Source organism: Leptodactylus fuscus, chromosome 1 (assembly GCF_031893055.1).
Source record: "Leptodactylus fuscus isolate aLepFus1 chromosome 1, aLepFus1.hap2, whole genome shotgun sequence".
Classification (NCBI taxonomy): Eukaryota; Metazoa; Chordata; class Amphibia; order Anura; family Leptodactylidae; genus Leptodactylus; species Leptodactylus fuscus.
The window spans coordinates 241,910,632-241,982,720 of record NC_134265.1 but is presented as its reverse complement, the minus strand read 5'-3'; the positions used below and the strand labels follow the sequence as shown (position 1 = coordinate 241,982,720).

The following is a 72,089-nucleotide window of genomic DNA, read 5'->3' as shown; positions in this document are numbered from 1 at the left end:
TATAATATGGAGGGCTCAGTGTAGTAGTTCTGTGTATAATATGGAGGGGTCAGTGTAGTAGTTCTGTGTAAAATATGGAGAGGTCAGTGTAGTAGTTCTGTGTATAATATGGAGGGGTCAGTGTAGTAGTCCTGTGTATAATATGGAGGGTTCAGTGTAGTAGTCCTGTGTATAATATGGAGAGGTTAGTGTAGTAGTTCTGTGTATAATATGGAGAGGTCAGTGTGGTCCTATTTATAATATGGAGGGGTCAATGTAGTAGTTCTGTGTATAATATGGAGGGGTCAGTGTAGTAGTCCTGTGTATAATATGGAGGGGTCAATGTAGTAGTCCTGTGTATAATATGTAGAGGTCAGTGTAGTAGTCCTGTGTATAATATGGAGAGGTTAGTGTAGTATTCCTGTGTATAATATGGAGGGGTCAGTGTAGTAGTCCTGTGTATAATATGGAGGGCTCAGTGTAGTAGTCCTGTGTATAATATGGAGAGGTCAGTGTAGTATTCCTGTGTATAATATGGAGGGGTCAATGTAGTAGTCCTGTGTATAATATGGAGAGGTCAGTGTAGTATTCCTTTGTATAATATGGAGGGCTCAGTGTTGTAGTCCTGTGTATAATATGGAGGGGTCAATGTAGTAGTCCTGTGTATAATATGGAGATGTCAGTGTAGTATTCCTGTGTATAATATGGAGGGCTCAGTGTAGTATTCCTGTGTATAATATGGAGGGCTCAGTGTAGTAGTCCTATGTATAATATGGAGGGGTCAATGTAGTAGTCCTGTGTATAATATGGAGAGGTCAGTGTAGTATTCCTGTGTATAATATGGAGAGGTCAGTGTAGTATTCCTGTGTGTAATATGGAGGGGTCAATGTAGTAGTTCTGTGTATAATATGGAGGGGTCAGTGTAGTAGTCCTGTGTATAATATGGAGGGGTCAATGTAGTAGTCCTGTGTATAATATGGAGGGGTCAATGTAGTAGTCCTGTGTATAATATGGAGATGTCAGTGTAGTATTCCTGTGTATAATATGGAGGGGTCAGTGTAGTAGTCCTGTGTATAATATGGAGGGGTCAATGTAGTAGTTCTGTGTAAAATATGGAGAGGTCAGTGTAGTAGTTCTGTGTATAATATGGAGGGCTCAGTGTAGTAGTCCTGTGTATAATATGAAGAGGTTAGTGTAGTATTCCTGTGTATAATATGGAGAGGTCAGTGTAGTATTCCTGTGTATAATATGGAGGGGTCAGTGTAGTAGTCCTGTGTATAATATAAAGAGGTCAGTGTAGTAGTCCTGTGTATAATATGGAGATGTCAGTGTAGTATTCCTGTGTATAATATGGAGAGGTCAGTGTAGTAGTCCTGTGTATAATATGGAGGGGTCAATGTAGTAGTCCTGTGTATAATATGGAGAGGTCAGTGTAGTATTCCTGTGTATAATATGGAGGGGTCAGTGTGGTCCTGTTTATAATATGGAGAGGTCAGTGTAGTAGTTCTGTGTATAATATGGAGGGGTCAGTGTAGTAGTCCTGTGTATAATATGGAGGGTTCAGTGTAGTAGTCCTGTGTATAATATGGAGGGGTCAGTGTGGTCCTGTTTATAATATGGAGGGCTCAGTGTAGTAGTTCTGTGTATAATATGGAGAGGTCAGTGTAGTATTCCTGTGTATAATATGGAGGGGTCAGTGTAGTAGTTCTGTGTAAAATATGGAGAGGTCAGTGTAGTAGTTCTGTGTATAATATGGAGGGGTCAGTGTAGTAGTCCTGTGTATAATATGGAGGGTTCAGTGTAGTAGTCCTGTGTATAATATGGGGAGGTTAGTGTAGTAGTCCTGTGTATAATATGGAGAGGTCAGTGTGGTCCTATTTATAATATGGAGGGGTCAATGTAGTAGTTCTGTGTATAATATGGAGGGGTCAGTGTAGTAGTCCTGTGTATAATATGGAGGGGTCAATGTAGTAGTCCTGTGTATAATATGTAGAGGTCAGTGTAGTAGTTCTGTGTATAATATGGAGAGGTCAGTGTAGTATTCCTGTGTATAATATGGAGGGGTCAGTGTAGTAGTCCTGTGTATAATATGGAGGGGTCAATGTAGTAGTCCTGTGTATAATATGGAGAGGTCAGTGTAGTATTCCTGTGTATAATATGGAGAGGTCAGTGTAGTATTCCTGTGTATAATATGGAGGGCTCAGTGTAGTAGTCCTGTGTATAATATGGAGAGGTCAGTGTAGTATTCCTGTGTATAATATGGAGAGATCAGTGTAGTATTCCTGTGTGTAATATCGAGGGGTCAATGTAGTAGTTCTGTGTATAATATGGAGGGGTCAGTGTAGTAGTCCTGTGTATAATATGGAGGGGTCAATGTAGTAGTCCTGTGTATAATATGGAGAGGTCAGTGTAGTATTCCTGTGTATAATATAGAGGGGTCAATGTAGTAGTTCTGTGTATAATATGGAGGGGTCAGTGTAGTAGTCCTGTGTATAATATGGAGGGGTCAATGTAGTAGTCCTGTGTATAATATGGAGGGGTCAATGTAGTAGTCCTGTGTATAATATGGAGATGTCAGTGTAGTATTCCTGTGTATAATATGGAGGGGTCAGTGTAGTAGTCCTGTGTATAATATCAATGTAGTATTGTAGTATAGTCCTGTGTATAATATGGAGGGGTCAATGTAGTAGTCCTGTGTATAATATGGAGATGTCAATGTAGTAGTTCTGTGTAAAATATGGAGAGGTCAGTGTAGTAGTTCTGTGTATAATATGGAGGGCTCAGTGTAGTAGTCCTGTGTATAATATGAAGAGGTTAGTGTAGTATTCCTGTGTATAATATGGAGAGGTCAGTGTAGTATTCCTGTGTATAATATGGAGAGTCAGTGTAGTAGTCCTGTGTATAATATGAAGAGGTCAGTGTAGTAGTCCTGTGTATAATATGGAGATGTCAGTGTAGTATTCCTGTGTATAATATGGAGAGGTCAGTGTAGTAGTCCTGTGTATAATATGGAGGGGTCAGTGTAGTAGTCCTGTGTATAATATGGAGATGTCAGTGTAGTATTCCTGTGTATAATATGGAGAGGTCAGTGTAGTAGTCCTGTGTATAATATGGAGGGGTCAATGTAGTAGTCCTGTGTATAATATGGAGAGGTCAGTGTAGTATTCCTGTGTATAATATGGAGGGGTCAATGTAGTAGTCCTGTGTATAATATGGAGAGGTCAGTGTAGTATTCCTGTGTATAATATGGAGAGGTCAGTGTAGTAGTCCTGTGTATAATATGGAGGGGTCAATGTAGTAGTCCTGTGTATAATATGGAGAGGTCAGTGTAGTATTCCTGTGTATAATATGGAGGGGTCAGTGTGGTCCTGTTTATAATATGGAGAGGTCAATGTAGTAGTTCTGTGTATAATATGGAGGGGTCAGTGTAGTAGTTCTGTGTATAATATGGAGGGGTCAGTGTAGTAGTCCTGTGTATAATATGGAGGGGTTAATGTAGTAGTCCTGTGTATAATATGGAGGGGTCAATGTAGTAGTCCTGTGTATAATATGGAGAGGTCAGTGTAGTATTTCTGTGTATAATATGGAGGGGTTAGTGTAGTAGTCCTGTGTATAATATGGAGGGGTCAATGTAGTAGTTCTGTGTATAATATGGAGGGGTCAGTGTAGTAGTCCTGTGTAAAATATGGAGAGGTCAGTGTAGTATTCCTGTGTATAATATGGAGGGGTCAGTGTAGTAGTCCTGTGTATAATATGGAGGGGTCAATGTAGTAGTTCTGTGTATAATATGGAGGGGTCAGTGTAGTAGTCCTGTGTATAATATGGAGGGGTCAGTGTAGTATTCCTGTGTATAATATGGAGGGGTCAGTGTAGTAGTCCTGTGTATAATATGGAGGGGTCAATGTAGTAGTTCTGTGTATAATATGGAGGGGTCAATGTAGTAGTTCTGTGTATAATATGGAGGGGTCAGTGTAGTAGTCCTGTGTATAATATGGAGGGGTCAGTGTAGTAGTCCTGTGTATAATATGGAGGGGTCAATGTAGTAGTTCTGTGTATAATATGGAGGGGTCAGTGTAGTAGTCCTGTGTATAATATGGAGGGGTCAGTGTAGTATTCCTGTGTATAATATGGAGGGGTCAGTGTAGTAGTCCTGTGTATAATATGGAGGGCTCAGTGTAGTAGTCCTGTGTATAATATGGAGGGGTCAGTGTAGTAGTCCTGTGTATAATATGAAGAGGTTAGTGTAGTAGTCCTGTGTATAATATGGAGAGGTCAGTGTAGTATTCCTGTGTATAATATGGAGGGGTCAGTGTAGTATTCCTGTGTATAATATGGAGGGGTCAGTGTAGTATTCCTGTGTATAATATGGAGGGGTCAGTGTAGTAGTTCTGTGTATAATATGGAGGGGTCAGTGTAGTAGTCCGGTGTATAATATGGAGGGGTCAGTGTAGTATTCCTGTGTATAATATGGAGGGGTCAGTGTAGTAGTCCTGTGTATAATATGGAGGGGTCAGTGTAGTAGTCCTGTATAGAAACTGGTGAAGTCCTGTAGGTGGAAACTGGTGAAATTAAAATTCTTTAGGGTATAAACCACCTGCTGACTCTGGCATTCCTCTCTTTGCCTTGGAACATCCATGTGTACTGGGATTGATCTCTAGGGCCCACTTAATGTCCAAGCACTCCTTCTCCACAATACTATAATTTTTCTTTGGGGGGTGTAAGCTTCCTTACACATGCTTATGTGCCAACTCTTAAACCACTCTTTGATAGGGCCGGGACACCACCAATTGCTCATTGATTTTATCCTTTATTTTTTTTACCCTATACAGTAGGTCCTGGTTCATGGACATATAGGGGAACTCCTTGTCAGCTCCTGGATACTGGTGTTCACCAGTTACCACCTTTATATTTTCTCTGGCAGGAGACAGATTTGGATCCCTAGTTTGAGCAGTCTCAAAATTCTCATGTGACACCTCCAGTTCAGGCATCTCGGGAACTTCCTTCTGACCTTCAGCATTACCAGCTAACACAGGGGAAAAACTACTATTTCCATTTTGGGTCACCCCTGCACAGGGTCGGACTGGCCCACCAAGGTATTGGTGAATCCCCCGATGAGCCCCCTACGGGACCCCCACTGCTTTTTTTTAATAGGCAGTGGAAGTGGGTAACGGCCCCTTGACTCACCTCTCCTTGCTCCTTGTCACAGCCTCTCCTCTTCAGTCTCCAGGGGGCTACTGTATGTCGCACATTACATCATCGCGGTGTGAGGTGCACAGGGCCCAGCTTGAAGAAGGAAGAGGAGAGGCCGTGAGCATGAGGGGGGAGAGGTAAATGATGCAGCCAGGTTTTAATAACCGCATCGTCAAACCAGGGAGAAGTGGCACCGCTGACTCGGTTCTGCTACTAGTAGAGATGAAAGCCACAGGCTTCCTGCTCTACCACTTACAGATTTGTAGGCCACAGGCCACATTGAATATAATAATGGCACTTCTGGAAACAAAACTGGTGATCAACATCACCAATATTTGCAATGTAAAAGACAGTTTTGTCTGAAATTGCAGATACATATCCAGCAGACAACCTGTATAACCCTTCAATATGTCATCTGGAATATTACTATCTGACTCTATGTGGGGAATTTCTATATCATAAAGAGTCACTACAAATTCACCTGTAATAATGAATGACGCCTCATCGTGTAATATTCACTTTTTATACCCGAAAATAAAGACATATTTCACAGATATAACAGGAAATAAACTTGTTTAATTGTCCCTTCATTATGATGGAGGATGGAGACCCCTCATTGTTTTATTCCCCTATAAACAATCCTTCCTGGGTCCTCTCCTGTGTAACCAGGAGACCTCCAGACTCTCCTGAGACCTAAGAACTGAGGAAACTTATCAGAAGTGACACCTTAAAAACTGCTGCAACCCCCTGTATACATGTATATAGAATACTGAATAGAGGGATACATATGTGCCTCCTAGTGGTAGAATTCTGAATTACACTCTATGAAGCCTGCAACATTATATTACTGCGCTATATAACAATGTTACAGCTCTAGGAAGTGATCTATTCCCTGGAAGCGACATATTTATCCTACAGGACTTTTTATATCATGTGAAGTATTTTCATTTTGTCATTTGTATTTGTAAATGCAATTATTTACATATTTTAGTACTAATTACTACTAATTAGAAATATGAGTTTTGCAGACATGTGCCCCCTTATTAACATTCAGAGATATAATTTACAGCAGGTACATAAATCCAGAAACCTGTAGACGACTCATTGACTTCTATGGAAGATTACTGTGGGCATGCTCTGTGACCTGTACAGAGGTTACTGTGCAGGGAGGTGAATAGTAACCATATACCTTTCATTGCAGTCCTGCCTGTGATGATAGACATTACATGGCCCATAAGGCAGATCATGGCCCATTAGCAGAGGGATTCTGGTAACCTAAGTTTATGTATAATTATATACATAGACTTAGTGTTCTGGGGTTTTTGGAAAGGAAGACACCACACAGTAAAGAAGACACAGACACAATGAATAGATTCAACTAAGTTTTATTACTATAATAATAATTTTATCCATCCAGAGCAATATATAGGATTTACTGCATAAAGTATTGTGAACCAGAGGAAGGCGAAAATAACCCCCATATAAGGGGATGAAAATTCCTTCATCGGCTACTCCCTGTTTCACTGCAGTGATGACACTGGATGGGGCCCTGTCACACTTATATATCATACTAAGACATCTATAGGTAACTTATTCTCTACTATATGTTATGGCTTTATCTAATTGTACCTATACCACTACTGATACATATTTTTTAGTATTTTTATTTCTATATTATTTTTCACTACTATACCTATACTATACTAATCTTATTCTTGTATTCTAAAACTTATTCCATATAATCTCTATTGTTCTATATATTTTTTTAACTTTTTTAATCATTAAATTATTATTATTATTATTATTATTATTAATAATAATAATAATAATAATCTTTAATTCTTATACTATTTTCTTTATTATATTTATAATAATCCTATTCCTATAGCATCCAGGTAATCCTATATATCTAACAGTCTGTATTATGCTAATTATACTCTTAGACATATTTTTTTGTAATTTTTTTCATGCTATATTTTATTATTACCCTTAATCTAATCTTATTCTTATCATATATACCTTATTTTAAACATAATTTCAATTATTCTATTCTATATATTTGACTAATTTTTTTTATTACCAGGCTGCTATAACACACTAAAATTTCCCAACGGTGGGACTATAAAGGATTATCTTATCTTATTTTATATCTATAATTATTACCATATCTATTGTCTCCAACTTGCTATATTATACTTATTTCATTTCATATAATTTTTTTTTTTTTACTATTTGCTGAATAGTTTTTTTTACTGTCATTAGTCCTTATCTTATTATTACTCCTTATCTTATTATTAGTCCTTATCTTATTCTTGTCTTAGGGGGCATTCACACTATGTATACTGAAGCTTATTCTGAACGTAAAACACGTTCAGAATAAGCGGCGTATAAAGCAGCTCCATTCATTTCTATGGGAGCCGGCATACGAGCACTCCCCATAGAAATGAATGGGCTGCTTCTTTCACTGCGAGCAGTCCCATTGAAGTGAATGGGAAGTGCCGGCGTGTACGGCTCGGCATGAGCAGAGCTTGCCGTATACGCCGGCACTTCCCATTCACTTCAGTGGGACTGCTCTCAGTGAAAGAAGCAGTCCATTCATTTCTATGGGGAGCGCTCGTATGCTGGCTCCCATAGAAATGAATGGGAAGTGTTCGGCAGCCCTGCTGTAACGCCGGCGTGTATGGCTGTGATACACGCTGGCGTTACGTAGTGTGAATGCCCCCTTAGCCTGTAATTTACATATAGCATCTAGAATTGGATCACATACTTACTTTATATTCTTATATTCCTATCTTAAAGGGTTTGTCCAGGATTTGGAACAACCCCTGTGGAGGCCGCCAGTGCCAACCCCTGTTGTCTGCTGCCAGTGTCTGGGTTTGTGTTGGAGCCCGGATGTCAGAAGACCTACGTCCTACATGACTGATGAAACCGACCAGTAACCTTAGCGGTCGCTGGTGAAGAACCTATGGCGTATGTGTCTCCAGTCCCTCTCCAGTGACCCCTGAAACTACTAAATGGTCTCCACGGTCACGTGAGGCGCAGGACTTCTGGCATCAAGGAACCAGTGCAAGTTCGGACACTGGTAGCAGACAATGGAGCGCTAGGGACGGGTGAGAATGCTTTTTATTTTGCACCTCCTTCAGCTTCCACATGAGTTGCACCAATTCCTGGACAATCCCTTTAACTTATATTTTAAAATGGTATTCTATATCATACTTATAGTTTTTGGTTTTTTTACAGTAGCACTATACTTAGAATTATTCTTATCTTATATGTAACCAGTATATGTAACCTCCATTATATGTAACCACTAGATTTACTTTTTCTCCTACATTTCTACATTATTTATAATTATTTATTTTTTTTACCTTATGACTATACTTACCTATAGTTACCTTACTGTACCTAAAATCTATCCATGAAGGAGGCGATCCTGGCCCTGACTCTGCTGAGGATCTGCCTGGCTGGAATGCAGGACCAGGAGTAGCAAGATGTCTCCTCCTCTTCTACTGATGTCTCTGCTTCTTCTTCTGCTTCTTCTTCCTCTGCCTCTGAGGTCTCTGAAGTAAATTCGGTCGGTGGTTCCTATAAATAAAATAAATTCACAGCTGAATATAAATCCTTTTATTTCAGATGGATGTGAAAATAAATGATGGATCTCTGTAATATAATATGACTATATGGTGACATTACTTACATCGTCCTCCTCGGGGATCCTGATGCCGTCGTCCATCTTCATGTAGATCCTCTGCAATAAATCAGATAATGGTTAGTTTTCTATTATAGACTGAGATCTTCTGGGCTATGGGTCAGATTTATGTTTTACAGTCTATTCCTTATAAGACTCTTAGAGTCTTCATCATCATCTTCATCCTTGGAGAAGTAAAGAGAAAATTTCATGTTAAGTATAAGGAGTTCTGGATCTGAATCCAACCAAGTACAACATGTGCATAGAGTTTTTCTGTTCTCCTGGTCTTTACATGAGTTTCCTCTACACTCCACAATATACTGATATTCCTATAAAACTGACCTTATTGTATATGTGTCTGAGATAGGGACACTATATAGTGACATTGACTGATGTATATGATGTGTACAGTGACAATTGTAGGATATTGTTTTCTCTTATGTGGGGAGGGGGCAGTGAAGTGAATTTTCTTTATTATTGGATAGAGACATGTATGTGACGAATATGAATATCATATAATATTATGTCCTATATTACAATGATTTGTTGATATCGCTTACGTAGTTCTCGGTGATCCGGAGTTGGATGAGTCTTGCCTGTCATAAGAATATAGTAATAATATAATATTAGAGTCACTTGCATCTACTGCAGCTCTAGAGAAATATCTTGAAAAATATAGAAATGACAAAGTCTTGGTATTCCAGACAGAAAACTATCACATGTAACCTAACAAGACTTCATACCTACACATATATATATATAAGGAAGCTATACAAGTACAGACACATGTGAATGAGGTTCTCACCTCCTCCAGGGTGAAGTCCATCGCCTCTTCGAAACTCCTGAAGAACCGGAAAGAGACCATATCATGTGTCATACAGGATTATATTTACTGAGGTCATCCATGGACTGTAATATTTGGTGGATGGCATTTTGGTCTTGTATATAAATGTCTATACAATTTACCTTCTGTGTATATGAAAGGGCATGTTGAGTTAAGACTGTTCACATTGGAGATAAATAACGTGTGGTATGTAACAGAGTAAAGTTGTATAATATGATGTATAAAGTGATACTTTACTCTTCTTCTAAGATTGTCTATGTGTGAGGAGGATGTAGTGTAGTATCCGCTGGTATCACTTACATATTCCTCAGCCCTCCTCAGGATATGCTCCATGATGAAAAGCGGAGGAGGCTGCAAGAAAACTTCTTATATTTAGTTGTCCTGAGTTTCTTTGCACAATTGGCCACAATTACATAAAATCTGACAACAAAACCTATTAATATAATACACTGTATTGTTTTATGAGTATAAAATTTACTGATGAGATGTAAGTAATGAAGCACAGGGCCACAGTATAGGGAGGAGACATAGCACATATGCCATGAGGGCCATACATATGTCCAGCCATTTCTCCTATACAGTATATGGCTGTGATAGGGGTCAGGTGGGGTCTGAATCCCAGTAATGTGATAGGTAAATGATTCACTGGCATTGTCAGAGCAGAGATATCTCCAGATATATTCCTTCAAGTCCTAAGGACGCAGATAAATAAGAAATAACATTGAGTTCTGGCATCTCCAGGGCAGGGGTGAACCTGCCCCTTTTGCCGCCCAAGGTGAACTACAGAAAGCCACCCCCCCGGGAGGAGGGGGCGGAGTGGAGCTCAAAGGGGGCGGGGCGAAGCAAAGGGGGTGGGGCTTAGCAGTGTGAGCAGGCAGGGAGAGGACCTGCTCTCTGCCTGAGCATGAGGGGAGGCCGCTGGAGCAGCGCTGCTCCAGGGGCCTCCCCAATCCACCGCTCGGTGCTAAGCCAGTCCAGGACAAGCTGTGGCTTAGGTAATCAAAAATGCCGCCCTCCCTGGGGCCCTGACATAGCGCCGCCTGAAGCGGTCGCTTCAGGTCGCCTCATGGGAGGTGCGGCACTGCTCCAGGGCACAGTAGCAGATAAGAAGTATCATAGGCCCCGAACTGTGTAATAAACCTGGGCTGTAAAGACCCCATATTATAATCTGCCATTGCCAGGGCACCATTTACATAGAATTTCATGCTCTTTATTAAATATGGTGTATTCAGTGTTCAGTAGAATATTGATATACTAATATAGTAGTAATGTAGACATGTTGTATGTGCTCAGTGTTATAATATACAGTAGACAGAAAGTAGAAAGTACAGATAAAAGACCCCAACACAGACATTGTAGGTAAATCCAGCCAGCAGGGCCGATGCCATCATGGTTGGCACGTCGAAGATGACGTCCTCGTCCTCTGGTAGGCGCTCCATATCTCCATCCATCCTGGCTGGCTCCTGACTAGAAATATACTGTATAAAGATATATAAGTGATAAAAGATATGATACTATATATGTAGTGTTCATGTAATGTTCATATATTGTGAGACTCCTCCCCCCCTTCCCCCAGTGATACTTAGAACCATACTGTGACAGGGAATAAGTTTTGTTCTGGGAAAACCTGGGATTCTAGCAAAGGAAAATACGTGCAACGGAAATGCTGCAGCTTCCAAAATCGTTGTGTTTTTGGAAATCGCAGCATGTCATTTACATGTATGGAAACTCTGGCGGTTTCCCTATACTGTAGGTATAATCGAAGCAGAATTTCTGCAGAGGAAAACTGGATTTTCTGTGAAAAACGCTGCAGGAAAAACCACAATGTGGTTTTTCACTGCAGCCGTGACATGGGCCTTCGCTTAAGAACCAATTCAGATTTGTAATTTGCCAGTACCATAGATGTGCCAGGTAGTGCCCAGTCCATGCCCATCACATATACCAGTCACATAATCGTATTGTAGCCAATAAATATAACAGACACATTGAAAACTGGAGTAATAAATATATGCAGTATACAGAGTCTGAACAGGGACATGTAAAGTCGTCACGAAGGATTAAACATTAAAATATTAGAAATAAAATGGAATGATACATTATATTGGACAGCAGTCACATTACTGGTCAGGTCCTTACATTGGTTGTCCCATCCTGATATTTGATATTTGTATTTGTATCCTGATGGATACATTTTATTAATAAGCTTGTTAGGATGAAGCGTCGGCCATTTTAGCCTAACTGTCACAGATGTGCTGGAGACATCACTGAGCATTTACTAACATAATGTAATATGCCCAGCATTGTAGTTGTCCCTGCTGAGCAGTGCTGTCCCCTTGTGGGATTCTCAAGATGGCCACTGATAGAGTGGTATGTACCCAAATCTGTCCATCAGTGCCCGCCATTGAATAACACTGGGCCTGGTGTTGTTTATATATGCTATAGTGGCCAACCTCTATATAGAATGAAATATACCGGTCACCTTCCACCTCTGCTTATATACTCTGTGTATTGTGATGTATTGCCCGATGTGTAGTGAATATAACGTGTGAACAAGAACTTACCAGTAGGTGATGAAGATGGTGCGGTATAATCTGCAAGTAAAATGACACAAACACACACAAAGACTCACAGACACACACAGAACAACAAACAATACAAAACAAGCAACAGTAATATGTCTAGGCGGCTCTGAAATCCAAACTATCCAAAAGACTCTTTGTGAATCACAAGACGCTGCGATCCTCCTACTACACTGACTGGCAGTTGAGCAGAAACTTCAAATCACATTCTGTGCAGGTGCTGGGACTGACCAATCACAGGCCGGCCTCATGGTCACTGCAGCCAGTTGGTTTGACAGTATTTCAATTAATGAATATATATATATATATATATATATATATATATATATATATATATATATATATAATATATATTATCTAAGATTACATGTATATTGTGGAAATTAGCATCAGTAGTGGTAGGCAAAGATAGAGACAGTGACATAGCTAATAGGGTGCAAACATGGGGTGACAGTTTTTATTATTATAGTCCAATAACCAGGGTACCGAGGTAGCGGCTGCCACAGGGCCTGGGACTGCTGCGTTTCGTTTTTTTTTTTTAAATAGTCTGTTACCTGCTGGAGTAACTCCAGCAAGTAATGGGCCCTATTTACTTAGTGATCCTGGCATAGTGGCCCCTTTACACAGTATTATCCCCCATAGTGGCCCCTGCACACAGTATTATTCCCCATAGTGGCCCCTGCACACAGTATTATCCCCATAGTGGCCCCTGCACACAGTATTATCCCCCATAGCGGCCCCTTCACACAGTATTATTCACCATAGTGGCCCCTGAACAGTATTATTCCCTATAGTGGCCCCTGCACACAGTATTATTCACCATAGTGGCCCCTGCACACAGTATTATGTCCATTAGTGGCCCCGCACACAGTATTATCCCCCATAGTGGCCCCTGCACACAGTATTATTCCCCATAGTGGCCCCTGCACACAGTATTATCCCCCATAGTGGCCCCTGCACACAGTATTATCCCCATAGTGGCCCCTGCACACAGTATTATTCCCCATAGTGGCCCCTGCACACAGTATTATCCCCATAGTGGCCCCTGCACACAGTATTATCCCCCATAGCGGCCCCTGCACACAGTATTATTCACCATAGTGGCCCCTGAACAGTATTATTCCCCATAGTGGCCCCTGCACACAGTATTATTTCCCATAGTGGCCCCTGCACACAGTATTATTCACCATAGTGGCCCCTGCACACAGTATTATTCCCTATAGTGGCCCCTGCACACAGTATTATTCACCATAGTGGCCCCTGCACACAGTATTATGTCCATTAGTGGCCCCGCACACAGTATTATCCCCCATAGTGGCCCCTGCACACAGTATTATTCACCATAGTGGCCCCTGCACACAGTATTATTCACCATAGTGGCCTCTGCACACAGTATTATTCACCATAGTGGCCCCTACACACAGTATTATGCCCCATAGTGGCCCCTGCACACAGTATTATTCACCATAGTGGCCCCTGCACACAGTATTATTCACCATAGTGGCCCCTGCACACAGTATTATTCACCATAGTGGCCCCTGCACACAGAACGATGCTCATAGTGGCCCCTATACACAGTATTATTCCCCATACTTATATCCTTGGATTAGATCTGATAAGGGCGCTGCTATGGTGGCAAAGTTAGAAATAAATCTGCGGTAATATCACACAATTCCTAAAAATACTCTCACCTGACTTTTTGTCAAAGGCCGGGGCCAGTTTTGATTATCCTCAGCTTTATTCCCGTGTGGTTTTATCACCCCACTACCAATTATGTACCCCAGGTAACTTGCTTCTTCTAGACTCTTTTTGTATTTGCTGTCAATCCGTCAATCCGCTGCTTGCACTATTGGTAGATGGTTCCCCCAGTCCTCACTAAAGATGATAATATTGTCCCGATATGCAGAAGCATACTGACCATGAGGTTTAAGAACCTTATCCATCAGCCTTTGAATGGCTACTGGAGCCTCATGCAATCCAAAAGGCATATTGAAATTTTGGAACAGACGATCCGGGGTAATAAAAGCCGTTTCCTATTTAGCACAATCTGTGAGGGGAATTTTCCAGTAGTCTTTAGTTAGGCCAAGTATGGAAAATGCCTTGCATGGCCGAGTCTCTCGGTATCGACTATGCATCAAACTTTGACATTTCATTAAGTTTACAGAAGTCATTACAAAAACATGTCTTTGGCAAGAAATCCACGTTCTGTTTCGGATCCAATGATGGTCGCATTTGAGCATGTTGGCCTCATGGTAAGTGCTTCAATAATGTCCCATAGTGGTCTCACCACACAATATAACGTCCCAAATTGGCCCTCCACATAGTATAATGTCCCACAGCGGACCTTTTCCCAGTACAATGTTCCATAGCGGCCCCTCCACACAGTATAATGTCCCATAGTGGCATCACCACACAGTATAATGTCACAGAGTGCTCCTCCATGCAGTATAACATTCCGTATTGGTCTCTTTACACCAGGGGTCTCAAACTCAATTTACCCCAGGGCCGCTGGAGGTAGAGTCTGGGTGAGGCTGGGCCGCATCAGGTTTTCCCAATTATTTTTTTTCTTAAAGTCGCCATATTCTGACAGCCGTAACTTTTTTATACGTCCATGTACGGGGATGCATAGGGCGTCTTTTTTGCGGGGCCAGGTGTACTTTTTAGTTCTACCATTTTTGGGAAATGCTATTGCTTTGATCGCTTTTTATTAAAATTTTTATCAGAATTAAAACAGTGAAAAAACGGCGGTTTGGCACTTTTGACTATTTTTTCCGCTACAGCATTTACTGTACAGGAAAAATATTTTTATAGATTTGTAGAACGGGCGATTTCGGACACGGGGATACCTAACCTGTATTTGTTTCACAGAATTTAACTACTTTTATATATGTTCTAGGGAAAGGGGGGTGATTTGAATTTTTAATACTTTTTATATATATATATATATATATATATATATATATATATATATATATATATATATATATTTATATATTTATTTATTTTTTTTTACTTTTTTTAACTTTTTTTTTTTTGCATTTATTAGACCCCCTAGGGGTGTTGAACCCCAGGGGGTCTGATCACTAATGCAATGCATTACAATGCTAATGCATTGCAAAAAATCATCATTTCTTTTGCAGGCTGCATAGACCAGCCTGCAAAAGAAAGAGATTGCAGACAAGCCTGGGAGCCTTGTAAAGGCTCCCGGCTGTCATGGCAACGTGACGTCGGCCCTGGAGTTTGCTTTGCCCTGGTGCCTTTGACCGTGGCGCTGGAGGGGTTAATGCTTCCGATCGGTCCCGGGACCGATCGGAGACATTAGCGCCGGTTGTCTTTTGCTTAAAGCAGTAGACATCCAGCGGCTATGGCGGCCACCCGAATCCCGTGCGGTCGCCATAGTTACAAACCCGGCATGCGCCTTACTATTATGGCGGATGTCGGGGCCGCAAACTATTGTCCCAAGGGCTGCAGTTGGCCCGCTGGCCGCGAGTTTGAGACCCCTGCTTTACACAGTATAATGTCCTATAGTGGCCTTCCATATGCATAGTGGCCTTCGCACAGGATAATGTCCCACAGTAGCACCTCTGAGATGTTTGGGGTTCTCCACCACTTAACCACTATTATACATTGGGGTCTCTTCAGACCCAAGAGTAGTATTATCTCTTACCTCCTGAGTGACATCAGAGATGTCCTTTTACTTTTCTAGGAAGTTAGAAGGCTTATAACTTTAGTAGAAAATTGTCAGATTTTCAAGAAAATTTCAAGATTTTGTTTTCTAGGGACCTATTTAGTTGTGAAGTGACTTTGAGGGGCCTACATAATAGAAAACACCCATAAATAACCCCATTTTTGAAACTGTAGTCTTCAAGCTATTCAAAATTGTATATAGGAACTTTATTAACCCTTTAGGTGTTCCACAGGAATTAATGTAAAATGGAGGTGAAATTTCCAAATGTCACTTTTTTATGCACATTTTCCATTTCAAACCACATTTTTCTGTAACAAAGAAGGGGTTAACAGCAAAACATACCATAATATTTAGTTCTCTGATTCTGACGTTTGTAGAAATATCCCAAATGTGGCCCTTTTGTGCAATGTGACTCAAACCCTGTCCTCAGAAATCAAAGAGCACCTTAGGGTCCGTTCACACGGAGTAAACGGGCGTGTATTTTGGCAAAATACACGTGTAAAAAATACACGTCAAAATACACGTGTAAAATGTAATTGAAGTCAATGGGAGTTTTATTTTGCCAAAATACACGCACGTTTACTCCGTGTGAACGGGCCCTTGATTTTAGGGAGCAATTTCATTAGGATAGTTCTTAGACACTATGTTGCATTTGCAGAGCCCTAGAGGCACCACAACAGTGGGAAACCCCTCAAAGTGACCCCATTTTGGAAAATAGACCCCTTAAGGAATTCATCTTGGGGTGATAAGGACTTTTTGAACCCTCAGGCTTTTCACTGAACTTCTCTGAATTATAATTTCTACAGTTATATGTACTTTTTCATATTTTTTCCCTTTTACCAGGGAATAAAGTAGCCAATCGTGTTACTCAATTTCTGCTGAGTATAGCGATGCCCAATTTTTGGTAAAAACAAACACTGTTTGGGCACAGAGGAAGGCTCAGAAGCAAAGGAGCGTTATTTCTCTTTTACAGCTCTGATATTACACAAATGATTTATAGGTGCCATGTTGCATTTGGAGAGCCCTAGAGATACCACAACAGTGGGAAACCCCCCATAATTGACCCCATTTTGGAAACTATACCCCTTAAGGAATTCATCTAGGGCTGATATGACCATTTTTAACCCCCAGGCTTTTCACTAAACTTATATGTACACTCACCGGCCACTTTATTAGGTACACCTGTCCAACTGCTCATTAACACTTAATTTCTAATCAGCCAACTCAGTGCAAACCGTTCAAACCGAGCATCAGTATGGGGAAGAAAGGTGATTTGAGTGCCTTTGAACGTGGCATGGTTGTTGGTGCCAGAAGGGCTGGTCTGAGTATTTCAGAAACTGCTGATCTACTGGGATTTTCACGCACAACCATCTCTAGGGTTTACAGAGAATGGTCCGAAGAAGAAAAAACATCCAGTGAGCGGCAGTTCTGTGGGCGGAAATGTGTTGTTGATGCCAGAGGTCAGAGGAGAATGGCCAGACTGGTTCGAGCTGATAGAAAGGCAACAGTGACTCAAATAGCCACCCGTTACAACCAAGGTAGCCAGAAGAGCATCTCTGAACGCACAGTACGTCGAACTTTGAGGCAGATGGGCTACAGCAGCAGAAGACCACACCGGGTGCCACTCCTTTCAGCTAAGAACAGGAAACTGAGGCTACAATTTGCACAAGCTCATCGAAATTGGACAATTGAAGATTGGAAAAACGTTGCCTGGTCTGATGAGTCTCGATTTCTGCTGCGACATTCGGATGGTAGGGTCAGAATTTGGCGTCAACAACATGAAAGCATGGATCCATCCTGCCTTGTATCAACGGTTCAGGCTGGTGGTGGTGGTGTCATGGTGTGGGGAATATTTTCTTGGCACTCTTTGGGCCCCTTGGTACCAATTGAGCATCGTTGCAACGCCAAAGCCTACCTAAGTATTGTTGCTGACCATGTCCATCCCTTTATGACCACAATGTACCCAACATCTGATGGCTACTTTCAGCAGGATAATGCGCCATATCATAAAGCTGGAATCATCTCAGACTGGTTTCTTGAACATGACAATGAGTTCACTGTACTCCAATGGCCTCCACAGTCACCAGATCTCAATCCAATAGAGCATCTTTGGGATGTGGTGGAACGGGAGATTCGCATCATGGATGTGCAGCCGACAAATCTGCGGCAACTGTGTGATGCCATCATGTCAATATGGACCAAAATCTCTGAGGAATGCTTCCAGCACCTTGTTGAATCTATGCCACGAAGAATTGAGGCAGTTCTGAAGGCAAAAGGGGGTCCAACCCGTTACTAGCATGGTGTACCTAATAAAGTGGCCGGTGAGTGTATTTGGCCGTAAATTAACCTCTGCGCCATGCTGTGTGCCCAAACTGCAGTTTACGCCCACATGTATGACACTGGTGTACCCAGGATAACGTATTAACAATGTCCTATGTCCTCCTGCCACCTAGGGGAGGAGCCAGACAGCTCTACAACTTGGTTCTGGAGAGACCCCTTGTCTCATCACACAGGCGGACCCTGCCCCACTCCACCAGGATTTGATTGCTGCAGAGCCAAGCAGAATTCTGGAAGTGGATGCACCTATGTGTCTGGTAGTTGTGAGTAGCCACTGCTGAACTGTGTTATAGAGTTATTGTGGGAACTATTTCTGAGGACAGTAATCCTAAGTGCACCAACGGTTCCAGCAAGCGCGCCAACACCCGCAGCAACAGGGCCCCAACTGATAGACTGAGTTATTTACGTTGCTGCAGCTTTATTAGGGGATATTTGGTACATGCAGCTAGCTATGTGGAGTGTGTGAGAGAATGATGTACTATGTGTGGGTCATTGTACATTAACCCTGTGTTCCCCAGAGTTTAGAGTATTAGGGGATCTATTTATACTATTATATCTGCCAGGCCTGGCATGCATTTATAGCTCATGGTCACAAAGGAGCAGCCGCTGGATTGCTTATGTGTTGTTATATACTATCTTACCTTTCTACTTTTGCAATTTGCTCTCCTGAGCATACCCCTATTTACTTCTATCCCAATAAATATTCCCCAGTTGTTTTACCCCTATTTCTGTGAGTGTGTACTGAGCTTAGGCAGGGGTTTCCCGAGTCAACCCCGGGCAGAAGAGGACAACCCTTCTGCCTTCCTACAGAGCTCTGAGAAAGATTCGGGTGGAGGCACTGCGCCATAGCGAATTTAAAGGTATCACACACCCTCCCTATAGAGTGAAGTCTGAAGGGGTGTTACACGTGTACGGCTCGGCATGAGCAGAGCTTGCCGTATACGCCGGCACTTCCCATTCACTTCAATGGGACTGCTCGCAGTGAAAGAAGCAGTCCATTCATTTCTATGGGGAGCGCTCGCATGCCGGCTCCCATAGAAATGAATGGGAGGTGTTCGGCAGCCCTGCTGTAACGCTGGCGTGTACGGCTGTGATACACGCTGGCGTTACGTATGCACCTGTTAGAGTTAAGTCCTCCATCTTTGTATTTTGTCAGCCATCTTGATACCTTTTTCATATAAAGTGTATGAGTATGTCTGTTTAAAGTTCAAAAGGCCCTTTTGGGTGGTTAAGGAATGCTGTGTAGATGAATCCTTATCTTTGTCTATCTCAAGGGTCTCATCTTTTGAAGATGCAGCTGACTATTTGTATATCTCTTATCTCTTTTACTGGATATATACACTTAGAGTGTGTAGAGTGTATATACTTAGAGTTTATGTAGCCTATTCGTTATCTTCAAGGTTGGAATTGATTGGCACCAGCATGTAATCTTCTCTATCTTGCCATGATATGAGATGTTAGTTCACACATAAGTATTTTGAAACTTTGTGTTTAAGGACAAAGTCCATCCTAGTCTGGAAAGCTATAATGAGATGCAAAATACATTGGGCCTTTAGCCAATAGTCATGTGCCAGGTTTATGTTAAAACTCTACAATGTTATGTCATTAGAATAGTCCAACCTACTTTTGTCTGTATTGTATTTAAACTACCTCGCTGTAACAATAAATCAGAACTCACTTGATACACTATCAGTTGTGTGTGTGGCTTCTCCAGGCTAAAGGATGGGTGAGATCATGCAGGCCTGTTATTTAATTTGGAACTCTGCAACATACTCTTATTATGGGGACCGCTTGATGTCTCCAACACACCCTAAGGCAGCAAAGAGGTTCGCCCCTGTCTGTTGCTGTCTTCCATCATAGGATGACAACAATGGAAATTAGCTGTCACCTGCACGCATGACTTTATCCTTCATTGCAAAAGTAAACAAACATGACGGAAGCTAGTGTTCTTTATTTTAGTGTCAATGGGAATGGACACAGAATCAGTCTGTGATCATTCTCTGTGACAGCTAATGTCCATTGCCGTCATCCTATGACGAAAGAGAGCAACGGACATTAGTAACGGTAGTGTGAACTGCCCAATATTTCATACATGTAGTCTGTGTCCTTTCTGATGTAGTGATAAAAGTTTAAAGACCTTTGAAAGGACCTTCTAAAGGTCCTTGAAGATCTCCTGCTTATGGGAGCTGCCACAGATTTAAGCAGGACTGGAGGATTCTCTTCTGGATTTTACAAGGCCACATTAATCTCGTCAGACATGATGGTGGTGGCCGCCCAAATTGCCTATTTTATAATCCACCATTGCTCTTGCTCAAACCTCTGGTCCTCAATTCTAGAACTCCTGCTTTATCTTGTATCTCCGCCCCTATAGGACCTGTAAAAGAGCTTGCAAACAAAGATATTCTTAACTCAAATTAAAGGGATTCTACCATTAAAAACATTTTGTCGTTGATACGTGGAAATAGCCTTAAGAAAGGCTATTCTTCTCCTACCTTTAGATGTCTACTTCGCCCCGCTGTTCGGTTAAAATTCCGTTTTCCATCGGTATGCAAATGGTTATCTCGCAGCACTAGGGGCGGGCCCCAGCGCTCAAACAGCACTGGGGGCATCCCCAATGCTGCGAGAGAACTCCCCAGTGCCACCTCCATCTTCTTCTGGAACGTCGTCTTCATGCGTCTTCTTCTGGCGCAGGTGGTGAATGGCTATGATTAAAGGGATTCTACTATTAAACTACTTTTTTTTCTAATTACCACGTCGGAATAGCCTTAAGAAAGGCTATTCGTCTCCTACCTTAGGCGTGGTCTCCGCCGCGCCATTCCGTAGAAATACCAGTTTTAACCGGTATGCAAATGAGCTCTCCGCAGCAATGAGGACGGACCCCAGCGCTGAAAGGCCGATGAGCGCATCCCCATTGCTGCCTGACAGCTCTTTCCTGCGCCGCCTCCTTCTTCTGCAGCAACTCTGCCTCTTCTGGCTTCTCTTGCTCTTGTAGTTCTATACAAGAGCATAGAGAGGCCACCCCAAAATGGCCGCTGGCTGGCGGCCATTTTGGGGTACCCGCTCTTGCAGTTCAATACAGGAGCCGGCCAGCGGCCATTTTGGGGTGGCCTCTCTATGCTCCTGTATAGAACTAAAAGAGCAAGAGAAGCCATAAGAGGCGGAGTTGCTGCAGAACAAGGAGGCGGCGCAGGAAAGAGCTCTGGGCAGCAATGGGGACGCGCTAATCGGTGTTTCAGCGCTGGGGCCCGCCCTCATTGCTGCGGAGAGCTCATTTTCATACCGGTTTCTACGGAACAGCGGAGACCACGTGTAAAGGTAGGAGACGAATAGCCTTTCTTAAGGCTATTCCGACGTGTTCATTAGAAAAAAAGGTAGTTTAATGGTAGAATCCCTTTAAGGTTCTTTGAACCGAAACGCGTCAGCCAGACTGTGGCTCGACTATAGACGCTTGGGTTGTTAGATTTTATATGTAATAATTTAATAAAAGTCAAGTTTTACTGGCATCATCCGGCTGGATTCCGAATCTCTTTTTGGATGTCTATCTACTTGTTTCTGGCCGTGGCAACAAGGGATCCGTGCTGGATTTTCTGATCAAAACCGGGAGTGGAAATCTGAACATGGCCTTATTTTCCATCGCGGACTGAGTATTTTTTTCTTTTTCTTTCCCTATTCTAAAGACGGTGAAACTTGTAGGCCTCGGTCAGAGCCGACTGCGCATGCCCGTAGGCCACAAGAAAAATGGCTGCTTACACAAGAAGACGTATGAAGATGACGTTCCAGAAGAAGATGGAGGCGGCGCTGGAGAATTCTCTCGCAGCATTGGGGACGCCCCCAGTGCTGTTTGAGCGCTGGGGCCCACCCCCAGTGCTGCAAGAGAACTCATTTGCATACCGATGGAAAACGGAATTTTAACCGAATGGCAGGGCGAAGAAGACATCTAAAGGTAGGAGAAGAATAGCCTTTCTTAAGACTATTTAGACGTGTCAATGACAGAAAATTTTTTACGCTGATTGACCCTAACAACAGAGTGCTGGGTCACTGTTTTAGTAGTTAAATGCGGGTGTCCGATGTTTACAAACTGAAACCGGCAAAGAGAAAGGTCCTCCGTTCAGGAGTTTTCTCTCCAGAGACACCAGTGCAGATGTGAATTTAGCCTTAGTGATTTTATCTTGTGGACTGGAAAGGCTTTGGTACAGAAGAAACAGCATGGGACACTGCAGAACTAATTAATGTTTCTGCCCTCCTCACTAAGTTTGTTCTGATTTCAAGAACATTGTAAAGGAGAGGGACGTACAGTAAGTACTCATGGTTTCTTCCAGCATTCATGGCCGATAGCTTACCTTTACCTGCTCTTGCTGGGCTTCTGCTCCTCCCACACAATGCAATAGGGCGCACATGCTGGCAATTTCTGTTTTTTAAAGGGCCAACACGTACACCAGTAAATTTGTCCCCAGTCAGTCTCAAGCAATCTCTTTCTATTCAGCAGTGATTGCGCATTATAGGTTGCTAGTGTCTACAAGGGTTTTTGCTACTGCTTTCAGTCTGCTTACCCATGTACTTGACCCTGACCTGTTACCTAATTTTGTTCTGCTGATCGCCTGTTTGATTTTTGTTCCTGACCTATGAACCTGAACTGTCCCTGATTTTTGTCCCTGACTTATTACTGACTTTGCATGAACTCTACCAACCATTTTTTGGCATTATCCTTGAATATAGATATCTTAGCTAAGGCTCTATAATTTTATCCATTCCTCTTGTTTTTCATTTAAGTGAAAATGGTGATGATGATAGCACTGTACCCTGTATAGTGGCTGGGCTCTGTTACTACAGCTCAGCTTCCAGTAAGTGGAAGTGACCTAAAGGAGCATCAAAATTTTTGCATTAACTCCTGCGATAAAGATTTTGCTGCAGACAGTATAGTACGATAATGTGGTCTTTAAAACATAAAAATTGTCAAAGTAAAAATCATTCTTATACTACCGTATATACTCGAGTATAAGCCAAGTTTTTCAGCACAGTTTTTGTGCTGAAAAAGTCCCCCTCGGCTTATACTCGAGTCAAGCACAGGGGGAATATTGTTATATACACTCCAGACACTGTATTGTTTGCACGGTGTAGGTTGCACTCCAGCCAGAAGGTCCATGGGGAGTGCAGCGGGATGCCCTAACTGTCCGACTCCTGCAGCAGCTCCAGGCTGGTGATGGTTCAGGTGCAGCTTCTCCTTGCTCTCCACCTTCGGCGGCAGCTGAAGAAAGAGAGCAAGGAGCAGCTGCACCTGAACGATCACCAGCCTGGAGCTGCCGCAGGAGCTGGACAGTGAGGGCATTCTGCTGCACCCCCCTTGGACCTTGCCGCCAAAACTGCTGACTCTGCGCAGTTAAGTGACAATGCTGGCGAGGTCCACAGGAAGATGGCGCTTTGCGCGGGTCTGAAGTTGAAGGCAGAGAGCGACGAGAAGCTGCACTTGAACCATCACCTGGAGCTGTCGCAGAAGCCGGACAGTGAGGGCATCCTGCTGCACTCCCCGTGGACCTTCTGGTTGGACAACCTTCTCTCCCTGGAACAACTGCAGCAGAATGTGAGTACAACCTACACCGTGCAAACAATATAGTGTCTGGAGTGTATATAACAATATCCCCTTCCATCCCCACCCCACCCCCCTTGAAATGAATAAGTAAGAGTGATCTTTCAACTATTTATCCCCTATCCATAGGATAGGGGATAAATACTAGATTGATGTTGATGGAGGGTCGGGGTTTGGGGTGCAGGTGAAGGGGGGGGTTGTTTTGGTTGTCTGTTTGCCCCTTCCCTGAGCTTAAAGGGGCAACCCACCCCCCCCCCCACCCCCCCCACACACACACACACACTTGGAATTCAGTCTGACTACAGCCAGGCTGAATATAGGGTATCTGCAGTACTCCTGTTCCGTCGAGAGGGGATAATGGGTGCACTGCAGATACCCTATATTCAGCCAGGCTGAATTCCAAGTGGGGGGGGGGGGGGGAAACAGTCCTCAAGGTCAGGGAAGGGGCAGATAGACAACCAAAACACCCCCTCCCCTTCCTCAGCACCTACTGCTACCAAAAACTCTGGCCATTTTAATTTTTGAAATTCTCCAGTAGATGCTGCTTTTCCCCCCCTAGGCTTATACTCGAGTCAATAACATTTTCCAGTTTTTTGTGGTAAAATTAGGGGGGTCAGCTTATACTCGAGTATATATGGTATATCTATATGTATTATATCTAAAATACTATTACTACTATATTTTAATTGTTCCAAAATATATTTTAATATTCCAAAATCTCCCAGTCCAGATTGCAGAAGACTATGGCGCCTTATCATAACTCTGGAGCGGATGCAGAACTTGCCACCTATAGCCACAGCAGGACTTTGATGTGCCAGCAATAGACATAGTGGAATGGACTCTAAGACTGATTAGCGTCTTGCAGACTAAATGGAAAAAATAATTTGTAAAGCTTTGAGTCTAGCCAGCAGGTGGCAAGGAACCATATGCAATGTGGAGGGATGGGAGGGAGGGATGTGCCTATTTAGGTATATGTGCAGTGCAGAGTGGGTGCAGCATCAGCCTGGCATCTCGCCCCTGCATTGCTTGCCAAGCATGATCAGCTAGAGGTATGCTGCTATACATGTGTGCGGGTACTGAGATGTTGTCAGCCTCCGGCTATTCATGAATGCACTACTGTTTCCTGTGTGTATTCCCTGCAGGGGGCAGTTGCCAGGGTGACCAGCATTCCCACAGCTACAGGCTGGTTACTATTGCTTCTATTGTATGCGGACTGGAGGTGACAAGCGCAGGAGGCATCCAATACGTTCTCAACCACACATTACACACCCAGCGCTGCTACACTTTGAGCTAGATCAGCAGAAACAACTCCTTCGTTTGTCTATGATTTCCATTGGGAGCCATCAGACTTTGGGCATATATACGTAACATAGACTGGAATATTTCTGCAGACAGTTCCATTGGATTAGTTGTAGAGAATGCTGCAGTTCTGCAGTTATATCCTGTGCCAGCAATGGACGCTTCCTTTGTCTTGTGATTGAATGAAAACGACTGAGGCTTATTCACAAATATTAGGTAAGTGGCCTGACTGCATCCGTACAACATAATAGCCTGCGCCATTGTAGCATAAGGCTTTATCCTGACTATAGAAAGCAGGATAATTGCATCCGTCTAGCTGTCTGCTGCATATGTCATCCTCTCACTTCTACTATTACATCCCTGCGTAGAGCGTGTGCTATTGCTTGGTTTTGCTACATAATCCTTATTCTGCTTCTTTAGTGCAGACGGAATAGGAAAAATGATCTGATTGATCTGAAGGTTTGTAAGCAAAAGTTAATAAATATCTCATCAGACTTAGTGACCTGGTGACATCATTACTACATTGTGACAGATCCTGTGTGATCGGATGCAGCACATGTCTTTGTCATTTTAGGCAAGCTCCAAAACACAGACAGTATAAAACAACAGAAAATGGATTGAAAATATAGCCTTCCGATAAGAAAACTCAATTTTTGGTATAGTAAAATTGCATTCCTACTCCAGTACAGTAAATTCTAATATAAATGAGATGTAATGTGTTAGCATATCACTAGTGATACAGCTTAGGGAAGATTTATTAAGAATACTGGAACTGATTGCAGAAAAACGGATGAGGACACGGCACGTGACATTACGTGTTTACACACTTCTTGCACATACTACAATATGATAGAAAGTATGACACTTAAGGGTGATATAAGAAAGAGAATAACACTTAATATGTCTAGCATTAAATTTAGCAATATTTATAGCAAATTGTGCAATGTTTGCCATCTTGTAAAATTGTGCATCTTAAGACACATTTCTCCTGAATTTAAGTGTTAAAATGCTATAGATAAATATTAGATAGATAGATAGATAGATAGATAGATAGATAGATAGATAGATAGATGGGATTGTCTCTCTTCTTCCCTGTACTGGACTCCATTTTTAGTAATGACAGAGCGGATCCCTTGCATGCTAGTGTGAAGGTCTCATGTGAATGGGGCCGTGCTAAGTTTTCAACTTATCCACTATCTGCAGGATAGTGAATAAGTTGCAGATCAGTGGGAGCCTGATCTATCACATCTATCTCTTTTTACCAACTCATCTGTCACAAAAATGCAAGTTCTTTGTTCCCCATCTAAATAAAGCAGCACTTGTGCAGGTGCGCTGCGGTACAGTTTAATCCTATGGGACTGCAGGAGATAGCCAAGCTCTGTACTTGACTCTTTGGCAGTCTCATCATGATGAATTCTTGTGACTGCTGATTGTCCTAGCTGTGGGACCCCCACCAATCTACAAACTAACCCCTATTCTGTGCAGCTTTTTAGCATTAAATATAGAGAATCAGGAGATTAAAACTAAAAAAAATCAACATTCACTATTATTGGCTTCACATCAATCAACACTACAGTCATATCTTACATGGTGACCATTTATGTAAAAAAAAATTTATTAGTAAGAGGTTTACATGTGTGCTGTAGTACTATATTGACATAGATTTGTGATATTACTAATGAACATAACGTTTTCTCATACAAGTATGGTGAAAGGTGGCAAAAGGTATCAGAAAATGCTTTAGTTACTCATGCTGTAAAGCAAGGCCATTAAGCAATTCAAGTAATGGATCATATCTGATAAGCGTAGAAATAAAAGAACATAAAAGATGGAATTCAATGAGAAAACTCAATCTCTCTATAAGTCATTATGGAACCCCTCAAAAGCCGGTCAACAGGATAAGTAAGACTGTGATAAATAAGATTGTTCTACATTTTGCTTCCAAAAACCTATAAAAACGGAACTAATAACTAATGCTAGGTTCACACTAGCGTTCTCCTGTCCGTTCTGTGGTTTCCGTCTTCTGCATGCCAGAAGACAGAAACCACAGACCGGGTCCGGCCGTGAGCGGCGGTGAGCGTTTTAGGCTCTCCGCCGCGAAACCGGATTTTTTTATCCGGACACAGAGTACTGCATGTCCGACTCTGTGTCCGGATTATAAAACCCGGTTTCGCGGCGGAGAGCCTAAAACGCTCACTGCCGCTCACGGCCGGACATCTCTCTCACCCATTCAAATGAATGGGTGAGAGAGACTCCTGCAGGTTTCCGTCTCCTGCCTCTGTTTTATGCAGGAAACGGAAACCTGAAGTACGGAGTTCACAACGCTGATGTGAACGAGCCAACAGGCATGTCACCCAAATTTGATGGTCCCACAGCACGCTTCTAAACATCTCACCTCCCCTGCTTTATAAATAGCAAGAGCTGCAAATATTTTCCACACATTATCCCTATAGTGTGATAGTTCCATAGACTGTCTAAATAACACTATCATATAATACAAGTATAATACAGGTAAACAGTTGGAGCCAAAGTTCTCCTTTCTCGCCATTGAGACCTTTCAATATGGATGTAGATGTGGATGGGTTTTAATAAATCAGCACATCTATGGAAGCTGAAACACAGGCACTTGCACTCAAACATAGTGTAGCGATGACCCTGTTGGGACAGCAGGACAGTCCTGCATATGCCGTCCCGCCGGGCTGCCCCAGTTGCATACAATGATAAATGAGGGGGCCGTTCCCTGCTTCACCAGTCATCCTCTCTTTCCTGGGAGCTGCAGGCGTGATGTGATGATACCTGAAGACTCCAGATTGAGACAGCAGGGGAACAAGGAAAGGTGAGTATTGATGAAGTTTTTTATTTTTGTGTGGTAGGAGATAGACAATAAACTGTGGGGACAACTGCAGGGGGACTTTAACCTTTTCGCTACTATCCTGCCCGGTGGCACCTTAGGTACAGAGGACATATTAAATACGTCCTTGCTACTAATGCTGATTTCTCAGAATCTTTTAGGGCAATTTGCTGGTGAAAATATGTTCGGCATCGAGATCTCAATGCAGATCTCAGTTCCTGACAGCATTCTTAACAGCAAATCGCTGCAAATCTGTAGGCACTATCAGGATGATCATGGTAACATTTTAAAGACAAAATTTTCATCTTTAAAATTAATCTTATTATTTTCATAGCCTTAATGGATCCTGAGGTATGAAGCATTAAAGTATCCTTCCCCCTCCTGATTCAGGCATCATCTTAGACCTTCTTGATGGAGGAAGGAGGAGAATGGATAAATCATCATTGTCTGTGCATAATCTGTATGTGAGCATAGGGAAAGGGTAGCAGGGACTTCTGTCCATATTATCCCTTTTCTTATCAATCAAAGAGCACAGTATACCTTTGCACTCTGATTGTCACATAGATGGATAATGTAATACCCCTCTGAGCCTAATCACAGGGGTATTCTTCTGTTTTTTCTATTATACCCCTCTGAACATAACCCAGAAGTTTTTTGACGCTGTGACCCAGACGTTTACCATTGTTGAGGAGACAGCGCTAAAAGAATTGCACCAAACATTTTCACAACGCATACACAAAGTCCTCAATAAAGTTTACATTTGTCCTCGTCCCTTTCCTGTCAATACGTGATCTATATAGAGTAAAATACACTGACCGCCTCTCTAGAAGTAATAGCAGTAACGTTAATCACTAGAGATGAAGGTACAAAACATTTCTGACAGGCGGAAAAGTTCTATCAGTCAGGTAACATATTTTCACCCATTGAATGTCACCATATAAAATTACTTATGAAACCTTTGCACTGGGCCCACCAATGTGTTGAAATAGCCCCGAGTGTAAGTACTATGCAGATACTTCTAAAGTTGCAATATGTATGCCATCCCATAATTACCGCATCTCCCAAGCAGAGCTGGATTATAGGATAGGCAGGGCACGCCTTAGGGACATAGTGGGGCACCATTAATTACCTTCTCCGCCCAGGCAAGTTTTTCTGGTCAGTACTTATTATTCTCATGTTTAGGATAGGTTATAAATGTGTCATATGTGGAATTCTGAGTCCTTGTCTGACCAGGAGAACAAAGAGGCCAAAATACCCCAGTATTGAATTAAGTGTCTGGTGCTGTAGCTAAGACTTAGTTGACATCTGCGCTGGAGATGAACAACATTATTGTCAATGGGGTCTGCCGGGCTCTCTGTGCAACCGCTAATACAACGGTCTGCCTGTCCATTGTTCTGGTCCTTCGAAGTGTCAGAACATTGGATAGGTCACGCTAGTGTGAACCTATCATAATCCCTTTGCATTTGAGTTTCAGTAACAGATACAATCACCTGAACATGGATAGCACTGTGTTGGTCATATGCAGCTAAATGACCATGATCAACTCTTGCACAAGTGCTCCATATCTACAGGTTTAGGTCTACCTTTGGCTTGCTGAGAGGCCACCATGTCTCTGTTGTTTTATATAGTGGAGAACTGGAGGTAATACCCCTGTTGCTTCTGGTATGGATCCTGCTAGGTCACGGGAGCTGTCCGTTCATCATGACAGCCTAACGTCTTGTAAAGGCTCCCAGGCCTGTCTTATCTATAGTATATGTCTATTGAGGTTTGCCTGAGGTGTATAGCGGTTTCCTCCTTGACTACAATATAGTTGTATTGTAGTCTATACGACAAGCAATCTAAAGATTGCAGGTTCCAGCCACCTATGGGAGGCGTAAAAAAACATTTTAAAAATATTGTAAAGATATAAAACAAAACATAAAAGTAAATAAATTATGTATTCCCACATCGCAAAATACCTGAGCCACAAACATGTAAAAATATTTTGACATAATAATGGCAGGCCTATTGAAGGCTCTCATGTCACCATATGAGTTTTACTTTTTAGATTCTGCCAAAGGCAGAGTGTGATAGGCGTTCACCATTAGCCTGTATAGTATAATGTAGTATTAGTATTATATTTGAATTAGTGTTAGAAAGAGTGTGGTACACTGATGAACCCACTAGCATTCAGATGGCAGACTATATATATATAAAAAATAAAGAAATATTTTAAAGGATTTTGAAAAAAATATTTTAAATAGCCACAAGGATTACCTCTTTTCCGATTAAACTTACTCCTCGTTCACATCTGCGTTGGTATTCCGTTCGGGGAGACCGCATGGGGACCCCCCGGGCAAGCTCACGGACCCCATTATAGTCTATGGGGTCCGAGTGCTTTTACAACACAACGCTTGCAATTGCGTTCGGTAGTCTGTTCGGGGGGTTACCATGCAGACTCCCCAAACGGATTACCAAGCACAGATGTGAACGAGGTGCAAGGCCCCATGTAGCCAGCCACAGCAAAAAAAAACACGGCAGCACTTTTTACAGAAAGTCCACAGAGTTTTCCTCTGCAGACCTTCTGTTTCCATTATACCTATAGGGAAACCGCCAGTGTGTCCATAGGTGTAGTTGACATGCTGCGATTTACAAAACTGCGATGGTTTTGGAAATCGCAGCATTTCCGCTGTGCGTATTCTTTTGCAAAGTGTGGGTGGGATTCACTAGTGACTGTAATACTCTGCAGTTTACACCACATGGGGCCCTGGCCTTAAGCTAAGGCCCCACTGGGCGCAAAAGCAGTGCTAAAGCGCCGCGGGAAGAACTGCGGCATGAACGCATTGCGGTTCTTCCCGCAGCACTTTCAACAGAAAGTTCACAAAATTTTCCTCCGTGGATTTTCTGTTACAATTATATCTATAGGAAAGCCACCGGCGTTTCCGTAGATATAATTGACATGCTTCGATTTTCAAAACCGCAACGGTTTTGGAAATCGCAGCGTGTCTGTGCTGCTATTTTTTCCGCAACGTGGGCATGGGATTCCATCCACTTTGCAAGTACTGTAAAACGCCGTGATTTTTACCAAATCACAGCGTTTCTGGCCAGTGGGGTCCCGACCTTAAAGAGTATTTTAGTACTGTGATAATTGAGAAAAAAAAAAGTAAGGCAAATACATTATTCATCCCAGATGTTAAATGTTAACGTTAAATGTTAAAAAACAAACAAACAGAAAACACAGGACATCTGGTATCCAGACACCAGTGTGAGACCAAACAGAACCCGATGGCATATAAGAGAGCAATAAGGACAGGTGAGTATGCTTTGTTAAAAATTTTTTACACCTCTCCTGGCTCCACAGGCGTTTGTTTGACTCCTGGACAACCCCTTTAGATTAAGGCCCCACGGGCCGTAATCGCAGTGCTAAAGCGCTGCAGAAAGAACCGTGGCGTAAACGCACTGAGGTTCTTTCCGTAGCGCTTTGAACAGAAAGTTAGTGGAGTTTTCCTCCGCGGACTTTCTGTTACAATTATATCTAATTATATATAAAGCAACCGCTTTGCAAATCGCAGCATGTCCGCACTGCGTTTTTTTCCGCAAAGTGGGCATGGGATTCGCATGACTTCCCCTTTGCTTGCACTGTAAAACGCCACGATTTTTCTCGCAGCGTCTCCGCTGTGGGCAAATCGCTGCGTTTATGTCCCGTGGGGCCCCGGCCTTAAGATTGTATTTCCATGTTACTAATGCACTTCAGTTGAGGTGGTGCGCCCAGTATATAACGAAATACCATTGATGTGGTGCGCACACAACATGGAACACAAAGCCTGAATGTTGAGCCTGCTCATTCTAGTGTAACATTTGTTGCACAGCCTGTAAATACAATTCACAACAATAGGACCCTTGCATATAATACATTCAGTAGAAGGTTAATACTATACTCCAGCTGTTTCTTATATTTTAGAGATCTCATTAAATAATGAAATATGAGTTTTTGCAATGCAATTTGGTAGAAAAAAAACAAAAAGCTGTTCATGTAATACACCTTGTTGGTAGACACCCATTACAATCACAAAGTCATTGGTGATGTCTGTATTTTTACAGCGACCACTCACAAGTTCCCATAGACACGATGGAGAAGTATGAAAATCTTGGCCTGGTGGGAGAAGGCAGCTATGGCATGGTGATGAAGTGTCGACACAAGGAAAGTGGAAGAATAGTGGCCATTAAAAAGTTTTTGGAAAGTGAGGATGACAAAATGGTTAAGAAAATAGCAATGAGAGAAATCAAATTACTTAAGGTAAGATCCCGCTTCCTTATTCCATTCTTTGCTTGAGTTTGGATTTGGATGTACCAAATCTCTTACCACGTGGCATTCAAGCATATTTAGGGTGCATTCACACGGAGGAAAATGGTGCTGAATTTGGCGTGGAATCTGCCTCAGATTCAGTGCTGAAAAAAAAGCCTTCCATTGACTTCAGTGGGTTCCTTTTTCTGCTAGCATGTCCCTCTCCTGACATACTGTTTATGTTGGTAAGTCTGGCTAACACACGGGTGAAACTCGGTCGTGTGAATACAGGATACGGCTAGGTTAACTCTGAAGAATTTGGAGCTGATCTTGAGACAGATTCTGCCTGAAAATCAGCTCCAAGAACTGAGCGGAATCTGCTTTCCATTGTTTTCAAGCGTCCTGCTCAATCTTACCTTGGTTTTTGAGGCTTGCTTCAGCTTTCCACTGTGAGTTCCAGAGGGCTGGTATTTGGAGAACAATTTAAGACTGAAGATTCAGATTCCTTTTTGGAATTGCTGTGTGTGAATCTGTCCTAAGCATAGATCCTGCCGCAGCAGAATTGACCCATCCATGTGTAATATGGAGGAACATTCACTTAAAAGGGACCTGTCATCATGCCGTGTAATATGCAGGAAGCATGATATAGAGCAAAAGGAACAGAGAAGAGGGATATACAGTTTTTTTGGGAGAAAGATTCAGTAAAATTTATTTATCCATTTATTTGTTCATTCTAGTGTGTGGGCCTTATAGTGATACCCCCCCCCATGATAGCTGTCAATCTCTGATAGGACCGCCCAATGGACTCCAATACTCATTCTAAACATAGAAACAAAGAAATATATACGTGAGTATAAACTGAATTTTTCAGCCCAATTTTTGTGCTGAAAAAGCCCCCCTCGGCTTATACTCGAGTCAGCAAAAATAAATTATTATTTTTTTTATTTTTTTTTAGGAGGGGGGGGGGGGTCTATGACCAGCCACAATATTAATGTATAGAATCTCCCATAAAATAGTGCAAAAAAAAAAAAGATTTAAAAAAATAAAAGTTGTAAATCCCTCCTTTCCCTAGAATACATACAAAAGTAGAAAATGACTGTGAAACACAAACACATTAGGTATCCCTGTGTCTGACAGTGCCCGGTCTACTGAATATAGGGTCTCTGCAGTGCTCCTGTTCCGTCCGGAAGGGGTTAATAGGAGCACTGCAGATACCCTATATTCAGCCAGACTGAATTCCAAGTGGGGGAAGAAAAAACCCAGTCCTCAAGCTCAGGGAAGGGGCAGACAGACAACCAAAACACCCCCTCCCCTTCCCCAGCAACTACTGCACCCAAAAACTCAGACCATTTTAATTTTTGAAAATTTCCAGTAGCTGCTGCATTTCCCCCCCTAGGCTTATACTCGAGTCAATAAATTTTCCCAGTTTTTTGTGGTAAAATTAGGGGCCCTTGGTGGGATTTGAACACCAGGACTCCAGTGCTGAAGGGCTAACCACTGAGCCACCATGTGTCCCCAAACTGCGACAAGTATAAATGCATGTAGAAGGCGGAAAGCTGTCAGACCGGGTCCGGCTGTGTGCATGTCCGATTTTGTGTCCGATTTAAAAAAAAAAAAAAAAAAAAAAAAAAAAAAACGGTTTCGCGGTGGAGAGCATAAAACGCTAACCGGCACTCACAGCCGGACATCTTTCAAACCCATTCAAATGAATGGGTTTGAAAGATTCCTGCAGGTTTCCGTCTCCTGCTCAGTTTTGTGCAGTAAACGGAAACCTGCATGAACGGAGACCAGGCGCAGATGTGAACGAGCCCTCAACAAGGGTTGGTGAACCAACCATTTTTGTAGTCACTGTAAGGGTTAGTTCGCACTTGAGTACCGTGTGATGTATTTTGGTCCGGACAAAAACCGCTTCAGGAATTAGGAAGCGGTTTTTGGACACTGAGGCGTTTTTGGAGCAGTTTTTAACAAAAACCGCCAGGCGGTTTTTCCCTCCAGCACAGTGAATGGACCTTGGTGAAACACCTGGCGGTTTGAGGCGGTTTTGATAAAATGCTTGGCAGTTTTTTGAGGCGGTCTCCGCCTCCCATTCACTAGTATTGATTTCCTGAGGTGGAATCCACCTCAAGAAAGGTCACGTCGCTTCTTTTTTCTGCTAGCGGTCTCCACAGACCACCATTGTAAGGGGGTGGATTATGACATTGATTCCGTGCCATAATCCGCCCCCTCTGTGCCCGTGTGAACAAGCCCTAATAGAAGTCTCACTAGAGCGGTTCTAGAGACTTTTTCATGGTGAATTGAATTATGGTTTTCAGATCATATCTTATGTGATGAAAAGTTATTTACAATTGAGATTCCTATATGTTGCCACTCATGCTAGGTATATACCTGTAGGGCTTCTACTACCAGGTGTGATCCCATTGTTTTAACCTCTTTTGGAACCACTTCAGTAGGAATAGAGATGGTATTTCCTGACTTGCTAAAGGGCTTCATTTGCATTTTGTTTCAGAACTTAGGAAACAGGTTTGTCCAGCATGGTGGAACAATTGTAACTAGATTATAGTGGTGAAGAGTGTATTATATCTAACAAAAGAATGGCATTTCTGTCATTGTTTATACACACTTGTGGTTCAATTGCTACTTATGGCTGTAATTGTATTTACAAAGAGGAATATATGCAGAGCCGTAGCTAAGCTTTCCTTTACCCAGGACAAAGGTTCCTTTACCCAGGACCCTGCATCTAAATACATATCCTGGTACATGCCCCAGTTACCCCCCACTTACCCCCAGCAACACGACTGATATATGTTGTTGGTGTGCATAGGTACTAGGCATAATACGTCTGGACCATTTTGTACAACATCTAGTGTTCTGCTAGTAGTCTGCTATATAACAGATTGAGAAGTTTCAGGAATACAGCGCAATCGCCTTTGCTCTGGGATGTGTCAGTAAGCTGTGAGCAGCAGTTTATACCATGTACTTGGTACATAGGCTTGTAACTCATTGTATATAGTATAAAGGAATTTCTGTTTAAAGGGGCTCTATCATTGGGAAAAGTCATTTTTAGCTAAGCACATACTTGCATAGCCTTTAGAAAGGCTATTCCACACATACCATTTGTATGTAAATCGCCTCAGTAGTTTTTGAATAAGTCCGTTTTTATTCACATGCTAGTTAGCTTCTTCCTGCTCTCCAGAAGTGTCTGTGTGCACCATCTGCTATTCTCTATGTGTATGAGAGCTGAGAGGCTGCTGTGCTGATGACTCGTCTCTCTGCTCTCATACACATAGAGAATAGCAGACAGTGCACAGACATTTCCGGAGTGCATGGAGAAAGCGAATTAGCATATGAATAAAAATGGATTCATTCAAAAACTACTGAGGGGATTTACATACAAGAGGTAGGTGTGAAATAGCCTTTTCTAAAGGCCATGCAAGTATGTGCTTAGCTAAAAATGACTTTTCCCAATGATAGAGCCCCCTTGAGCAACTTCTGAGATTTGGACATTGCTGTAACTGTAAAGCATAAATCAGTGATGTCCGATTGTGGTCCTAATGTTTCAATATAATACAGCTGCCTACTCCAGGATGATGATCAGACATAGGGCACATACTGTAAAATATATAAATGAAAGCCAGCCAAAAAAGTCATTTTTGACTTGTCCGTTGCCTATTGTGACGTGCAACACTTTGAAAGAGTCACAGACCTAACAATATGTTGGAATGACCACCATTGATACCATACTGCATATAGTTCTAAAATATCTCTCTGTTATCCATTCTGCTCCTCCTAGTTATCTTCAAGTGTTTTAGAATTCAAAGGGATTGTTGAGCTTTTTAAATGTGATGGACTATTCTTAGTCTTGCTGCAGACAACCGTGTGTATTTTGCGGTCCGCAAACTAGTAATCAGTGTTCCTATTTTGCGGACCATGTGTCGTCAGTGTGTCTTCAGCATCAGTGGCGTAAGTCCGCAAAAAAGGACAGTGAGTTATCATTGTGTGATCCAAGTTTGCGGATCTTCAAAAAAAACCACAGGAGACATCTAATGATGTCCCTAGATTGTCCACAAATACAGACAGCACACTGATGACACACGAGGTACATTAGTGTGCTGTCCTAAGTTTTTAGTCTCCCATAGGCTTCTATGGGTGAATCCGTGCTGCAAACACTGAACGGATCTATATTTTGTGGCGCAGACTCACAGCCTGCACATTGATCTGTAGAAATCTCAGTTTTGTGTTTGGACCCATTGAAATGAATGGCCAGTGTGCTATGAGGGAAAAACATGGATAGGACACTGTTCTCGCCCACAGTCATCTGCAAGGGGTCTTAACTTAGTTGCAGACGACTGTGTGTATTTTGCAGTCCGCATACTAGTAATCAGTGTGCCGGTTTTTAGTCTCCCACATGCTTCTATGGACTAGTCCGTGCCGTAAATACTGAACAGAACAGGACCTATATTTTGCAGCGCAGACTCATGACCTGCACACTGATCCATGTAAATAACAGTCAAGTGTACATGAGCCCATAGAAATGAATGGGTCAGTGTGCTATCCAGGATAAACCCAGTTAGCACACTGATCTTGCCCACAATCAGGCCTTTGAACTGGGATTCAATGGAGATAGATCAGTCGGTTATGTCTAAGAGCGCAGACTCCTTGGACCTCAATGCCTCCTATGCACATCTGCCTTCTTGCCCACTACCATCTCCCACTGATGCAATCTCAGGCAATCTGGAGATTTTTGCTTAGACCGATGCATAATAGAGCGCAAGGTTTTCAATAGGATACAAGTGTATCTCATATTATGTTTAGTTCCAAGAACCTGCAGCAATTTTAACCTGCATTCTACACAAGCAATACATATTAGCAGGTTTTTTTTTTTTTTTTTTCTAATCTGCTGGAATCAAACATGCCAAAACTCAAAATTGATCCAAACAGTAGTAAAAAGCATAAAAGTCATGCATATACTTCGCTTCTATAGCCACTCATGTGCTTGATTCAAAAACTACATGACAATCTGTGTCAAAACTTCTTGTGTAATTGGAGCCCAAGTTTTATCACTATAGATCTGTAGATTTTATTATGTTTAGATCACCCATGTACAACACAACTGTAATATCATCTAGAATCAGCCCATTATTTTTCCCCGTGTTTCCTCCTCTTTAATGCTACGGTCATTTGTTCTATTGCACACATCTTTAATAAAACCTAGGCAACAAGCTTGAAATACTCCACATCAAGCGTGACAACCATGGCTGTGCTTGGATGCACTTGGCACGACTGCCTTCTCAAATGTGTTGTTTACTTCATGTTCTTCTTGCCTGAAAAGAGCATTTAATAAGGTGATTTTAGGATTAATGAAGTAATCTGAAGACAATTGGAGCTTGTTGAAGGGCACGCCATGTTATAAAGGTGAGAAAGCTACCTGATCAAATTGGACGCATGCCTGTTCACCTGACGTACAGTAGGAGGTTCATACACCTTACAAAGGCCGCATTGAATTTATATTTCTCAATAGTTCACCCGATCAAGAAGAGATTGTGGAGATTAATATTACATTGGCAATCCTCATCTTCTAAAATGGCCACTTTTGGCAAGGTTCATACAACGGAAAAGGAAAAGAAATTACTCTTCGCTTTCCGCCACCATATTCGGACACAGTACTGCAGCTTTCTTTGCTGATTAGACCCGGATGAATGGGCCTAGTTGGCAGAGACTCGCAAGCCATGGAACCCACGGGAAGATTGGGCAGGGCGCTGAATTTTTCAAATCCTGCTGTAATCTCTGCTTCTCATTAAAAACAATTGGAAGCAGATTCGCGAGCTGAAACCCCTCCCAAATTCATGACAGAATCTTCCGTGTGAACATACCCTTATATTTCTGCATAGTCATTGTTCAGTCTTTCTTTCTAAGGGTTGTTTCACACTAGCGCTTGTATTCCGTCCGCAAGGAGTCCGCATGGAGACCCCCCCGGACGGAATGCAATCGCAATTGCAAGTGATGTGCTTGCAAAGCACATGGAGCCCATAGACTATAATGGGCTCCGTGCGCTTGCTGCACACTGCCCACACAAATGAATTGTGCGGGCAGTGTGCGGCAAGCACACAGAGCCCATTATAGTCTATGGGCTCCGTGTGCTTAACTGCACATCGCTTGCATCAGCGTTGGTATTTCGTCCGGGGGGGGGGGGGTCTTCATGCGGACTCCTTGCAGACGGAATATAAGCGCTAGTGTGAACCAACCCTTAGTCTAAGGTCCCACAGTGAATTGCTGCCAAAAGATGCTGTGGAAAAGACCATGGCGGAAACACATCGTTTTTTTCCCCAGTGTTTTTTTACAGAAAATCTGCAGAGTTTTCCTCTACAAATTTCTGCTTCTATTATACCTATATGGAAACCGCCAGCGTTTCCTTAGGTATAATTGATATGCTGTGATTTTTGAAAACACTAACGTTTTGGAAATCGCAGCATTTCTGCTTTGGATTTTTTTCTGCAATTTGTGGATGGGAATCCTATCCACTTTGCAGTTAATGTAAAACGCAGCGTTTACGTCACAGCCAAATAACTGCATGTTCGCAATGTGGTGCTCTGGCCTAAAATCACTTACATATGTACTATAATTAGAGACGAGCGAGTACTGTTCAGATCAGCCGATCCGAACAGCACGCTCGCATAGAAATGAATGGACGTAGCCGGCACACGGGGGGTTAAGCGGCCGGCCGCCATCAAAGCGGAAGTACCAGGTGCATCCATTCATTTCTATGGAGTGTGCTGTTCGGATCGGCTGATCCGAACAGTACTCGCTCATCTCTAACTATAATCATTCCGTAGATCAACCACTGACCTCAAATATATATAAAAATAGCCATATTATCGCATATAAGAAACATGGTTTAAGAGCATATAATTATAACCCCATGAGCGTTAGCAGGTAGTTGACATTATAGAAGTTCTGTGCAAATCTCCAGTAGGCTACCTCCGCACAAGTGTAATATGGCCACATATTAGCTTCCATGTTACAGCCAAAATACCTGGTTCTCCTGCGATTCTACTGACTCGGATATACCATTATCTTACATTAGGTTAGGGTCCAAATTCTGTGATCTTAAGAGTAAAAAGCCACTCCGGAGATTCAGTGCTCTGGCTCCATTACTGTTAGACACCTACATGATGTGCAGGGAACTGCTGTCAGCTCTATTCACCTGAATGCAGCGGTGCTTCAGTGATTCTGCACAATGTGTGATCTGGGTGCTGCAAATGCCCCTCATTCTGAAGATCTGTAGGGTCTGTGATAGAATTTGAATCCCTGACAATCCTATGACATCTCCTGGTTATGTCAGATGATGGTAATGTTAGAGCCACTGAACTTATTTGAGGCCGGGTCCTCTTGTGGTGTAAACTCCGCAGCAAAAACCACAGCGTTTTACAGTCACTGCAAAGTGGATGAGACTCTTGTGAATCCCATCCACACATTACAGGTAATGGGCATAATAACAGCAATTATGTTATTTATTTGTAGTTGGCATAGAGATGCAGAAAATCCAACAGTTCATTGTTGTGCCACAAGTATTGCTTAGCATAGCCTGATGACTGAAGTGAGAGAAATGCCAGTTATCTGATATCAGGCAATGTGACAAAACTAGCAAAGTGCCAACATCCTGCTAATGAAATGGTGACCTATTCCTGAACTAGGTGTACGCCTCACGTCTTCATGTTGTTGCAGTCATAAAATAACCTGTGACAACAATGTGAAAACCTTTACAGTATATCAGACATTAACTTGAACCTGCATTAGGCTACATTCACATGACAGTAGTATGCACTCGGCTGTGAAAAGAGTGTATTGAGAGATCCGAAATTGTACGTTTTATTTTTTTCTTGTATTGTCGTGTGAATAGATTCATCAAAGTCTATGGGGTCTTGTGGTGGGCATTAAAGGGGCTCTATCATTGGCAAAAGTCATTTTTAACTAAGCACATCCTTGCATATCCCTTAGAAAGTCTATTCCACACCTACCTTTAGTATGTAAATTGCATCAGTGGTTTCTGAATAAGTCCGTTTTATTCATATGCTAATGAGCCTCTTGGTGCACCCCGTAAGTCTCATCATGCACCCTCTTTGCTATTGTTTCCTATGGGTGTATACAGCACAGGCTGCTGCTGTTGCTGCTGATGACTTCCTGCTTCCTGTTTGCACACACATATAAGCGATAATAGAAGAGAGGAGGCTGCTGAGAACTTCCTGTGCTGGCTGGAAGCTCATTAGCATATGAATAAAAATGGACTTATTCAAAAACCACTGAGGCAATTTACATATTAAAGGTAAGTGTGGAATAGCATTTCTAAAGGCTATGCAAGGATGTGATTAGTTAATAATGATTTTCCAAATGATGGAGTCCCTTTAATACAATGGCCACCTTACAGTCATGGAACTTGTGTAAATGAGCCCTGACAGATTATAACCAGAGCTGAATTGGTTGTTGTTCAAGTGTAAAACTCTCTGTGGACAGATTCTGAGATCCTGGAAACATTGTAAAGTATGTCTTGGGATCTAGTCATTTGGGTCAATCACACAACACATCTCTGTAACAATTATGTTACAAAACATTTTCCTATTAGTTGTAAATAACGGCATAACTCATGTAATAGATGTCATTGTGAGTTATGTATGGTATACATAACTCACTCACTCTGTATAGTTGTTGTTTAAAATTTATGAACCAAAAAAAATGTAAAAAAAAAAAAAAACAACCATGTAATATTCTTGTCATTTGCACACATTTAAATAAAATGTTGACCATACTATAACATCATTGGAGCAGACAAAACACTTCCATTTTTCACTGTTTTTCAGCCTTTACCACATGGGAAATTTTTATTTTTTAGTAGTTTGGGCATTTTCGGAATTGGGGATGCCTATTTATATGTGATCTAGGGAAAGGGGGGTGATTTAAACTTTGTGTTATATATATATATATATATATATATATATATATATATATATATATATATATACACTCACCGGCCACTTTATTAGGTACACCTGTCCAACTGCTCGTTAACACTTAATTTCTAATCAGCCAATCACATGGCGGCAACTCAGTGCATTTAGGCATGTAGACATGGTCAAGACAATCTCCTGCAGTTCAAACCGAGCATCAGTATGGGGAAGAAAGGTGATTTGAGTGCCTTTGAACGTGGCATGGTTGTTGGTGCCAGAAGGGCTGGTCTGAGTATTTCAGAAACTGCTGATCTACTGGGATTTTCACGCACAACCATCTCTAGGGTTTATAGAGAATGGTCCGAAAAAGAAAAAACATCCAGTGAGCGGCAGTTCTGTGGGCGGAAATGCGTTGTTGATGCCAGAGGTCAGAGGAGAATGGCAAGACTGGTTCGAGCTGATAGAAAGGCAACAGTGACTCAAATAGCCACCCGTTACAACCAAGGTAGCCAGAAGAGCATCTCTGAACGACAGTACGTCGAACTTTGAGGTAGATGGGCTACAGCAGCAGAAGACCACACCGGGTGCCACTCCTTTCAGCTAAGAACAGGAAACTGAGGCTACAATTTGCACAAGCTCATCGAAATTGGACAATTGAAGATTGGAAAAACGTTGCCTGGTCTGATGAGTCTCGATTTCTGCTGCGACATTCGGATGGTAGGGTCAGAATTTGGCGTCAACAACATGAAAGCATGGATCCATCCTGCCTTGTATCAACGGTTCAGGCTGGTGGTGGTGGTGTCATGGTGTGGGGAATATTTTCTTGGCACTCTTTGGGCCCCTTGGTACCAATTGAGCATCGTTGCAACGCCAAAGCCTACCTGAGTATTGTTGCTGACCATGTCCATCCCTTTATGACCACAATGTACCCAACATCTGATGGCTACTTTCAGCAGGATAATGCGCCATGTCATAAAGCTGGAATCATCTCAGACTGGTTTCTTGAACATGACAATGAGTTCACTGTACTCCAATGGCCTCCACAGTCACCAGATCTCAATCCAATGGAGCATCTTTGGGATGTGGTGGAACGGGGAATTTGCATCATGGATGTGCAGCCGACAAATCTGCGGCAACTGTGTGATGCCATCATGTCAATATGGACCAAAATCTCTGAGGAATGCTTCCAGCACCTTGTTGAATCTATGCCACGAACCAACCCGTTACTAGCATGGTGTACCTAATAAAGTGGCCGGTGAGTATGTGTAGATATATATATATATATATATATATATATATATATATATATATATATATTTTAAACTTTTTTCTTTCTTTACATTTTTTTAGCCTTTCCTATGTAATCTTTATATCACCAGTGCCATAGGCTGCAGTAGTACTCTATTCTACTACTGTAAATGCCTGTGATCAGAATAATGAAACATGGCAGCTAGTGTGGCCCCTCTGCTTCATGTACGTCCTGGTGCTCGTAGGGGTTAAGTGAGAATAAGTTGCCTGAAAGGTTAGTGGGCGATTAAAAAAATACTTTAAAAAAAGAGACACTAAGGCCCGGTTTACATCTGCGTTTCGGTTCAGCACATTTCAGTGGAAGCCACACAGACCCCATTATAGTCTATGGGGTCTGCGGGTTTCCCAGGTAAACTGCTTTTTTATGCATATAGGTTTCCATTTGGTGGTCCCCAAGTGGACTTCCCAAACGGAAACTCGAACACAAATGTGAATAGGGCCTAAGAAAAATAGTATACCTGATTGGTACATTCTACCACCAACAAATGCAAATAAAAAATATAATCATGTATCATTGTCTAGTTTCAAAATTTAGAAAAGTCAGGTAGTACCAAAACTTTTGTTGTCGCAATATTTACTGTGTATATAACTTTTATGTTTTTAGGGTTATATAGCTAATAGCAATAGTTTATAATGGTAAATACAATTATTTACATATTTTATTTTCTATTTATAGCAATTACGTCATGAAAACTTGGTCAATTTATTGGAGGTCTGCAAGAAAAAGAAGAGATGGTACCTAGTCTTTGAATTTGTTGATCGCACAGTGCTGGATGACCTAGAACAGTTTCCAAATGGGTTGGATTTCAACAAAGTTCGAAAGTATTTATTTCAGATTATAAGAGGAATTGGATTTTGCCACAATCACAATGTGAGTACCACTGTGTGGGGGTGGTTGTTCACATGACTAATTCTAATGGTTTAATGAAAAAAAATTAAAAAAATAGGTCATATCTCATTTTAGTCCGTTTTCCCAGAACCCTCAATACTATGAAATTAATGAGGGATCCGTGAAAACAAGTGCCTTTTAGTGCAAAATGGCTGAGAAAAAATGTGCATGGTTTTCTACCATGGTAATGTGAATCTAGGCTAAATCTATCTGATGGATTCAGCACTTTGTCAATTTTGCGTTTCTACTTCTATGGTGGAACTAAAAAACAAAAGTCACAATAGAGATGCAATTTTGGTAAATAAAAATCACTTGAGACCCCACTCTACAGCGTTTTTTCACAAATATTGTTTTTGTCAATATGTAAATTAGCTCATTGGAGCAACGTGGGTATTGCTGTTGTTTCAAAGAGGTGAGTGATAAAAACAGTGACATCTTGGCAATGGATGCACAAATTCCATGAGGAAAACACTGTTTGATTCAGGTAGGTAACCCTATCCTATCTATTTGCAGAGTTGACATGCTGGTTCTGGTGACAGAGTCCCTTTAATTTTTCTATGTTTCACACCGGCCTAATATGCTGACACTTCATATTCCATTCACTTTTCATCAGTCATCTTATTATCGTCACTAAGTGGAAAATACAGTATAAGGCTGCATTCACACTGAGTAACGCTGGCGTTTTTTGTGCTTATTTTTGCGTTACGCAGCGTTAACGCGGTGCTATGTGCAAAAATAAGCACAAAAAACGCCAGCGTTACTTAGTGTGAATGCAGCCTAACACTTTTATAATAGGATCCACAATGTACAATAGGTGATAGTTACAGATTATCTATTCCTATGGAAGTTAGTTGAGTCTTTGCAAGACTAGAGATGAGCGAGTAGTATTCGATCGAATAGTAGTATTTAATCGAATACCTCCCCTGCATGGTGCACTCGGTCGAATACCACACAGTAAACGCAGGAAATATTTGATTCCCCTCCCACCTTCCCTGGCACCTTTTTTTTTAACAACAATAACTATGCAGTAGAGGTATTCGATCGAATACTACTCGCTCATCTCTATGCAAGACTATTGTTGCCTATGGTCCATGTGGCTGCTGTAAAGCATATCTCTAAATGTCAACAGCTGCCCAGGCAAGATGATCGCATCCATAATCATGTAAGAAAATAGAAATGAAAATTGTGAAAAACATAGAAAAGGGTGTTTTAGAGAGAAACTCCAGTGAAGATCTAGAGTTTAAAGGCATCCTATCATTAAAACTAAATTTTTTTCTGCCTACCACGTAGGAATAGCCTTAAGAAAGGCTATTCTTCTCCTACCTTTAGATGTCTTCTCTGCACCACTGTTCGGTATATAATCCAGTTTTCGTCGGTATGCAAATGAGTTATCTCGCAGCACTGAGGGCGGGCGCCAGCTCTCAAACAGCACTGGGGGCCTCCCCAATGCTGCGAGAGAACTCTCCAGCACCGCCTCCATCTTCTTAAGGAACGGGTCTTTTTCGCATCTTCTTCTGGTGGTGGCTTCAAACTTCTAGGCCTCGGACAGCCGACTGTGCATGCCTGCCGGCCATAAGAACATGGCCGCTTACAATACTGTGTAAGTGGCCATTTTCTTTTGGCCAGCGGGCATGCGCAGTCGGCTTTGCCCAAGGCCTAGAAGTTTGAAGCCAACCCCCGGAAGAAGACGTGAAGAAGACCCGTTCCTGAAGAAGATGGAGGCGGTGCTGGAGAGTTCTCTCGCAGCAATGGGGAAGCCCCCAGTGCTGTTTGAGTCCTGAGGCCTGCCCCCAGTGCTGCAAGAGAACTAATTTGCATACCGGCGAAAACCGGATTATATACCAAACGGCGGCGCGGAGAAGACATCTAAAGGTAGGAGAAGAATAGCCTTTCTTAAGTAGTACGTAGTAGGTAGAAAAAATTGAGTTTTAATGATAGGATCCCTTTAACCCTGCGAACTGATACCTATAAGCAAGCCATTGCTGTTGCTTCTGGTCTTCTACATAACAGATATCTACTGGCATGTTTCTGGATTGTTGCTTGCGGCAGTCTATGAATGCATTTGGTGACACAAGAGTACAAGATCTCCACAATTTTGTGTAACTTCCACTGTGATGTAGAGACTTACAAGCCATTTCGGGTAGTTTTCCTTTTGTATTCCTCATGCAGAGGCTCTATAAATCACAACTGTAGCTGATAGAACAAGTAGTGATGCTTAGCCCTGCAGATGTTAGTTGTAACTATTTTTTACATATTTAATATCTCTTCTAGATTATCCATCGAGACATAAAGCCAGAGAACATATTGGTATCACATTCAGGGGTTGTAAAGCTATGTGACTTTGGCTTTGCACGGACATTGGCTGCTCCAGGAGAAGTATACACAGATTATGTTGCTACCAGATGGTACAGAGCACCAGAGCTTTTGGTTGGGGATATAAAGTATGGCAAGTAAGACCTTTACATTATTGTATTAATGACTGTTAAACATTTTGTAGTGTGTCTTGTCTTCCAGGGCTAAGAAAGGTTGTGATTTTATTCTATAGGGCTGTTGACGTCTGGGCAATTGGCTGTTTGGTAACAGAAATGCTAACTGGAGAACCTCTTTTTCCTGGCGACTCTGATATTGATCAGTTGTATCATATAGTTAAATGCCAAGGTAATATTATTTCAACCAGTTTCTTTAAAAATGCTAAAACATGTTGACAATGTTCGCATTGGGTTATTCCGTTCTTCAGGCCTGTCGCAGGACCAGAACGGAAAAATGGTACATATAATGATGGACATGAACAGATGCTGAGGTATACTGAGGTCCATTGGGTATTTGTCAGGTTCCCCAGAAACCGCTGGATGAAAAAGTCAGGCTTAAAAAACTTTTTCATCCCGCATTTCTCACTAATTGATGGATTGACACCCAGAGCAGATGTGAACTCAGCCTATATTGTCACTGTCATCTGCTAATGACTAGGAAAGACATTCACCAACTTTCTCGAAAATACCTGATATCAAGTTTATTTCTAGTCAGATATATCACATTTCTATGCATTCAGGCTAAATGACCATCAGTTAAACTATATATCCACTTTAGGCCGGGGCGTAGCAAAAAACACTGCATCTTACAGTACCAGCAAAGTGGATGGGATTCTGGCTAATCCCATCCACGAATTGCAGAAAAAAATTTACCACGGAAAAACTCTGACTTCTAAAATGCGTTTCTGCAATGTTTTTTGGCTGTGGCTGTTCCATACTGCGTGCCACACTTATTCACAGATTGTGGATGATATTACTGCTATGCTGCATTCACTTTCATGTAGCTGAGCTGAAATACTGGACACAATTTGTCTGGTTGTTTCTGGTTACAGAATTGCACTTTTTTAAAGAGACACTTTGTTTTTTCCACAATGATCTGCATGGCTTGCCAATTGTAGTGATCAATATGATTTCATATTAAAAATATTATAGATAATTATTAAAAATATGCACCCAGTACCTCTTTCCTATTTGTGTGCAGTAGTATTGAGCCAATGGCCTGCTTTAACTACTATCCTGCACTGCACTCTGCTGTGGTCTAGTATTAGGCATCAGGACAGACTAAGAGAAAGCTGTTGACTGCTATTTTCCTTTATGCAGAACAAGAAAACTGTAGTTTGAGTTTGTATCACTTTTCTGTTACTAGCAAAAATACTGTCAAAATAACAATAAAAGTCATGGACTCTGTTCACACTATTATTATGGTGTATGCCTAGCGTATAAAGAATTGTTCACTATTAATTTGTTTTGAATTTATTAAGAACTCATGGAATGATTTCAATACAATATCACAATTCAAAAATCGTTGGAAGGCTGAAATTCATAACATATCATTTTGTGTCAAAATATCAAGGATCTAATGATATATATAGCCCCAATGTTGTAACTATATGCTATACAGCTGCATGCAACATCTATTAAAGGGATCCTATCAGTCAGACACAATTTTTTTGTAGGTACCACGTCGGAATAGCCTTAAGAAAGGCTATTATTTTCCTACCTTTCGTCGTCTTCTCCGTGCTGCTGTTCGCCTACAATCCCTTTTTTTCTCAGTATGTAAATTAGCTCTCTCACAGCACTGAGGGTGGGCCCCAGTGCTCAGACAGCACTGGGGGCGTCCACAATGCTTCAAGAGAACTCCCTCCAGCGCCACCTCCATCTTCGTCAGCAGCGTCCTCTTCAGTCTCTTCTTTCGGCAATGGCTTGTAACTTCTAAGGCCTCGGGCCTTGGACAGAGCATGCCCACAGGCCACGAGAAAATGGCCGCTTACAATACTGTGCAAGCAACCAAGGTAGGAGACGAATAGCCTTTCTACAAAAAATTGAGTCTGACTGATAGTATCCCTTTAATTCCCAACTTTATACACAGTATATAAAAAATTATTTGTGTATTAAATATTGTTGTGAACACTTTACATCTAAATACAGTAAAAAAAAAAAAAAAAAAGCATGCTTGTTCAGGCTAGGTTCACAATCTGCACTCGGTGAGTGCTCAGGGATTCCATTGCCCATTCTGCTTTAAAAATGCAGAGAAAAAAGTCCTGTAAGCAGAACTTTTCCCTCTGCATTTTTTGGACAGAAACCCGGTGGACCCCTTTAGGGTATGTTCACACGGAGGAAAAGGTCGTGCAAACCTCTTCCGGTGTGTGAACATTCCGCGCTGCTCGCTGAGACAGAATGCCGATGCAGCATAAGCATTCCCTCGCAGCATCCTGCTCCTGTGTAGGCCCGAATGAATGGGCCTACACTGGAGTGTGTCTCGAGCCGCGGACGCCGTGCCTGACTCAGCCACAGAATCCGCAGCAAGATAGGGCATGCCACTTCTTTTTTCCGCTGCTAGCTAGCGGAAAAAAGAAGCGAGTGACTCCCATTGAAGTCAATGGGAGCTGTTTTTGGCAGCGGATTTTGAGGCAGATTCCACGTCAAAATCTGCTGCCAAAAAACTCAGTGTGAACATACCCTTATAGTCTGTGGATTTTGCAGGTTTCTACGGGTAACAGATTTTTAAGCGGATTTAGTTTTCGTTTTTTGGATCCTCAAGCAGAAACGAGGTACGGAAACCCAAGTGCAGCTGTGAAACATGAGTCAGGTGAATGCCAAAAAGATACTCATTTGGCATCCAAGATGCTGACAGAAATCACGGGATAGATGAGGTGTATACTGTATACTGGAAACATCAGCTTATATATACAATACAAGCTTGGAGAGAAGAACTTATATATTTATTGCACCCTGGACAGTGTGTAATGAAATGTACAATTGCGTCCATTTTCCATATAGGATAATGGCATTTGGCAGCTAATTGATCATGCTGTTAATTAATCATGAGCCACCTTTATTAGTAGCAATTATCTGTTGTAGGAAATCTGACTCCACGTCTGCAGGAGCTGTTCTATAAGAATCCACTGTTTGCCGGAGTGACTTTGCCAGAGATTAAAGAAGTTGAACCACTTGAAAAGCGATATCCTAAACTCTCTTCTGTTATATTAGATTTAGCCAAGGTAACTTTTGCCATCCATGAATTCAGCATACTATTATATTTGGCTACTATAAAGGCTATTTTGAACATGTTACGCTAGGTTCACACCTGCGTTCTACTCTCCGTTCTGTGCTTTCCGTCTTCTGCATGCCGTGAGCGGCGGTGAGCATCTTATGCTCTCCGCCGCGAAACCGGATTTTTTAATCCGGACACAGAGTACTGCATGTCCGACTCTGTGTCCGGATTAAAAAACCCGGTTTCGCGGCGGAGGGCGCAAAACGCTCACCGCCGGACAAATGAATGGGTGAGAAAGACTCATGCAGGTTTCCATCTCCTGGTCTGTTTTATGCAGGAAATGGAAACCTGCAGAACGGACACCTGGGCGCAGATGTGAACGAGCCCTGAGTGATAAGCGGCGGTCAGTCTTTGGGTACTCTCAGTGTGGCCCTGACTCTCCTGAGGTTACCCAGTAGTACTTAGAGTACAATTATCTGTACAATGTGCAGAAAGAGGCACAAATGGAACTGTCTATTGTCTGTGTACTATAATATACCCTGTTTCTCCGAAAATAAGACAGTGTCTTATATGAAATTCTCTTCTTAAATATATGACCTGTCTTATTTTCAGGAGATGTCTTATGCAGCGGGAGACAATCGGCAGTCATACCGGCGCTTCCTTAGCGGAGCACCGGTTTGACTGCCGGTTGTAGGTGGTCCAGGAGGTGAGGGGGGGATGTCTTATTTCCGGGGGAAAAAAGAGTATCATCTTTAGGTCCAGCAAACCACAAGGTAACATTATTAATGATGAAGATGTGACCTATTTTTTAGGACCATCATCAGCACTGCCGAGTTTTCAGATATATAGATGTATAACATATTGTATTACTAATTTGATTGATATAAGTATTTATGATCCCCAAGAAGGTCTCCATAACCTGCTCCATTGACAACCACTGGTTTAAAGTTTTAGTTTGATGTTTTGCTTCATTTGATGCATGATAACTATATGATGGTGCATTAGGGCAGTAAAGTGTTCATAAGCCAGGGCCGATCCACTATACAATTCATGTTTGTGCTTACTGTAGAATAATATGTATAGCATAAGCATTCAAACAAAATATTTTTTTCAGGTTCAGATGTGTTTCCAGGTTTCTTTGTAAATCTTTGTTAGCGTTTCCATTATTTATGGTGGAAAAGTCTTCTTTTGTCACAACAAGAAGAGCTGAAATTAAAGTTAGTGGGGGAAATTCATCAATTCCACTATGCCAATTTTTCTGTAAGGGAATGATATTGTGCTGTACATTTGGCGAGAGGTCCTTTTTCGTGGCAAATGGGCACTGCAACCCCCATTCTGCAGCTCATTTGCCACATTGTCTGACATATTTAATATAACTCATGAAAGTTTTTGCCATGAGTTATAATGGAATTTTACACCAGTTCCTAAGTGGCATAGATCTCCATTCAGGCGCACAGGCTTCATAAATCAGTTGTGCCCTGCGCGACTGATGTATTTCAGTGATTCTTCAGTATCTGTTTGGAATACTTGGAGAAAGGATCCCTTAAAGGAGACATAGTTCTGTAATAAAGAGTCTGTGAAGCTCATGTCTATAGTCTCTTATTCTGACAATATTTATTAAAGTTAAGTTTACTCTAGATATGAAGTATGCTTCTATGCAATGGATAGCTAGTTATGTCAGCTGACTGTTGGCCCCATTGGTTGTTCGCTTTTGCTCTGAACTAATATGCAGAAAACCCCTAAATGTGTATTCAACCAAATGTAGCACAGCCTACATACAAAACACCAAGAAACATGTGATATACTGCAGTTAATGCTATGCTACTGTATGTGTGAATCTCACAAATCTCACTAAACCTCTCAAAATAGTCTGCGTTACACAGTAAGTTATTCATACGATTTACAAATTAGCATATTATTACACTTGCAAAATCATGTTAAAATATTCTGCTTAGAGAATTCACAAAGTAACAGTTTCATTTTCTGCAACAATTATCATTTACGTGTTATTCCAGAACTGTTTACAAATTGATCCAGACCAAAGGCCATCATGTACGACTTTGCTGCAGCATGACCTGTTTAGGAAGGATGGCTTCTCCGAGAGGTGGGTGAGATGATCATTGGTAATATTCTAAAACAGTAATGATGTAAATACATGTATGAAATACAGGACCAGAGTCTCTATTGAAGAGTCTACCTCAGAAACCGCCAAAAATTGGCAAAGTTGTCTAACCCCTTTAATACAGGCAGGGTTTTGGCACAGGACTGACTGCCTATCTTGGAGACCAAGCTAAGTTAGTAATAACACCAATGGTAAACTCTTATTAAATTTTGCTTCAGAAATTCATAAGCAGAATTTTTCCACAAAATCCACTGCAGAATCCGTAGCTGAATTTGCAAATTCTGCATCGAATTCTGTGGCGGAAAGGCGGTTATTGTCCATTTTCGGTTCATTTCAATGGGAGTTTTCAAGCATAATCTGCCAGGAGTTTGGCCATGATGCTTATTTTTTTCTGTTCATTGAAAAAAAAAAAATAATCATCATCTGCCTATTAGGGCCCCTTCACATGGCGTAAGCGCTCGGCTCATTTCGAGCCTTACACGCGAGTGCTTCTAAACACTTCCCATTCACTTCAATGGGAGCGCTCATAAACCGGCTTTATGCGCACTCCCATTAAAGTGAATGGGAAGTGTTTAGAAGCACTCGCGTGTACGGCTCGGAATGAGCCGAGCACTTACGCCATGTGAAGGGGCCCTTACTGAAATGAATAGAGGCGGATTTTAGGCAGAAATTCCTCCATGAAGTCAATGGGAGGCTTTTTTTTCAGCGTTGAAATTTCACACCAAATTCCTCACCATTTTCCTCCGTGTGAATGGACCCTAAATATTGCCAAACTCCTGCGACTCTCAGTGCCTGTACAGTTCTTTACACAAGATGGAGTATATCCTGTCTTTGATGTGCATGCATCAGATCTTGGGCCCCTGCAAAATTAAGCTAAGGTGTAATTCTCTAACTTCAGAGAAGAGTTGGAAAAGACCTGAGGAACCATAGATGAATCTGATAAGACTCATCAGACTCACTTCTGGGTAATTATAAAGGTTTTTATGAGTAATTGTGCCCACGGACAATGTTATTATAGGAGCACTAGGCCACCAGTCACAGGACCTGTGGGTGGTTCAGCGTCCCAAAACTCCCTAGCAGGTTTCCTTTAATGAGATTTTTATGTTATACTAACATCTTAATATGTAATACATGATCAATGATGTCCTAACTTCGAACATTATATATTACGCTAAAATATTGTACTGTAGGGCATTAATATAATAACCCAGTGGAAACTGTGAAGATAATCATGGAGTAGGAACTTTATGTAGACTAAAACTATATTTCTTAAGAAATAATAATGCCAGCAGTATGGATTGGGACTATAAAAAGCAATCATTATTTCGGTAACATTTTTTGAAAGGTTCTCACTGGAAATCAGTGCCAAAGTCCAGAAGCTTTGCAAAGAACACCCATCACCACCCCGGAAAATTAAGAACTGCAAAAAGGATGACTACCCAGGAGAAAAGAAAGCATTGGCCATACAGGTAAAGTGGTTTCTTTCATTGCAATGTAGGACTAACAAATGTACTGTATAGATGTGAAACAAGAACTCAATCAGCTGGTGCCATTCATGGATAGAGCCGCAGTATCAGGTACAGCAGAGATGAGATGTAAGGAGCAGTGTCCGGTAAATGGCGATGAGCCTGAAGACTTCCTCAAGCACCAAAGCCCCTTTAAACAGCTGGTTGGTGCTGATAGTCAGACTCCCACTTAATGTAAAACCCCTTTCACACTATAATTTCCTTTTATTTTCCTTGTTTCTTCTTACAGGACTTTAATATAGAATCTAAAGGAAAAGATGCAAAACCTTTAAAAGTCAAGATAATTAAAATGGATACAGATAAGAGTGAGAAGAACGATGTAGCGTCTAATGCTAGCACTTTATTTAATGGCTCCACTCCAAACAGAACAGTGCCTTATGTCACACTGAAAGAGTCAAGCACCAGTTTAGATCATCAGAAAAGCCCAAGTAGCATCATACCTCCTATCAGTTACAACCTTACTGCCATCTCTCCTCATCTGATGTCCTCAACCAACGCGTCATCTATCTCCAGCCATGTCAACTTCAGGTAACTGGAGACAACATAGTTGTAACTTACTGTTTTTATGTAAGTTAGTTAGTAAGTAGAGTCCCTATGAATGTAATATTTGAAAAGACTAATAAATGTATGTAGTAATAAATGCGTATCCAGTTGATTCTATAAAGCTGGGCTTGCACTAGCTGTTGTCTTAATGATATTTCACCTGACTCCAGCTTACACATGCAGGGTGGGTCAGTGGTTAGTCCTATGACCTCGGAGTTCGAATCCAACTAAGAACAACACCTGCTTGTGTTCTTGTCATGTACTCCAAATTCCTTCTACACCCCAAAGACTTTAGGAAAGGAATTTAGATTGTGAGCCCTATATGGCACAGTAAATGTCTGTCTGTAAATCTGCTGGATCTGTTGGTTCTTTATAAGAATGACCATCGCATTGGAGGGTGGACAGACACACCCCAACAACTATGCTGAAGCTGCTCCTCACTCACTGTGTCTACTTAAAGGGGTGGTCCAGGAAATTTTAGTACTGGACCAGGAGGCTGGGGAAGAAACCTTAAGAAAAAAAAAAAGGCACTCACCTGTCCACCGGCACCCAGGAGCTTGTTCCGTCACAGACTGCGTATATGAGTGACGTCCCAGGTACTTTCCTGTGTCTCGTACGGTGACAGCGCTTTTTGCTGTGGGATGCCACATGGGGCCTTAGCCATAAGTAGCCGCAGTGAGTGAGGAGCAGCTTCAACCTAGTCATGCATTCGGCTTACTATTCACGCCTACTGGGCATGATTGATATCCCATCATATCGTCATGGAGGGAGGGGGCTGTGAGAAAGAGATGTCAACCATGCCTAGGAGGCATGGCAAGGCTGAAGCTGCTCCCCGCACGCCATGACTACTTGAGTTGTTTTGCATATAACTTTTATCCTTTCAGTAATTTATAACTTCACAATAGAAATACTATAGAGAGGCACCAATGGAAAAGCCATTACTTCAATCTGTAGACAATAGAAGTTTATGGTGGCAAAAAATTTTTACAAGCTTTTTATATGAATAGTAGAAGAAGTAGAGGTTCAGCTCCTAGCACTGGCACTGATCAGCTGATTGAAGAGGTTGAGACAACAGCAGAAATACAAGAGCTCCATCCTCTGTGCAGTGGCTCAGAATGGTACTCTCCCAGACACTGAAGGGGGTTTTCTGGGATTTATATATTTGTGACCTATCCTTAGGATATTTGCCATGGATCAGTCAACTGTAGTGGCGCTTCACGAGTATCATTGCCTTTTCACAGGCCAGTGACGTCACATGGCTTGTGTGAAGCTCAGTCCCATTCTGCAATACCAAGCACAGATCATATACTATGTATAGCGTTGTATTTGGTATTCAATGAAGAGGCAGTAGCGCTTAAACAAATGATGCAGTCTCTTCAATTTGCTGATCGTGGGGGTGGCGTGTGGCGGATCCCCACCGATCTGATATTAATGACCTATTGAAAGCCTAAGAATATTAGCTGCATATTATCTGCATCAATCTGATATTGATGACCTACCATAAGCAAAGATCACCAATAGTAAAGACCCTAAAAACTGTTTTGGGTAAAAGCCAGCAGAATGGATCCTTATACACATACGCCCCTTTGTACTAGTGACTTGTGGGAGTCTTAGCATTTTTACAGAATTTGTGTCCTAGAAACAGAAGGTTTTCCCAGGGTAAACATTTACTTTCAAAGCTGTATTTTACCTTTCTCTGATGCTACATGTACTACTAGATTACTAGTAAATGACAAATTACCTTTTTATTTCATTAAAGAGGAGAAGAAAGAGGGAAGATGTTTGTCAGTTCTTTAAAAAAGAATGGAGGAAAGCCTTCCCCGGGTTATAATCCTAATGTAACAACACTGGTAAGTTTATGTACTGTATATCCACAAAAAAAATCTCTTTTTTATATGTAATTGTTTTTTGAGGCAATTTTTTGATCCATATAAATATAAATATCATAAAATACAAAAAGATTGCTTACTAGAGATGAGCGAACAGTGTTCTATCGAACACATGTTCGATCGGATATCAGGGTGTTCGCCATGTTCGAATCGAATCGAACACCACGTGGTAAAGTGCGCCAAAATTCGATTCCCCTCCCACCTTCCCTGGCGCCTTTTTTGCACCAATAACAGCGCAGGGGAGGTGGGACAGGAACTACGACACTGGGGGCATTGAAAAAAATTGGAAAAAGTCATTGGCTGCCGAAATCAGGTGACCTCCATTTTAGACGAATAGTGGATTTCAAATCCGGGTCATATGAGAATGTGAACTTTGTGACTATGAGACAGGGATAGCTGTACAGGCAGGGATAGCTAGGGATAACCTTTATTTAGGGGGGAATGTTATTAAAAATAACTTTTTGGGGCTCTATCGGGTGTGTAATTGTGATTTTTGTGAGATAAACTTTTTCCCATAGGGATGCATTGGCCAGCGCTGATTGGCCGAATTCCGTACTCTGGCCAATCAGCGCTGGCCAATGCATTCTATTAGCTTGATGAAGCAGAGTGTGCACAAGGGTTCAAGCGCACCCTCGGCTCTGATGTAGCAGAGCCGAGGCTGCACAAGGGTTCAAGCGCACCCTCGGCTCTGATGTAGGAGAGCCGAGGGTGCACTTGAACCCTTGTGCACCCTCAGCTCTGCTACATCAGAGCCGAGGGTGCGCTTGAACCCTTGTGCACACTCTGCTTCATCAAGCTAATAGAATGCATTGGCCAGCGCTGATTGGCCAATGTATTCTATTAGCCTGATGAAGTAGAGCTGAATGTGTGTGCTAAGCACACACATTCAGCTCTACTTCATCGGGCTAATAGAATGCATTGGCCAGCGCTGATTGGCCAGAGTACGGAACTCGACCAATCAGCGCTGGCTCTGCTGGAGGAGGCGGAGTCTAAGATCGCTCCACACCAGTCTCCATTCAGGTCCGACCTTAGACTCCGCCTCCTCCGGCAGAGCCAGCGCTGATTGGCCGAAGGCTGGCCAATGCATTCCTATGCGAATGCAGAGACTTAGCAGTGCTGAGTCAGTTTTGCTCAACTACACATCTGATGCACACTCGGCACTGCTACATCAGATGTAGCAATCTGATGTAGCAGAGCCGAGGGTGCACTAGAACCCCTGTGCAAACTCAGTTCACACTAATAGAATGCATTGGCCAGCGCTGATTGGCCAATGCATTCTATTAGCCCGATGAAGTAGAGCTGAATGTGTGTGCTAAGCACACACATTCAGCACTGCTTCATCAAGCCAATACAATGCATTAGCCAGTGCTGATTGGCCAGAGTACGGAATTCGGCCAATCAGCGCTGGCTCTGCTGGAGGAGGCGGAGTCTAAGGTCGGACCTGAATGGAGACTGGTGTGGAGCGATCTTAGACTCCGCCTCCTCCAGCAGAGCCAGCGCTGATTGGTCGAGTTCCGTACTCTGGCCAATCAGCGCTGGCCAATGCATTCTATTAGCCCGATGAAGTAGAGCTGAATGTGTGTGCTTAGCACACACATTCAGCTCTACTTCATCAGGCTAATAGAATACATTGGCCAATCAGCGCTGGCCAATGCATTCTATTAGCTTGATGAAGCAGAGTGTGCACAAGGGTTCAAGCGCACCCTCGGCTCTGATGTAGCAGAGCCGAGGCTGCACAAGGGTTCAAGTGCACCCTCGGCTCTCCTACATCAGAGCCGAGGGTGCGCTTGAACCCTTGTGCAGCCTCGGCTCTGCTACATCAGAGCCGAGGGTGCGCTTGAACCCTTGTGCACACTCTGCTTCATCAAGCTAATAGAATGCATTGGCCAGCACTGATTGGCCAGAGTACGGAATTCGGCCAATCAGCGCTGGCCAATGCATTCTATTAGCCCGATGAAGTAGAGCTGAATGTGTGTGCTAAGCACACACATTCAGCACTGCTTCATCACGCCAATACAATGCATTAGCCAGTGCTGATTGGCCAGAGTACGGAATTCGGCCAATCAGCGCTGGCTCTGCTGGAGGAGGCGGAGTCTAAGATCGCTCCACACCAGTCTCCATTCAGGTCCGACCTTAGACTCCGCCTCCTCCAGCAGAGCCAGCGCTGATTGGCCGAATTCCGTACTCTGGCCAATCAGCACTGGCTAATGCATTGTATTGGCTTGATGAAGCAGTGCTGAATGTGTGTGCTTAGCACACACATTCAGCTCTACTTCATCGGGCTAATAGAATGCATTGGCCAATCAGCGCTGGCCAATGCATTCTATTAGCGTGAACTGAGTTTGCACAGGGGTTCTAGTGCACCCTCGGCTCTGCTACATCAGATTGCTACATCTGATGTAGCAGTGCCGAGTGTGCATCAGATGTGTAGTTGAGCAAAACTGACTCAGCACTGCTAAGTCTGCATTCGCATAGGAATGCATTGGCCAGCCTTCGGCCAATCAGCGCTGGCTCTGCCGGAGGAGGCGGAGTCTAAGGTCGGACCTGAATGGAGACTGGTGTGGAGCTATCTTAGACTCCGCCTCCTCCAGCAGAGCCAGCGCTGATTGGCCGAATTCCGTACTCTGGCCAATCAGCACTGGCTAATGCATTGTATTGGCTTGATGAAGCAGTGCTGAATGTGTGTGCTTAGCACACACATTCAGCTCTACTTCATCGGGCTAATAGAATGCATTGGCCAGCGCTGATTGGCCGAATTCCGTACTCTGGCCAATCAGCACTGGCTAATGCATTGTATTGGCTTGATGAAGCAGTGCTGAATGTGTGTGCTTAGCACACACATTCAGCTCTACTTCATCGGGCTAATAGAATGCATTGGCCAATCAGCGCTGGCCAATGCATTCTATTAGCGTGAACTGAGTTTGCACAGGGGTTCTAGTGCACCCTCGGCTCTGCTACATCAGATTGCTACATCTGATGTAGCAGTGCCGAGTGTGCATCAGATGTGTAGTTGAGCAAAACTGACTCAGCACTGCTAAGTCTGCATTCGCATAGGAATGCATTGGCCAGCCTTCGGCCAATCAGCGCTGGCTCTGCCGGAGGAGGCGGAGTCTAAGGTCGGACCTGAATGGAGACTGGTGTGGAGCGACCTTAGACTCCGCCTCCTCCAGCAGAGCCAGCGCTGATTGGCCGAATTCCGTACTCTGGCCAATCAGCACTGGCTAATGCATTGTATTGGCTTGATGAAGCAGTGCTGAATGTGTGTGCTTAGCACACACATTCAGCTCTACTTCATCGGGCTAATAGAATGCATTGGCCAGCGCTGATTGGCCGAATTCCGTACTCTGGCCAATCAGCACTGGCTAATGCATTGTATTGGCTTGATGAAGCAGTGCTGAATGTGTGTGCTTAGCACACACATTCAGCTCTACTTCATCGGGCTAATAGAATGCATTGGCCAATCAGCGCTGGCCAATGCATTCTATTAGCGTGAACTGAGTTTGCACAGGGGTTCTAGTGCACCCTCGGCTCTGCTACATCAGATTGCTACATCTGATGTAGCAGTGCCGAGTGTGCATCAGATGTGTAGTTGAGCAAAACTGACTCAGCACTGCTAAGTCTGCATTCGCATAGGAATGCATTGGCCAGCCTTCGGCCAATCAGCGCTGGCTCTGCCGGAGGAGGCGGAGTCTAAGGTCGGACCTGAATGGAGACTGGTGTGGAGCTATCTTAGACTCCGCCTCCTCCAGCAGAGCCAGCGCTGATTGGTCGAGTTCCGTACTCTGGCCAATCAGCACTGGCCAATGCATTTCTATGGGGAAAAGTTAGCTTGCGAAAATCGCAAACTGACAGGGATTTCCATGAAATAAAGTGACTTTTATGCCCCCAGACATGCTTCCCCTGCTGTCCCAGTGTCATTCCAGGGTGTTGGTATCATTTCCTGGGGTGTCATAGTGGACTTGGTGACCCTCCAGACACGAATTTGGGTTTCCCCCTTAACGAGTTTATGTTCCCCATAGACTATAATGGGGTTCGAAACCCATTCGAACACTCGAACAGTGAGCGGCTGTTCGAATCGAATTTCGAACCTCGAACATTTTAGTGTTCGCTCATCTCTATTGCTTACCAAGATACAGAGAATTTTCTTTGCAGCAACCACTCAAAACTTCATCTTTAACCCCTTCCCGCCGATGGCATTTTTTGATTTTTGTTTTTCGTTTTTGACTCCCCTCCTTCTAAACCCCATAACTTTTTTATTTCTCCGCTCCCAGAGTCATATGAGGTCTTAATTTTTGCGGGACAATTTTTTCTTCATGATGCCACCATTAATTATTCTATATAATGTACTGGGAAGCAGGAAAAAAAATCAGAATGGGGTGGATTTGAAGAAAAAATGCATTTCTGCGACTTTCTTACGGGCTTTGGTTTTACGGCGTTCACTGTGCAGCCAAAATGACATGTCCCCTATATTCTGTGTTTCGGTACGGTTCCAGGGATACCAAATTTATATGGTTTTATTTACATTTTGACCCCTAAAAAAAATTCCAAAACGGTGTTAAATTTTTTTTTTTCTAAAAGTCGCCATATTCCGACGGCCGTAACTTTTTTATACGTCCGTGTATGGGGATGCATAGGGCGTCTTTTTTTGCGGGGCCGGGTGTACTTTTCAGTTCTACCATTTTCGGGAAATGTTATTGCTTTGATCACTTTTTATTCAAATTTTTATCAGAATTAAAACAGTGAAAAAACGGCGGTTTGGCACTTTTGACTATTTTTCCTGCTACGGCGTTTACCGAACAGGAAAAATATTTTTATAGATTTGTAGAGCGGGCGATTTCGGACGCGGGGATACCTAACATGTATATGTTTCACAGTTTTTAACTACTTTTATATTTGTTCTAGGGAAAGGGGGGTGATTTGAACTTTTAATACTTTTTATATTTTTTTATATTTTTTTTTACTTTTTTTTTTATTTTTTTTTTTGCATTTATTAGACCCCCTAGGGGTGTTGAACCCCAGGGGGTCTGATCACTAATGCAATGCATTACAATGCTAATGCATTGCAAAAAAGCATCATCTCTTTTGCAGGCTGTATACACCAGCCTGCAAAAGAGAGGATTTGCAGACCGGCTGGGAGCCTTTAACAAGGCTCCCGGCTGTCACTGCAACATGACGTCGGCCCTGGAGCATGCTCCAGGAGCCGGCGATCCTTGCCAAAATGGCGAAAATGGCGCCTCCGGCGCCTTTGACAGCAGCGCCGGAGGGGTTAATGCCTCCGATCGGTCCGGGGACCGATCGGAGGCATTAGAGCCGGTTGTCTACTGCTTAAAGCAGTAGACACCCGGCGGCTATGACGGCCGCCCGGCTCCCGGGCGGTCGCCATAGTTACAGACCCGACACGCGCCGTACTATTACGGCGCATGTCGGGAAGGGGTTAAAGGAAACCTGTCACCATGAAATTCAATATAATCTGCAGGCACCAGGGTGAGCTGAGCAGATATATAGTTTTGATGGGAAAAGATTCATTATCATCTATCATCTATTCATTTATTTATCTGTTCATTTTATGCTTAGTAGGAGTATTTATGTCAAATGGGCGGTCCTAACAGTGATTGTTCTTATAGAGATAGCTGTTAATCCGTGTTAGGACCGCCTACATGACTCAATAACTCCTTCCAAGCTTAGAAAGAACAGTGAAATAAATGAATACATGACAAGTTATATAGTTTTGTTAGAAAAGATTCAGGATATCACTCTGCTCAGGTAATTGTACTTTGCAACATGATGCCTACAGATTAGACAGCATTTTCATGGTGACAAGTTCCCTTTTAATTCCTATAGGCCATCGCCAGTAAACACAGGTTGTAGCCATCACCCAGAGAGCAGAAAAATAATGCCTGAAGAGAAACTGTCTGATACTGCTAAATAAGTGAGAGGCTTTACAAGGCTGGATATAAATATCATAACAGACTGAGGCTTAAAGGGGCTCTATCATTGGGAAAAGTAATTTTTAACTAAACATATACCTAGCCTTTAGAAAGGCTATTCCACACATAGCTTTTGTATATTAATCACCTCAGTAGTTTTTGAATGAACCCATTTTTGCTAATTAGCTTCCAGCGTGCACCCAGAAGTCTCATCGAGCACTGTGTACTGTGTGTACAGCACAGGCTGCTGCTGATGACTAATCTCCCTGCTCTCACACACATAGCAGAGAATAGCAGACGGTGCTCACAGACACTTCTGGAGTGACGCTGGAGGCTAATTAGCATATGGATAAAAACGGGCTCATTCAAAAACTACTGAGGTGATTTACATACAAGAGGTATATGTGGAATAGCCTTTCTAAAGGCTATGCAAGTATGTGCTTAGTTAAAAATGACTTTTCCCAATGATAGAGCCCCTTTAACTTTTATTTTTTCTCAGCCCTTTCTGGTTATATGATACAAGCAAAATGTACAAGAAAATGTGTGTGTATTATTATAATTATTATTGTTTGTTTATATAGCACCATTAATTCCATGGTGCTTTACATTTGAGGGCTTACAGACACAGTACATAAAATATACAAACAAATATAATGCTAACAATGACCGACTAGTACAGTGAGATAGAGGGACTTGTCCGCGAGGGCTTACAGCCTATGAGGGAAGAGGGATAGAGACAGAAGGTAAGGGGAGAGAATGTTCGGATAGCGGTGTGGTGACAGTAGTGTTATTGGAGGTTGTAGGCTTTCCTGAATAGGTGAGTCTTCAGGGCCTTCTTGAAGCCTGTGATTGTGGGGGTCAGTCTTATGTGTCTTGGTAAGGAGTTCCAGAGTATGGGGGATGCACAAGAGAAATCTTGGAGACGGTTGTGTGAAAAGTGGATGAGAGCAGAGCGGAGTAGGAGGTCATTGGAGGATCTGAGGTTACGTGTGGGCAGGTAGCGGGAGATTAGGTCAGAGATATATGGAGGAGACAGGTTGTGGATGGCTTTGTATGTCAGTGTTAGTATTTTGAACTCTATTCGCTGGGCAATGGGTAACTATTGAAGGAATTGGGAGAGGCTGATGAAGAACAGCGCAGTTTAAGGTGGACTTGAGGGGGGCGAGGGTGTTAGCTGGGAGTCCATGGAGAAGGGTGTTACAGTAATTCAAGCAGGAGATAATGAGGGCATGGACTAGCATATTTGTAGTTTCAGGGGTGAGGAAAGAGCAGATTGGATGGATGTTCTTGAGTTGGAGGCGGCAGGAAGTGTCGCAACTCGAAGGATAGGTCAGAGTCCAAAGTTATCCAAAAGCAACAGACCTGTGGGACAGGGGTAAGTGTGGTTCCATTAACTTTGATAGATGGGTCAGGTAGAAGGCCCATATGAGGTGGGGCGAAGATAATGAACTCTGTTTTCTCCATGTTAGGTTTGAGTTGAGAAAGTAGGAGGAGAGAAAGGAGGCTACAGCCTCTAGACACATTGGAACTCTGGACAACAGAGAGGTAATGTCTGGTCCAGAGAGATATATTTGAGTGTCGTCAGCATAGCAATGATATTGAAAACCATGAGATTTTATGAGTTGGCCAAGGGTGAGGGTGTAGATGGAGAACAGGAGGGATCCTAGGACGGAGCCTTGGGGGACACCTACAGAAAGAGGACGTGGTGAGGAGGTGGTATGTGAATGGGAGACGTGGAATGTGCGATTGGTGAGGTATAAGGAGATCCGTGATGCCAAGGGATGAGAGTGTTTCTAACAAGAGGAAATGGTTTAACTATACAACAATGCATACAACAATCTGATTAAAAATCATTTCAAACACCTTGCAGTATATCTCCCTTAACAACTAGCATTGATATCAAATTGCGATGGGGATCAGGGGCATTTTGACCTATGTTGCATAAATACTACTGTGTCAAGTTGTCATGGTATAACACATTTACATGTAGATTGGAAATGACAAGAGCCCTCTCCAACTGAACAAGAAAAAGTGGGAGTTCTCAAGAGCTGACATGAGATTGCCTGAGCTCAGCTATGGCCACTTGCCAGAACTGAAGAGCACAGACGTTGGCAGTCTTTACAGTGGTGAGTATTTTATCATCTTGTTTCTTTAAATCCTAAAGTGACCCTCCAGTCAAGAACTCAAAAATAAAAGGAACCACAAAGGATCATTACTTGCTATTTATTATCCCTAAGTCTTGCTCTTTGGTTGCTATTTAGTTTGGCTCCATTATGATACAGCTGTGATCTGTGACTACAATATAACCGTATATATGTATGGGTCCAGATGGCATCCATGTACTTCTGTGCTTTCCACGGACCCATACACTTCAATGAATGATCCTACACCACAAAACAAACAGGGACACGGTCTGCTCTGAGTTATCGAGTCTAGCTTCACAGCTCCCACAAGGGCCCATGAAACTGTTTATGTGAGTTAAAGGTGTTTCTCACTTTTAAAGGGTTTGTCCAATGAGATTTTTATTTAGAAAAAAAGCTAAATGGGTTAAAAAATAGAAACATTACTAAATTCACACCCTACTATTCAGCTAAACACTGGATGATGTGTCGCCACTATAGGAACAACACATTGTTCTAAAGTATTAGAAACAGAATGGCACACTGATTGTCTGGCTATTGTGACTGTCTACACAACCTTGGCGAAAAGGACTAGCACAAAAGCCTGTATTGTTGTTTTCTGTGGTTAGAACAGCAAACTGTCAGATTCCAGTTCTGGAAATGGATATCTTAAACTCAGTATATCTCTGCTGTTTGTGCACCATGGATCTCTTAGGGATTGTATGTTATGTGGGGAATATGTCATAAATCTACCTATTAAAGACTATTCATTAGCAAGTATTCCCTGCTGGTGAAGGCAATGTAAGACTTCTTTCTGCATGTAGGAACAGTGAGGTCATGCTTTTCCAGAGAGACAAGTTGTCATAACTATTTACTTCTAGAAAAAAATAAGCTTTGTATACTGAACATGCTCGTTTGTTTACCTGTAATATTTATCTGTGTTTTCTGTATTTGTGATGTCAGACAATTTCCATATTGTTTTCTAGTTCGCAGTTCAAAACTGGTGAAGAAAGAAAATAAGACAATACCAGAGTCTCGTATTCCTTCTCTTGCTATGATTGATCTGCACAGCACAAGCGCAGCCTTACCACAGGTCAGGTACAATTCATGATTAATAAACACAGAAAGTCTACAGATGTCATGTAAAGAAAACAGCAATACATTTGTAACATAAAAATGGCTTATTTTAGTTTGTAGTTGTGCCTTATACAGATTTAGCAGAGTTAACCCGAACTACTACCAACTACTTTGGTTAAATTGCTGCAGTTTGATGATATCTAGCGAATCCCATCCACATATTGCAGAAAAATATGCGCAGTGGAAATCCTGTTGAAATTTTGAAAATCGCAGCATGTCAATTATACCTATGGAATACGCTGGCGGTTTCCCTATAGGTATAATGGAAGTAGAAAATCCACAGAGGAGGCCGCCATAATTTTTCCCACAGCCCTTTTTTTGCTTCAGCCAGCTAAGTGGGGCATTAGCCTCAGCCAGTTTTTGAAGGAACTTAGCAGAGAGGTTGTTACAGACATCTTGGAGAAGTAACCACAGGCGGATGTAGACGATGTATGCTTGCTCAAATCCTTCTTGTCTCTTCTTGATAGACGTTATGTTGAGACCAGGGCTTGCGTGGACCATATTATCACTTCCAGAACTCCTCCAAAGGGTGGTCACACCAAATATTGCTGTGATGTAGATTTCTCTTTTGTTCAGTCACTTATTGAACATACAGAGAAACATAAACTACAGACAGGGTCCCACCTGCTGCGTCTTTCTTGAGAATGGCGGTTCCCTGTTGCCTGCATCTTGGCTGTGGTGAGCAGAGAACAAGATGCAAATGAATAGCAGATAGAATCAAAAGGAGAGATCCATATATGTGAAGATACCTGTCCATTCACTGAGATGGCAAGATGGGAAAACCCTTTAAGTGATAAAGCATGCTATAAAAGTTCAACTTTTCTTCATTATAATACAAATTCTATTTTCTATACAAGTATATTTTATAATATATTTTATTACTCTTACTTGCAGTTTGTTGGAAGTTCAATACAAGACCCTACAGATGTCATAGAAGCAAATTTTCCTCCAGTGGAACATTAATAAAAATTTGAAAGAAGAACAAAATACAAGGACTTAACTTGTTTTGTGAAAATGCGACACGACTAACTGAAGACACTTGGCCAGGGTCGGCCTAGAGCCTTATTTTAGACACAGTGTTGCAAATTGCAATCATGGCAATGCAGTAAAAACATTATCTACTAAGCAATGCATATATCTACATTTTGTCTACTGACAGATAACACATGCCGTGTTCATTGAAGCTTTACCGGTCTGTATATCAGACTGTATTAAACTGGACGTATCTATATCTATACATATTTATATGCTATAACAGAGCTAGGCCTTTGTCAGATGGCATCTGGTTCAATGATTTCTATATACTTGATCATTTGAGAATGCAGCATGTATAGTCCATGGAAAATTGCTCAAATAAATAAATATATATATATATATATATATATATTCATGCAATGCAAACACTTAAGTGGGATGAGGAGATTTCACTATCCAAATGTTCAGATAAATGTGATAATCTGTTCGGCTTATGTACATTGGAAAGTATTTTACCAAGATGTTGAACCGCAGGATAAAATGAGGATTATCAGATGGATTGTTTTGTTCCAAGCTATTATATTGTGCACGAAAAATGTCCCCCTGTACCCCATGGGTTAATAACAAACATGGTTATTACATATCCATAGAAGGATGGTTGTGTGCAGTGACTGCCACCATATAAGAACAAATAGATTCTTACTAAGATGTCTCCACTGTACAATTCATACAATTACAGTGTAACACCATTACAAGAATTTTACAGAAAGCAGCCGTATAAAGCATTGTTAAATTGTTGAACAGTTTATGAAAGTCCAGGCTTCTGAGTTTTCTTTATGGTAAAACACCAATCCTCTCTTTCCATATAAAACATATAAGTAACAGTCTGTACCCGTGTCATATCTGAAAAGGTTTTACAATGTATTTATAACTAATGAATTTAGCATTCTTTTCCATTTATGTATTTCCTTCTATGTATTAGTTATGTGTGAAAAATCCATCCATAGGCCTAAATAGTTGTTCCCGCATATGCATGGATTTCTGTAAGCTCTGTTGAAATAATGAGGTAGTCGCAGATATTTCTGCAACAAATTTGTCATGCAAGAAAATACCCCAAATAGTCCGTCAGGAGAATGTTACAATGACTGGAAGAAGATCCACCATCAAGTGACAGAGTATAATACTTTCTACATTGCCCTGGGCCAAAGATTTGCTGCATATTGTGATTATAATGTGTTCTTAAAAGTGGTTTATGTAATGATCTGCAGGACTGTACAGGCCAAGCACCGGTCCACATAAGGTCATGCTAGATTATTTGATATGGTCCTGTTATTGTTGAAGAATCTCACACATAAGGTCACATAAGTATTTCTGTGCAGGTCCTGAACTCAGAAGGGGGAGCATCAAGAGAGGCAAAAGAGAAGAGTGTGAACTGCTATGGAGTCTCTATCTCTACTTTAGGAGGTCTAGATTTGTCTATAAAGTGGTCTAAAACGTGCTTCGGGGGCTGGCCCTTGTATCGTATTTAGGGGGTCTTGGGTAAACATTTATTTACAAAATTGTGGCTGGATGTGTCTTTAGAGGGTCTGGTTTAGGTGTCTGTAGTTATTTAAGGGGTTATGGGGGCTGATCAGTGGAATATGTATGTAAGGGAATTGCTAGAGCAGCAATTTCCCAGTAGCTGCTGGTGAACCCTGGGGGGAGGGGCACAAGAGACAGTGAGCCCTAAGCTGAAACCCCCTGCTGTACCTTCCTGCTTGCTGGTGCTATTCTAAGCAATAGGTGGTAACTGGTAGACAGGTCCTTCCTATATAAGTGACAACACAGAAGGAAGACAAGACAAACAAAATTTCCATTCATTTCAATGGGATTTTATCTGTTGTCCTTTAGTGTCCATTTGGCCCGTTTACACCCGTGTCCGTTTTTTCAAGCGGACAAAAAAATCCTACATGCAGGACTTTTTTGCTCATTTGAAAAAAACGGACAGCAAGTGTCCGTTTTTTTTTTTTGTTTTGTTTTTTTAACATTGAGGTCTATGGGCAACGGACATCAGTTACTGTCCGTAATGATAGGTGTCTGTTTTTTCTTTTTAAACAGACCCCTTCTGTGCGGACATCAACAGTAGCGTGAACCCTACCTTAGGTTCCATTCACATGGAGGGAAATGATGAGGAATTTCAGCGCTGTAAAAGGAGGCGTCAATGGGAGGCGTTTTTTTCAGCGCTTTTCCACACCAAATTCCTCACCATTTTCCTCCGTGTGAATGGCTCCTCACTGAACTAGGACTTCTACAGACTGGAACCGTATTGATTTTAGTGATGCGTATGAGTTTCATACCCCAGTGAAACTAATAAACCACCCAAAAATAGATACTAAAAACTACCTCCATATATTTGTACTGAGTCCAACAGGCTGGAAAAATGGTCAAAGATAGGGCATTTCCTATATTTTAACCATTTCAGGACTGTTTTTTTTTTTTTCATACATGCAGTTTTGAAGGCTATACATTTTTTGCTCTGGGTTATTCAAATTTTTTAGGGCTTTATTCTTTATCATTAACAGTTTTATTGAGTTTTCAAAATAACTTATAGTAAAAGTATAATAAAAAGTAAGTAAAATCCAGCACAGACAGCAGAGCATACAATAATAAGAAGCGAAATACAAAAAAATAAGTACCAGTAAGAATAAAGATGGGGAACTAGAAAAAGGTGGTAAAGTTCCCAGTAGGTATATAAATGTTGTAGTGAGTCAGGGGAGGATAGTAGTACAAATGCAAGGAGGATTGAATGGGAATCAGGGTGAGGTCGGCGGAAAGAAAGATAGGTAGGGTGGGGGGTTACATAGGAGCCACAATTTTTGATGAGCACTATTATTCAGCCTCAACTCAGCTGTCATCCACTCCATACGTCTTATGTGCAGGATTTCTTGACGCCAAAATTCGAGGAATGGAGGTGAGGGAGACTTCCATAATCTGGCAATGATAGATCAAGCTGCTACTAAAAGGAAGCCAATTAGTTTCCAAGTATATTTTTCAAAGTTTGTAGGGAAAAATGGAAAGGAGGAGAGATAAAGGGGCAATCTTCAATGCAATGCCTGTGACCTACTTAATCAGAAAAAGATACCAGAAAGGATGAAGCTGGGGGCGATTCCACCAGATATGGAGCATAGTGTCATGGTCATTGTTTCATCTCCAGCAACAATCAGAGGCTGTAGGGAAGATCTCATGAAGAACTAAATGAACTCTGTACCAGCATGATAGAATTTTGTAGCTAGTTTCCTGAGCCCTGTACGAGATGGAAAATTTTTGGCACGACTGGAAGGCTATGAGCCACACTTCTGGTGGAAAGGAAGTCCCACCTTAGGGTATAAGCAGTAGATAATAAAGATAGGGCAGTGTTGGGCGATGGATGAGGTACAAATGTGTTCAAACGGTGTAATAGTCTGTGCAAGTTATAGGTCTTCTTGAGGGCAGAGTAAAAGTGTTGGTAGTATTCACAGCTCTAGCAGGTGGACTGAGATCTATTGTCCTGAGGAATTAGGTCCATGTTATGGACAAAAGAGGCCAGGGACAGGACTTGAGTCGTTGGAGTTGTAGGGCAGCAGGGAAGTCTGGGTTGCCCAATATGGGGTTTAGAGTTCCATAGTTCATGAAGAGTTGTCAGGCAACGAACAGAAGTGAGGAGATAGCGCTGTCTATGGAGCTATGGTAAGAACAAGAAAGTTGGAATCAACTCTTAAGGACAACTCAGAGTTTAGAGTTAGCGATATGGTGCCAGTCTAGGATCCAATTGGTGACTGCAGACAAATAATAATTAGTGCAGCCCAGGATGGCTGGGCCACTCGCTTGTTTAGATTTCACCACGGTGGGTTTGGCTATTCTGGGTGGTTTAGACACCTAAATGAATTTCAAAAACATCTTCTGAATAGAGGAGAAGAAGTCTTTAGGGAGAACAACAGGGACTGTCCAGAAGATATAAAGAAGTCTAGGAAAGGCATTCATCTTTAGGTTAATGTGGCCCAACCAAGAAAGGCCATTGGTGTCCCACTGGATAAGGTCAGATTGTAGAGTATGTAACAGTGGGAGGAAGTAGATGGGAGGGTGTAGATTTCGGAGTGAGGGCTGGGAAGGTGGGCACCTAAGTATTTAATGGCTCTGGTAGACCACGCAAAAGGGAAAGCTTAACGCAGTGAATGGACTAAAGGACTGTGCAGAGATATGTTGAGCACCATGCTTTTGGAGAGATTGATTTTATCATTTCTGAAAAAAAACTGTAGGGTTAATTTTTCAGAAGATGAAAGAGCATTGTGAGAGGTTGAGTCATAAAAAGAGGACATCGTCTGCAAACGCCAAAATTTTAAGATGTTGGTATCCGGGATGTAGGCCCTGTATGTTTGGATTATGACAGATAGCCACAAAAAGATGTCCCATAACCAGAGCATAGAGGATTGGGGAGAGGGGACTGCCCTGGTGGGTGCCATTGTGATTGTCCCCAGGGTTAAGAGGGTGCTATTGACCTGAATTTGTGCTTATGAGGCATTATACAGTGTTTGTATGCCTGTGAGTATGGTAGACCCAAGGCCTATCTGATGCAGGGTGGCCTCAAGAAAACCCTCTCTTGAAGGTCTTAGCTACATCCCATGAGAGTATGATCATAGGTGTTTGCGAGCATTGAGCATAGTGGATAGCACAGAAGGCCCCAGTGTGTTATCGCAGACCATTCTTTGGGCAATAAAGCCGACCTGATTAGAATGGAACATGGTACTCATGTGGTGACCCAGCAATCAATTTTGCTAAGAGTTTTGCATCAGTGTTTATCAAGGAAATGGGTTTATAGCTTAGACAGAGTTGAGGGTCTTTGCTTTCTTTCGGTAGGATTGTAACATGGGCGTGGAGAAAGGATGGAGGGAAGGAGTAGTAGGGGAGACTGTGTTGAAAGCTTTCATGAGAAAGGGGGAGAGTACAGCTTATAGGTCTTTATAAAATAGGGCTGTATATCTGTACAGGTCCGGGCTTTTACCACCCAGGAGATCGGCTAGGCCCATCTCCAGCTATGTAGGGGAGAACGGAGTATCTAGACAAGAAGCGTCATCTGCTGTGAGGGTAGGCCAGGCCGTGTTCATAATATATTGAGTTAGTCTTAGGGACAGAGACACCGGTCCTCTATCTAGAGTTGGCATTGGGGGGGGGGGGGGGGCAAACTAGTCAATTGCCCAGGGCTCCCATCCCCAAAAGGCCTTTTAACCTGATGCTCCACAGCTGTATCGGTGTGCTGTGCTTGCCAATACTGTTTAATTCTATGACACAGCAAGAAGCTGAAAGATCCCTGCTCTGCCATAGAGGACTGCCAGTAGCACACAGGATGTCGTGGCGCAGGTGGCGTGATGATGTCAATACATTGCGTCACCTGTGCCACTACTACAGGATGAGTCATCGGCTGCTCCGCTCATCCTGGGGGTGCAGTAAGGTTAGTATAAGATTTATTGTTTTCTGGTAAGGGAAAGGGAACACCTGCTAAGGGGGCGAACTATTAAATGTAAGGGGGCTAGTATTTATAATAGAGGAACCAGTGGCGTAACAAGTTTCTTGTGGGCCCGGATGAAAACTTTTATCTGGGCCCCCCGCACCCCTCCTCCCACAGTGCCCCCGCTCCCCTCCCCCCCACAGTGCACCCCTCCCCCCACAGTGCCCCCCTCCCCCCAGTGTTGGCCCCCACACGGTATCATATGCTCAGCAGTTCCCCCACCACACAGTATTATATGCCCAGCTGTGCCACCCACCACACAGTATTATATGCCAAGCAGTGCCCCTCATACAGTATTATATGCCCAGCAGTCCTTCCACACAGTATTATATTCCCAGCAGTGCCCCCACAGTATTACATGCCCAGCATTGCCACTCCCCCAACACTGTAATTATATGCTCCCAACAGCCCCCATCCTCTCCGTTTTTTTATTATTATACTCGGGTCTCTTCAGATCCCAGAGTGTAATAATCAAAGGCCCAAGGAAGGTGAATAAAAATAAACACTGATACTCACCTTGCCTCACCTTTCCTGGGCATCCTGGGGCTCTGGCTGTCTGCAGCATATTCAGCCATTTTCTCAACATCTCTGCTGAGGTGTGTAACTAGTCCTCAGCAGTCACGTGGGAGCGCACTGACGCCATTATGCCCAATATGACCGCTGGGGCCTGATCACAGGCCTCAGTCACATGACGGGAGATGCTGGAGAGGTGAGTATATGTGTTTATTATTTTCAGTCACCTCCCCTGGCTAGTATCTATTGAAAAGGGGCCCAGCAACATGTATAGCAGTCGGGGAACCTGGCCTTCCCCGACTGGGCCCTGGCCATCTCCAGCTGACCACAGGCCATGTACCTTGCCAGGCCCGGTCGCACTCCCTGAGACCACGATCGTTATGCCCCTGAGGGGAACTACATAAGGGGCACTGTTATAGGAGAGAAATTATTATATATAAGGGAGTCTATTAAATATAAGTGGGCTATTATATATAAGGAGGCTTTTATAAAGGGGAGAAATATATAAGGGGGCTATTATTTATAGTGGAGGAACTGTTTTATATAAGGAGTTCTATTATAAGAGAAATTATTATATATAAGGAGCACAATTATAAAGTGGGACCGTTATGTATTAGGGGGACTACTATAGGAGAGGAACTATTACTTATAAGGCTGGCTGTTATAAGGGGGAGACTTATATATAAGGGACTATTACATATAACAGAGGAACTGTTATATATAAGGAGGTGTCTGTTATACATAAACAGGGAACTGTTATTCATAAGTGGGAGATAAATACATACAGTATATATATATATATATATATATATATATATATATATATATATATATACATGGGCTATTATAGGAGA

At 42.3% G+C, this 72,089-nt stretch overlaps 1 protein-coding gene across 2 annotated transcripts; it reads left to right on the top strand.

Moving 5' to 3' along the window:
- The first annotated feature begins 24,889 nt into the window (after window positions 1-24,889).
- On the top strand, window positions 24,890-65,793 carry CDKL2 (cyclin dependent kinase like 2). Of its 2 annotated transcripts, none has more exons than XM_075285215.1 (13): window positions 24,890-25,404; window positions 32,134-32,315; window positions 43,227-43,421; window positions 45,711-45,889; window positions 45,985-46,097; window positions 48,830-48,969; window positions 50,978-51,066; window positions 52,430-52,553; window positions 52,840-53,138; window positions 54,913-55,003; window positions 62,960-63,095; window positions 64,076-64,182; window positions 65,121-65,793. In XM_075285215.1, the coding sequence occupies exons 1-13, from the start codon at window positions 25,371-25,373 to the stop codon at window positions 65,187-65,189; spliced, it is 1,758 nt and encodes a 585-aa protein (XP_075141316.1). In that variant the 5' UTR covers window positions 24,890-25,370; the 3' UTR covers window positions 65,190-65,793. The 2 variants fall into 2 exon arrangements, with proteins under 2 accessions (XP_075141316.1, XP_075141326.1); XM_075285225.1 differs by having other exon boundaries at window positions 32,120-32,315.
- Window positions 65,794-72,089: the final 6,296 nt, after the last annotated feature.

Coding starts and splice junctions, on each gene's coding strand:
- CDKL2 (XM_075285215.1), top strand. CDS start 25,371: ATGAAAACGACTGAGGCTTATTCACAAATATTAG. Junction 32,316..43,226: donor GAGAAATCAAATTACTTAAG/GTAAGATCCCGC, acceptor TTCTATTTATAG/CAATTACGTCATGAAAACTT. Junction 63,096..64,075: donor CGTTGGCAGTCTTTACAGTG/GTGAGTATTTTA, acceptor ATTGTTTTCTAG/TTCGCAGTTCAAAACTGGTG.